General features: G+C 35.6%; 1 protein-coding gene and 3 non-coding genes across 6 annotated transcripts; 2 read left to right on the top strand and 2 right to left on the bottom strand.

Moving 5' to 3' along the window:
- Window positions 1-35,220: 35,220 nt before the first annotated feature.
- TRNAK-CUU (transfer RNA lysine (anticodon CUU)) lies at window positions 35,221-35,293 on the top strand. The gene has a single exon. It is a non-coding gene; the product is annotated as a tRNA-Lys (tRNA).
- A 1,547-nt stretch (window positions 35,294-36,840) lies between these two features.
- Window positions 36,841-36,913, bottom strand: TRNAK-CUU (transfer RNA lysine (anticodon CUU)). Its single transcript has one exon. It is a non-coding gene; the product is annotated as a tRNA-Lys (tRNA).
- A 1,915-nt stretch (window positions 36,914-38,828) lies between these two features.
- TRNAK-CUU (transfer RNA lysine (anticodon CUU)) lies at window positions 38,829-38,901 on the bottom strand. Its single transcript has one exon. It is a non-coding gene; the product is annotated as a tRNA-Lys (tRNA).
- Window positions 38,902-42,428: 3,527 nt separating this feature from the next.
- Window positions 42,429-70,494, top strand: LOC131800383 (tetraspanin-13-like). 3 transcript variants are annotated; one of them, XM_059118848.1, is made up of 4 exons: window positions 42,429-42,839; window positions 49,273-49,440; window positions 57,421-57,762; window positions 60,528-61,457. In XM_059118848.1, exons 1-4 carry the CDS (start codon window positions 42,780-42,782, stop codon window positions 60,600-60,602), a joined length of 645 nt encoding a protein of 214 aa, XP_058974831.1. In that variant the 5' UTR covers window positions 42,429-42,779; the 3' UTR covers window positions 60,603-61,457. The 3 variants fall into 3 exon arrangements, with proteins under 3 accessions (XP_058974831.1, XP_058974838.1, XP_058974823.1); XM_059118855.1 differs by lacking the exon at window positions 60,528-61,457 and adding an exon at window positions 65,015-70,494 and having other exon boundaries at window positions 42,433-42,526; XM_059118840.1 differs by lacking the exon at window positions 60,528-61,457 and adding an exon at window positions 65,015-70,494 and having other exon boundaries at window positions 42,436-42,839.
- The last annotated feature ends 1,595 nt before the right edge of the window (window positions 70,495-72,089 follow it).

Raw genomic sequence — 72,089 nt, 5'->3', positions numbered from 1 at the left:
TCTTTAATACATCTATCCTACACTTCATCAGCGATCCGTATTCCAAATTTCAGGTTTCTAGATTTATCCATTTCCCCAATATAATGGGTAACATTTTTAGTACTTTTAGTAAACATATAAAGGGTCTAGCCCCGGTCTTTAACCCAGACTTTCGGGGGTCCCATGTCCGAACACCCCCCCCCCCCCCCCAAAAAAAAAAAAAATATATTTTCCCGGAATCAGGGCGAGCTCTGGAAAAAAATTCGAAAAAATCGAAGAGTTGTTATTAATCTCGAATTATTCCGAAAAAAATCATGAAATCTTTATATGAATTAATATTAGGGTCCAATTAATTAAATATTTGAAGATTATTTCTTACAAATGTTGAATTGACCGCAACTTAAGTTTAGCATACTCTTTCCAACATTACGGCCGAATAAATGCATCAATGCGGTTTTCCAATGTGTGAAATGAAGGCAGCTCGAATGTATGGACCTGAGCTTTAACATAGTACCACAAAAAAATAGTCTAAAGGCGATCTAGGCGGCCTTTCGGATTGACCAGTCCCGAATGTAAAACAAGTTAAAAAGCAGTAAGTTCGGCCGGGCCGAACTTTGAATACCCTCCACCATTTGGAACGAATTTGGAAATTTCAAAAAAAAAATATAATCCTTAAAAAATTCTGTTAAATTTTAAAAATACCGAATATTGCCGTTATATTGGGGTCTATACGACGTGGGCCTACATAGGCATTGTTTGCCATTAGCCTTTACCATATTCAAATTCGAAACTTGAAATAAACGGTGAATAATGTGGCTAAAATCATCAAAATATCGTATATAGGGAGGTACCATTATATCGGAGCTGTGCGAAGACCTGGACCAGCATAGACAATTTTCTGTCATAGGCTATAGCATCCATTACTAACATCAAATACGATATCTCAAACTATTTCAGTGGGTATTGTACCTAAACTCGTCAAAATACCGAATATAGGGAGGTACTGATATATGGGGCCTATACGAAGACCTGGACCTGCATAGACATTTTTCTGACTGTAGTTCCTATTACGAACTCTAAATACGAAATTTGAAACAGTTCCGGTGAAAAATATAGCTAAAACCATCGAAATACCAAATATGGGGAGGTACAGATATATGGGGGTTATTCGAAGACCTGGACCTGCATACTCAATTTTCTGTCATAGGCTGTAGTATCTATTACGAACTTCAAATACCAAATTTGAAACAATTCCGGTGAATAATGTAGCTAAAATCATCGAAATACCAAATATGGGGAGGTACCGTTACATGGGGGCTATAACTAAACGTGGAACTGCATACTCAATTTTCTGTCACAGACTGTAGTACCCACTAGGAACCTCAAATACGAAATTTGAAACGATTCCGGTGAATAATGTAGCTAAAATCATCAAAATACCGAATATGGGGAGGTACTGTTACGTGCGGGCTATAACTAAACGTAGACCTATATAGCCCATTTCAATACGAAAAGTCCTGCAGACGAAACACACATTTGAGTAAAATGTGTTCAACCTACCTCAATAAGTTCGGAAGCTAGAGTGATTTCCACAGACGGACGCACGAACGGTCATCCGAATTTTTAAGAACTCATCCTTATCCCACCCTACATACAAACATTGTCCCACAAGCACAATTTCTAGATTCTACCTTCACCCGTTTCGCCTAAGCGTTGGTGCAGGGACCAGTATTCGTTCTATGTGATTTTTATCCCGAAATTCTTGAACTTTTGTGATGGAGGTAAAAAAAGGATTGGGCCAAATTTGACCATTTTGCACCTGACCTCAGTCTTATTCAAATATTACGATGTACCAAGTTTGAATGATACCAACAAAATTTTGAGCGTTTGTGGGCTGGTAGTAGAATTACTGGACCGATATTATCCACCGGCGAATTCGATCTAAGTTTGGTAAAAATATTACAAACCTACATATAAGATGGTCATATGACCAACCTACTTTTTAGAGGTCTTTTATCAATAAAAGGAATTTAGAAGACCTTCAAAAAGTCTGTTGCCAATAGAAGACCCGTAGAGGCCTGTAAAATATATTCTATCTACAAGACTATGGAACGTCTAGCAGAATTTAGTTTATATGGTAGAAGACTAGTAAAATGTCTGTCAGATCGACTCCAAATATTCTCAAGCAAAGTTCGTCCAAAGAGACCTGCGGCAAAATTATTTGCTTTCCAAATTTTTGTGAGTAAAGGTTCCACAAGGAATTAATCTGTTGTTTTGCCCACTGTTCGTCGTCACTCTGTCACTTTCTCACTGCCCATTGTATTGCATTTGACGTAAATGAAACCTTTGTCACCTCGCTTGAATGGAACAAGCCATCGTTGTCGTAGTTATTTTTTGTTTCAAACTCTTCCAGTCTTCTGTCAGTCTTTTTGCCACCTGCTATGGGCAAATAGCCATTATGCAAATTGATTGAGAAAATATGTTTATATAGCAGTGTTTATGCAGTGTTTTTTATTAAACAATTTAGTTGTGCAAAAAATCGAAATACTCGTATATGCAAAAACATAATAACAAATAGATCTGAATGACCAGGCAGTCATGCAGTCAGTCAGCCAGCCAATGAGTGATTGAGGACGTCATTAACATGTCGTTTTGGTGGTTGACTAACTGGATGGCGGCTGCTGGACGGCAATGCTGTGATTGTGGAGAGGGTAGAAGGAGCTGAAGGAGCTAGACATTCAAACAAAACGTCATTTGTACTTTTTAAACGAACTGGGCGCGTTAATTAGCGGTAAAGCGAGCGACCGAGCTATTAAACGCTTATTAATTTTCGCTTTCGTTAAATACTTTTCAATTTGCTTTTTTTTTGTTGCTGTTTAGGCAAAAAATAAACGGTTGTTGGAATTTGCGTATGAGTTTATGTGTATCGGTGTGTTTGTTGCTGTTACCCTACATATGAGATGGTCATATGACCAACCTAATTTTTAAAGGTATTTTATCTATAAAAGGAATTTAGAAGACCTTCAAAAATCCCGGTGCCAATAGAAGACCCGTAGAGGCCTGTAAAAGATATTCTATCTACAAGACTATGGAACGTCTAGCAGAATTTTAAGTTTATTTGGTAGAAGACTAGTAAAATGTCTGCTACAGACAGGGACTTACGAAAGGATTTATCCGGATAAAATGCCCTCAAATTTGTATCATTCTTCATTTCTAAGAAAATAACTATGTTTCACAGCGGTCTTAATACCGAAATGTACAATTCCAACTTATGTTCTACCCTACATACCAAATATCGTGTCGTTCTTTACTTTTCGTTCAAATATTGTTCACTTTTTAGATCAAACTCTTTCTAAATTTCAACATTCTCCTCCTCCTCCTCCTTTATCCATTCGCCCAAAAGCACATTGTACAAAATTTATTACCATATAGTAAAGTTCTTGTACTTAGCACATATTTCCAAAACTATCTCGTGAATATACCATACAACATTTCAAATTATTCCAAATTGTACTAAATTTAGTACATTTTAGTACTTTTGGTAAACATATTGTTCGAATTTCGAAGAAGAAAAAACTTTAGTTTATCTATCCAACACAACATGAAAGACTCTATTCCTTCCCCAAATACCAAAGTTAATACTCTTTAGTACTTTTCGAACTCTTCCAAATCCTTCTCCGAAACCACCTCCAAATCTCAAAATTTTAGCTTTAGCCGTTTCTCCTGGACGTTGATAAATCAGTTAGTTAGTCACTCACTTTGACTTTGGCACACCGTGAATTTCGTCGCAGATTTTCTGGCCGTCCAACGCCTACTGGTGAGACACTGCGACGTTGAGCCGCTGGCCTCAAAGAGACTGGCACAGCAAAAGATACTGCCAAGCGTGGCAGACCCCCGAGTATCCGTTCTGCAGATAATATTGCTGCTGTAGCTAAGGATGTCATGGAAGCGCCGTCGATATCGACCAGATGACGTTCCACGCAAATAGGTATCAGCCGACGGTCTTTACAGCGAAGAGACTGGCACAACAAAAGATGATGCCAGGCGTGGCAGACCCCGGAGTATTCGTTGTGCAAATAATATTGCTGCTGTAGCCGAAGTTGTCATGGAAGCGTCGTCGACATCGACACGACATGCCACGCAAATGGGTATCAGTCGACGGTCTTTACAGCGAATAGTGAAGAAGTTTCCCTACAAAGTCCAGATGGTGCATCAGCTGTTAGCTGCTGACCGCCAATCGCGTCTAACATACGCTCAAGCCATCCTGTATCACCACCAAGAAGAAAATGATTTTTCAAAAAAAAAAAAAACAATCATGAGAGGTCCATTTCCATTTTAGCGGGTATGTAAATGGGCATAAATTACGCTTGTGGGGCACTGAAAATCCGCGTGTAAACCACGAAGAGCCATTACACCTGCTCAAAGTCACTGCACTGTGTGCTGTTTTCGCTGGAGGAGTCATTGAACCTTTTTTCTTCGCAGACACGGTTACTGTGAATGGTGAGCGCTACAAAGAAATTTTTTTCGCCGCAACTTGATGATTTGGGATTGGAAAACATGTGGTTCCGACAATACGGTACAACGGCACACACTACACGTGCCACAATCGATATGCTGAAGGATACATTTCCCCGGCGCCTATTTACCCTTTCGGCGATTTCGGCTTATTGAAGGCGCGGGTTTATTTCAAGAGGCATCAGACTCTTTCAGCTCTTAAAAACGATACCCGTGAAGAATGTGAGGACCGGAAATTTTGGCCCAAGTGATAGAAAATGCCATCAAAAGACTCAATTTATATGACATCATATTCGTGAGTTTTTCATTTTTTTTTAATTGCAGCGAAAAAACGTCGGAATTTTACTTTTGCATCACCTTGTATATAGATCTAGTACATACCCAATCCTACACTTCAACAGTAGTCCTCATTCCACATTTCATTGTTTCACACAAATCCAAATTGTACCAAATTTAGTACGCATAAGTACAAATTACCAAAACTTCCTGCATCTCCCAATGCCACATTCCAAATTTCCAACACTACCTCCAAATCTCAATCATACAATGCCACATACAAATCTTATTTCCAAAATTTTAAATTTCTACCCTTATCGGTTCACCACAATTCCTATTTGTACCAAATTTAGTACCATTTAGTACACATAAGTTTCCGCAACAACCTGAATCATAGAATCCAATAAAAATATTATTTCCAAATTTCAAGATTCCGACCCCACCGATTCCCAAATTGTAACAAATTTAGTACATAAAAGTACAAATTTCTAAAACTACCCCATATCCAAATCCTACACTCCCACAGTAATAATATTTTCAAATTTTAGATATCCAGTTCTATCTGTTCTCTCAAATCCAAATTTTACCAAAATTAGCACCACGCATAAGTACGAAATTCCAAAACTTCCTAATCCTACACTCCAACAGTAATCTTAATTTAAATTTTTGGGATATCACCTCTTCTATCGGTTCATCCATATCCAAATTGTACCAAATTATGTACATTTAGGTGGATATATGTACACATTTCCAAAACTACCTCCATTCCGACAGTGATCTTATTTCCAAATTTCAGGATACCAGCTCTATCGAAATCCAAATTGTACCAAATTTAGGACCTTTCTGTGCATATAAGTACAAATTTCCAAAACTACCTCTATATCCCAACCCTACACATACATTAATCATATATTCAAATTTCAGGATACAAGCTTTATTGGTTTACTTTAATAACAATTTGTACCAAATTTAGTACCATTTAGTATACATAAGTACACATTTCCGCAACAACCTGCATCATACAATCCAGTATAAATCTTGTTTCGAAATTTTAGAATTCCAGCACTATCGATTCACACAAATCCAAATTTAGTACACATAAGTTAGAATTTCCAAACCTTCTTACACACTCCAATCCTACACTCCAAGAGTAATAATATTTGGGTTTCCAGCTCTAACGGTTGACTCAAATCGAGATTGTACCAAAATTAGTACCATTTAATGCACATAAGTACCAATTTCCAAAACTACCTACATCTACTATCCAGTTTAAATCTTGTTTCAAAATTTTAGGATTCCAGCACTATCGATTCACACAAATCCAAATTGTACCAAATTTAGTACCATTAAGTACATATCGTGCACATAAGTACATCCTACACTTCCCCAATAATTCTAATTTCAAGTTTCAGGATTCCAGTTCAATCTGTTCTTCCAAATTCAAATTGTACCGAACTTAGTACCGCTAAGTAATTTTCCTATCCATGAATATTCACTTCAAAAACTTCCTCCTCAAATCGACCCCACTTCTCAATCTAGATTGTCATTACAAATTTCAAGTTTTTAGCTCTAACCATACACATGGTACGAAATTTTACAAAATGTAGTACCTTTTGGTAATTTTGGTACACTTTAGTGCGAATTTCCAAAAACCATTTGATACATTCATCATACACTCCATCAGTGGCCCTCATTCCAAATTTAAGAGTTCTAGTTTTAATGTTTCGTCCAACACATAGGGCATCATATTTAGTACTTACAGTTCCGTTCCGTACCGTTCTAGTACAAATGTCCAAAAACCCAGCCTTTTCCCACACCTTTGGACCAAGAGCGACCCTCACCCATAATTGGAAGATTCTAGCTTCACCACTAAGTCAGTCAATTATTTTAATCTTTTATTAATTTAGATATCTTGTTACAGATTAAGGGTATATAACTGTCGACTATACCGCCTAATATTTTTTACTCATTTCTTATGACTTTTGTTAAAATTTGAATTATTAACACGCGACAATCAATTACCTGAACTCATATTTCATAGAGGGATTTGTAATTAAACAAAAAATAAACATACACGCAAACACAGCTTGAAAAAAATGTATATTTAAATTAATATTTGTTAATTGCAATACCGAATACTTTGCCTCTACTTTGATGGGTTCATAAAAAAATGAGGCATTAAAAAGGCTTAACTGTCTATTGAACCTTTGGTTAGCCTTGTGTTTGGAATGCGTTGTCAAAACTTGACCCTTTGCAGGTTCGTTTGTCAATCCATTTGTAAAGCATCGGAATTAATCATTTTATACAATTAAACAGGGTGAGATGAAAAAACTGTAACAAAGTCAAACACCATTATTTTTACATTTTTATACACGCCACCTTGTAAAGGAGGGTATATTAACTTTGTCATTCCGTTTTTAACATCCTTAAATATTCGTCGTAGACCCCATAAAGTATATATATTCATAATCAGCATAAAATTCTACGTCGATTTAATGATGTCCGTCTGTCTGTCTATCTGTCTGTTGAAATCACGATACAGCCCACATTATTTGACGTAGAGCGCCAAAATTTCGCAGAGCAATTTGTATTGTGTCTAGGATGGTTGGTATTGAAAATGAGATATATCGGTCCACGTTCTGGTATAGTCCCCACATAACGGTACCTCCCGATATTCGGTATTTTCATGATTTATGTCACATTTTTTCACGGATTTGTCTGAAAAATGGTATTTGTTGGTCATAATGGGTTCCAGCTCCGGTAGCGAAACAGTGCATGTATGGGTCTACGTTTTGGTATAGACCCATATAACGGTACCTCCCGATATTCGGTATTTTGATGGTTTTTGCCACATTTTTCACTGATTTGTCTAAAAATTAGTATTTGTAGGTCATAATGGGTCCTAGTTCGTGTGGCGAGTCATTGTAATTTTAGGTCCACGTTTTGGTATAGCCCCCATATAACGGTACCTCCCGATATTCGGCATTTTAATGTTTTTTGCCACATTTTTTCACAAATTTCTCTGAAAATTGGTAGTTGTAGGTCATAATGGGTCCCAGTTTGTGTGGCGAATCTTTGCATATATAGGTCGACGATTTGGTATAGCCCCCATATAACGATACCTCCCGATATTCGGCATTTTAATGGTTTTTCCCACATTTCTTCTCATGTTTCCTTTACCTTAAGGTGGAGGGTATTAAAAGTTTGGCCCGGCCGAACTTAATGTTTTTTTACTTGTTTTTTTATTTTTAATTTTATTGAATGAAAGCAAAAAATATCGGAAATGGCATCAAATTTTAGAATAAGTTTAGATTTGTGAGAAATGGTCACCTTTGGCACGAATTATGGCCTTCAAACGGCCCGAATGTTGATCTGCGGTATTTTGACCCATTCCCGGTGAAGCGCTTGCTTGAGGTGACCGACACTTTGGTATTTTTTAGTGTCAACCTTGCTTTTCAAAATACTCCAGACACAATAGTCCAACGGATTGGTATCCGGAGATTTTGGTGGCCATTGTGCGCTGGAACCTCATGAGGCGAGGAACCTCATTTTGTAGCCATTCTTGGGTGGCGCGTTCTGAGTGCAATGGTGCTGGAGTGGAGTCCTGTTGGAATGTCCAAGGTTTGCGGCCAAAATGTTAGCCTGTCCAAGGCTTTAATACACCCTCCAGAATATTTTCGCGATAATATTCGGCATTTATTCTGATGCCACGGTCGATTAATACGAGCGGAGAGCGACCATCGGTTGTTATGGCGGCCCACACCAATACCATGGTCGGCTCTTGAGTTCTGGTGGCCAACCGAAGGTGCACAGTTACAGCTGACCTCTTTGCCAAGCGCCGATTACACAATCTTTTTGTTTATGTACAAACTGCTGAAGGGCGAATGTTTTCTCATCGGAGAAAACCAAATTCGGCAGTTTACAACTTTCGGTCAAGCGAAGCAACTCTTCAGCTCTTTTGAGTCTATTTTCTTTCTGTTGCGGTGTAAGTTCTTGCACTTTTTTCGAATTTCAATGGCTTTACCCCGAGCTCATTTTTTAATATTTGCCGAATGGAATATTGCGAAATGTTCAGTTCACGAGCCATTTTTTCGTTCAAGTAGCTTCTTTATTTTTCGAATTATTTCTGCTGATGTTGTAGTTTTCTTCCGTCAACTTTCTTGACGTCGGGCTACGCTACCAGTATCACGGTAACGAGCGATGGTACGAGACACAAAAGATTTATTCACATTTAAATGCTGGAGTGCTCTAACGATGGTCACTTGTGGTTTTCCAGCCAAATATGAGGAAACCACACTATAACGCTTGAATTCCATCACGAATAATTTTTTTTCTGGAAAATTCTCACCAAAATGCTTTTGTACCCTTGTAAACAATATAATGGTCTGTCACTGGAATAATTTTAACAGCTGTCGGACGAGTGGCTTAGAAATGGCAGCAGTCTGAAATTGGTTGCAGTTTCTTCATTTCACCCTGTATATGTCGATTTAGTCATATTCGTCAGTGAGTCTTTCTATTTCATTTTTCCGTGTGTGGAAATTGTACCAACTTCCGAACAGAATGAAGTTGGTGGATAACATATTTCTAAAATGTTTTTTAGGTCCGTAGTTATAGAAAAGTTCATATACGTCCACGTTTTGATATAATAATCATATAACAACACTTCCTAGTATTCGAAATGTTGATGACTTGATACACATATTTCAATCTCTTCCTCAAATTTTCCCTCTCTTATGTAAATAGACAAAAAAAATCAAAGTGAATATATTATGACGTAAATACACCTCCGTTGGTGGTCTCTTATAAACAAAAAACAATCATTTATTATTAATAATATAAAAAGAATTCCCAACATCATTACGGATGACATTGAAAATTCGCACAACATATTTGCACTAGCCAGCCATCATAATAAAAAGTTCGCACAACAATGTCGACGTAAAAGGTATCTATGTTTATATTGTTTTTTTTTTTTTTTTTTTAATTTTAATTTACATAAAATACGTATTCGAAAAGTTTTCCATCGTCGCATTCGCATAGGAAAAAAACGTAATGTAAACAAGTTATCAAATATCGCCGCAATTAAAGCCGTTTAACATTACCTAGCGCTACCATAGGATATCAAAGAATGTGTGAATTGCAAATATTTGGAGTTGAATGTTTAACGCATTTGTATTTGGTTTTGGTTTTGGTTTCGATTTAGTTTTAGTTTTTTTTTTTCATTTTTTGGATATAAACTGAAAAAACAAATTAAAAAATAAAAACAAATGCGTTAAAAGTTTAATAGTTCCCACTCTGCTCAAAAAAGGCAAACAATTTAAACACAATAATGTCATCTCCGAATTTGTTCTGTGCGTGGTTGTCATGGAAAGTCACCCAAGTCGAGTTAAGAAAACTAACTGCTGCACAAAATTGAAGTGTTATTTCGATATCTAAAATATTTAGTAAATTACTATTTAAATATGTATATTTATACCCTACTCCACATTGTGGGCAGGGTAGGGTAAGCGTGTCTAAGTTCGGCATGTCCCAGCAGTCGGCAGTTTTGAAATTTAAACATAAACAAGTAAGCAAAGGTTACAGTCGAGCGGAGCCGACCGTTGAATACCCTACAACACTATAATAAACCATACAGTTTATATAGGCGAAATACTCGAAAGAATTCCACAAGATATTGTGACAAGTAATAAAAGAAAACCATCAGGTTTCGTTCTCTAATGTTCAAATAATAGCAACTTAAACTAATTTGCTCATTTCCAATTTATTGGTAGATTTTGCACGTAAATGGTCTTCCTAGATCTGGAACCAATATTTCCCAAAGACCTATAATCTCTCAGAAGTGGCAAAAGATTAACATTTATTATTGGTTTTTGACTGAAACGCATCTATATGAGATGCAGCGATCGGGCGATAATTACGACCTGCTGACAATTTTGCAGTTTTTTGGTCCATTTCAACCCCTAAATATATGGCGATCATCTCCAAAAAGAGTAGGCTTCTATTCTGACCCTCATCTTATCCCCATGCAAAATTTCGTAAGGATCGGGCCATAAATGAGATCTGTATATGATATCCTGATATCCTAGCTACTTAGTTTTGTTAACTGTAGAAATATTACCAAATGTTTAATTCAAAATGAAAATATGCCAAAAATATGACAAAATTGAAAAAATATGAGAAAATGTTACAAAATCAATATTTTCATCTATAGAGAGATATTTTTATGCGATTTTTTTAGACGTTGTTTCTTTCCTGCCAAGAGGCCATTCTTAATTAATGAGAACTGTCGAAATCAGTTCAACCGTTCTCGACATATAAGAGATTTTTTAAGCATATCTTCTTTGATAGACATATATATCGCACATATTTTGCTATATATCCGTTTTGTTGGATGTTAAAATCAATGTAAAGATCAGGAGTAACCTTGCCATGGCTTTGTGATTTCGCCGGGATTTAAAATATTCGCGGTTTAATGAAAAATTTTGAATTTTTTCAACAAAAAAGATATGGCCTATTTTACCCGCTAAATATTATCCGATGACCACCCAAATTGGTAGGGTTCTTCACCGCCCTAAACTCTAGCTACATGCGAAATTCCGCGTCGATTGGTCTATAATTGCGACATGTATAGCTACTGCAAAATCCGACATTTTTTCAGTATTTGGTCCATTTCAACCCCTAAACATTTGGCGATCATCTCCAAAAGAAATAGGGTTCTATTCTGACCCTATCCCCACCTCCATTCTAAATTTCGTGAAGATCGGGCCACAATTGCGACCTGTAGAGTGATTACAAATTAACATGGACAGACGGACAGACGGACAGACGGACGGACGGACATACATAGCTAGATCGACTCAGCTCGGCGAGATAGGAAGATCCATATATACTTTCCCATGTGGGAAATCAATATTTCGTGGTGTTACATAATTTTTGGCCCAATCAAACTTATAATACCCCCAACACATAGTGTTGTAGGGTATAAAAACTAAGAATAGAATTGACCAAATAATGAAATAATTGCAAAAAAAGTCAAGAGTGTTCTCTGCTCTCTTTCTTAAAAAAAAAAAACAATTAGCTCCGATCATTTATTACGGGAGAATAACGGTTTTCGTCAGTGAGTGTCTTCCAATGCATGCGATAGTGCTTGTTTGTAAAGAAAAAATTAGTGGTGGCGTCAACTTAATAATCGATTTAAGTAAACTAAATTTAATACTTTTGGAATCAGAAATATTTTACAATAGTAAATTACAGTCTAAAGATCATTTTATAACCAAAAAATATACAAATCAAGCATTTTTCTATATTATTATTTAAAGCCGACATTAGGAACACAAAAAAAGAGATTTGCCAGTAGTCGGCAGGGGGTGCCGATTACTAGAAAAATATCATTTTTGACCAATTTCACCAAAACTTGAGGAAAGTATTAAAAAATAATCCAAAAACTACTCAAATAAAATAAATGGTTTTGAGTCGGCAGTTGCTTTTATTTGTGCTTTTTGACCAACTTTTCTAAATTAAGTAGGTTTTTTAAATCAGCTATTTGACGTTTTAGATAGCGGTGGCATTTTTAAAAAAAAGTTGGCTATTTAAAGGAAGAAGATCAATTCACAAATTCCAAATATAAGAAAAATACTTTTTCCTTTTTTTATTTCATCACATTTTTATTTTAATTGAAAATCTATACGTTACTGAACGTAATGATATATATATATATATATATATATATATATATATATATATATATATATATATATATATATATATATATATATATATATATATATATATATATATATATATAAACACCATATGCCGACTACTGGCAAATAGACATGCCGAGCATTGGAAAATGGTGCCGATTTAATAAAAACTAATTCAATTTTTGTTTATTCGAAAACTAAACAAAATTTGGAATCTGAACAACTTTATTTTTTAGCAATTGAAAGATTTCACTCAGAATGTTGAAAGATTGAAAAATCGAAAATCCTAAAAGTGCCGACTCACCCTATGATGTCTTTGTTCATTTGTTTGTAACATAGACAAGGAAGTGAGGACTAGGTCCATAGTTCCTTTTGATGTTCTGCATAGAATCACATTTTGTATCGATTTATGCATGTTCGTCCGTCCGTCTGTCCATGTATTTTTGTAAAGTATAGGTCGGATTTATTGCCCGATTCGCCCAAAACATTTGTTTGGCCCAAGGACGAACTCTATTGAAATTGGAGATAATCGGTCAAAATTTAGATATAGCTCCCATATATATATATATTTGCCCGATTAGCATTTTATTGTGCACCAAATGTGTAATATTAGTCCAATATGAAGGAATTAGGCACATATAACCAAATTGAGCCTAGAAACAAGTATGTCAAATTTAGTGGAAATCAGTTCAGAAATATGTGTAGCTTCTATATATATTCTTCATCCGATTTGTTAAATTTCTCCTCCACATCCGTAATATGCACTCCATAACAAAGATAGTCAGAGAAATATTTCAAATATAGCTTAGAAATACATTTGCTAAATTATGTCGAGATCGGTTCAGATTTTTAATAGCTTCCATATATATACTTATTCGATTTCAAGATGATTGTGCACCAAATGGTTAATACAAGCCTGAATTAAATGGATTTTGGCACATACAGGGTGAGATGAAAAAACTGCAACCAACTTCAAACTGTTCCCATTTCTAAGCCACTCGTCCGACAGCTGTTCAAATTATTCCAGTAACAGCTGATTATATACTTTAATTTTGGTGAGAATTTTCAAGGAAAACAAGACATTCATGATGAAATTCAAGCGTGATAGTGTGATTTCTTTATATTTGGCTGGAAAACCACAAGTGGCCATCGTTAGAGCACTCCAGCATTTAAATGTGAATAAATCTTTTGTGTCTCGTACCATCGCTCGTTACCGTGATACTTCCGACGTCAAGAAAGTGGACGGAAGAAAATAGCAACATCAGCAGAAATGGTTCGAAAAGTAAAGAAGAGACTTGATCGAAACCCGCGTCGCAGTGGCCGAAAAAATGGCTCGTGAGCTGAACATATCGCAATATTCCATTCGGCAAATATTGAAAAATGAGCTCGGGGTAAAGCCATTGAAATTCCAAAAAGTGCAAGAACTTACACTGCAACAGAAAGAAAAATAGACTCAAAAGAGCTAAAGAGTTGCTTCGCTTGGCCGAAAGTGGTAAACTGCCGAATTTGGTTTTCTCCGATGAGGAAACATTCGTCGTTCAGCAGTTTGTAAACAAACAAAATGATCGTGTAATCGGCGCTTGGCAAAGAGGTCAGCTGAAAATGTGCACCTTCGGTTGGTCACCAGAACTCAAGCGCCGGCCATTGTGATGGTGTGGGTCGCCATAATAGCCGATGGTCGCTCTCCGCTCGTATTAATCGATCGTGGCATCAGAATAAGTGCCAAATATTATCGCGAAAAAATTCTGAAGAGTGTATTAAAGCCTTGGCCACCCAAACATTTGGCCGCAGACCTTGGACAATCCAACAGGATTCAGCACCATCGCACTCAGCACGCGCCACCCAAGGATGATTACACAATGAGGTTCCTCGCTTCATTTCCAGCGCACAATGGCCACCAAAATCTCCGGATACCAATCCGTTGGACTATTGTGTCTGGAGTATTTTGGAAAGCAAGGTTGCCACTAGAAAATACCAAAGTATCACCTCAAGCAGGCGCTTCGCCGGTAGTGGGCCAAGATACCGGAGAGCAATATTCGAGCAGTGTGTGGCGGTTTCATTGGCCGTTTGAAGGCCATAATTCGTGAAAAAGGTGGCCAATTCGAACTAATCTAAACTTATTCTAAAATTTGATGCTATTTCCGACACTCTTTGCTATTATTCAATAAAATTTAAATAAGTTAAAAAGCAGTAAGTTCGGACGGGCAAATTCGAAATTTAAAATAAATGTCGCTAAAATCATCAAAATATCGAATATAGGGAGGTACCGTTATATCGGAGCTATAACAAGACCTGGACCTGCATAGACAATTTTCTGTCACAGACTGTAGTTCCCGAACTCTAAATACGTAATTTTAAACTACTCCGGTGAATAATGACGCTAAAATTATCAAAATACCGAATATTGGGAGGTACCTTTATATGGGGGCTATACGAAGACGTGGACCTGCACAGACAATTTTCTGTCATAAGCTGTAGTATGCATTACGAACTTCAAATATCATATTTGAAACTACTCCGATGAATAATATCGCTAAAATCATCAAAATACCCAATATCGGGAGGTATCGTTATATGGAGGCTATATGAAAACCTGGACCTACATCAAAGACATAGAAGTATAAAGATGGGACAAGACAGAGTCAAGATATGGCAACCCTGTAAAAATACCTCTGTTGTTATGATATCGTAACAACATAGTTAGCAATGTTATGCGATTTAAACCGCTAAGGCAATATGCAATTAATTTGGAAAGTCTATGGAATAGAATTTTGAAACCCAATTTTTGGATTTTTCAAACTTTTGTTTGTCATTTTTTACTATAAATATATTTTTTTATATTAACATGGTCCTGCCATAAGCTGTTACCCAGACAGTATAGACACAAACCATTTGCTCAGAATGCATTTTGTCTAGTCTTTACCATTTTAGGTCTTTGCCTACATTTAGGTCTTTGCCTACCCAGACAGTATTGACACAAACCATTTGCTCAGAATGCATTTTGTCTAGTCTTTACCATTTTAGGTCTTTGCCTACATGACCCATTTACGAACTTAAGCTACTGGGAAAATGAACCTGTGTGCAAAATTTTAGCCTTCTATCTCAATTCGTTCGAAAGATGGCCTGATTACAACAGACAGACAAACGGACATCGCTAAATTGAATATATATAATTTGTTGGGTCTGACAAGAGTATTTCGCGGAGTTACAAACGGAATAACAAAGTTAATATACCCTCCATAGTATGGTGGAAGGTATAAAAAATGTAAAAATTATGGCTTTTGACTTTTAGCAGTTTTTTTATCTCACCCTGTATGTAGGTATTCTCGGAAATGTGTAATATAATTGTACGAAATGTACTAAATTATATTAGTACATAGATTGAGATTTAAGATTGTTGAAAATGTGTATTTTAACTATACGAAAAGAGTTAAATGGTGAAGAGATAGAGCTTAAATCCTCAAATTTGATATGGATGCAAAGACATAGAAGTGTAAAGATAGGACAAGACAGAGTAAAATATGGCAACCCTGTGAAAAATGCCTCTGTTATTATGATATCGTAACAACATAGTTACCAATGTTAACTGATTTAAACCGCTAAAGCAATATGCAAATTTTTGGAAAGGTCTATGGAATAAAATTTCGAAACCAAAATTTTGGATTTTTCAGAATTTTATTTGTTATTTGTTTCTGTAACTGTGATTTTTATATTAACATGTCTCTGCCATGAGCTGTTACTCTATGTATTGTAGACACAAACCATTTGCTCAAAATGCATTTTGTCTAGTCTTTACCATTTTAGGTCTTTGATGGATGTCACTGATGGTATCTGTAGTTCAAAAATTGATGATGTTTTTGGAAATGCGTACTATGAGCATACGAAAAGTAAGAATGGCAAAAAAATTTGCCGTTAGCTGTTGGATGATGGATTTGTGAAATTCGGTGGCCTCGACTGTTGATGCCTAGGTAGGATAGAATCAGGTGGTTTTGGGAATTTTTGCTGTGAAATGAAATTACAAAAAATACCCTAATTCTCTCTGTTCAATTCCATATCACCCAATGTTAACGTCCGCACTCATCACCTCTATTTGGAAGTACAATTATTCGAACACAGATTATTTGTTTCGCTTCATTACAGCTGTTCGAATTGCTGTTTTGCTACAACAACTGGATTTAATGTTAGCGTTTCATTAAAAAAAAATCACAACGGTCCGCAAAACGACAATTGGGTGCTGGCTGTTAACCCATGTTTCAGTTGGAATGATTGGTGGTTTCTGTTGCGTGTATTTGTAAAGTACAGAGGTGGGTATAAAAACTAGCAATGTTTCTAACCGCAGATTTTTCGTTCCCATCTATACCTATAAAAGAGGAAAATGTTTATACGTTTGTATGTTTGTTTGTAATTTATGGACTCGAAAACCGCTGAACAGATTTTCCTGAAAATTTCCAAGTATGCTACAACATCGCCTGAAATTAACATAGGCTATATATTTTTGGAATTCCACTCGGAACTGGAGATATAGCATCAGAATCGGAGGTACCTCCCAAAAAGTTGGATTTTATATGCACATATCTATTGATCGATTACAGATACAACCTTTAAATTTGGCATAGGTGATGGGATTTGATTAGAAAATATATTTGCCAAATTATATAGAAATCGGTTCAGAATTGGATATAGCTCTCATATATACTTTGGCCCGATTTCATGTATTTGTTGCATTAAACACGCTGTGTATGTTCGATTTCAATGAAATTTGAAATGTGTGAAAGGATTTGATCAGAAAATAAATTTGTCAAATTATATTGAAATCGGTTCAGATTTGGATATAGCTCCCATATATATATTTCATGTATTTTATTTTCATGTATTTCATGTATTTTATACACCAAACACGATACGTATATCCGATTCCAATTTAATTCGGCATGAGTGACTTAATTTGGTACAAAAATAAATTTGTCAAATTATATTTAAATCGGTTCAGATTTGAATATAGCTCCCATATATATTTTTGGCCGATTTCATGTATTTGATGCACCAAACACGATACGTATATCCGATTCCAATTAAATTCGGCATGAGTGACTTAATTTGGTACAAAAATAAATTTGCCAAATTCTACTGAAATCGGTTGAGGTTTGGGTACATCTCCTATATATGTTTTTCGGTCGATCGTATGTATGTTATGCACCAAACACCATACCAAATTTGACAAATTATTTAGAAATCGGGTAAAATTTGGATATAGTTCGCATATATATTCTCGGCCGATTTCACATATTTGATGTACCAAACACGGTATGTACCTCCAATTTCAATGAAATATGGAAGGTGTGACGGAATTTGGTTTAAATGTAAATGTTGTCAAATTATATTGAAATCATTTCAGATTGGGATATGATTTTATTAAGAAGTATTGACCCACAACGCTTTTGCAATGGTATAAGGCTAACAGTAAACAAGTTAAGAAAGCTGTAAGTGCTGCCGGACCTGCACAGACAATCTTCTGTCATAGGCTGTAGTATGCATTACGAACTTCAAATACCAAATTTGAACCAATTCTGGCGAATAATGTCTCTAAAATTATCAAAGAACCGAATATCGGGAGGTACCGATGTCCTGCAGACATTTCGTTCGGATGCTAGAGTGATTTCCACAGACTGACAGACGGATAGACCCACTGGCATCGCTAAATCGACATAGAATTTTATGCTGATCAAGAATACATATACTTTGTGGGGTCTAAAATGTATGTTTCAAGGTGTTACAAACGGAATGACAAACTTAATATACCCTCCATACTAAGGTGGAGAGCATAAAACTACACAAAAATTTAATTGAGGTTATTACTGGAAAGTATGTTGCTACCTCCAATTCTCTAATTGCAACAGAAATGCCTTTCAACTTCAAAAAAATTGCACTTTTCGGCACGCTTGGCATTTGCTATGAAATTAATAAATCCGAAGGACCATCCCTTCGTGTATGTGGACTTAATTTAACATTTTCCTGCTTTTCCCACGGTCAGCTGTTCCTGGCATGTTCACGCGTTGGAAGATAGAGCTATTTGTTTGTTTACGCATTAAAGTATTACAATAATAACGTTTTTAAAATTTTTGAATTTGTTTTATTTCTAATTTTTAACCAACAAGTATTCATACATAAAATTTTGAATCCATGTAAAAGCGAAAAGAGTAGCGAAGCAAGCGGGTTCAGCTAGTAAGTTTATAAAGTGAATGTTACAAAAATAGAGAAATGTAAAATTCCATCTGAGTGAACTTAGTTTAGAAAGAACGAGAACGGAAAACTAGAAAAATCTAAATTAGATGAAAAGTCTTCAAAATCAACAACACTCTTTTGGAAAATTGAATTCAAAGCCTACCAACTTTACTAATTTATCGGTGTGTAGGAAAGTTTTTCTGCTAAACGGTTCAAAAATGGAAAAATAAAACGTGAATAAATAAAAGATATAAAGTTATACATAAATAACTTCTAGGGCTTCTCTTTAGACTCCCATTTATAAAACACCTATATCTACTAAAAACTTTTAGAAAAAAATAGGTCTTTGAAGATAGCCCTTGGTCCAAACAATGTGTCTACAAAAACGTAAATCTTAATATGTAGTTAAGATATCTTCTATTTAGAAGTTAAGATATCTTCTATTTAGAAGTCCTTCTTACAAAACCTTACCAAATCGCCTAATACCTGCTATAATCTTCCACACGCATACAAATTGCAATCGCATGTTGCCACCACAACTTTTTGAATGTCATGGTTAGTTGTTGGTTTACAACGTAGCTGGAGAGTGACAACGTAATTGAAAAGGCGTTAACGGAACGCAAACGTAGACGACGCGACAACGAAACAGAAAAAAACCAAAACACATGTGACGCCAAATGTTTTGTGCACCCTCCACAGTCAGCCGGTAAGGTGGCTAACCGCCACCAAGACCTCCCATAGCCATCACCCCCAGGCTTGAGGTTTTTTGTTTCCGCTGGACATTTGGTCTCCAAAGTTTTGATTGGAAACGCAAACACAAACGCACACACAAATTGCATAAAAAGCGGCAGCACCTACTGCAACAATAGCAACAACAAGACCAGCAGCAGCAGATCACCTAAATACAACAGACGCCAGCCAGTCAATTGATTGTTTGTTAATGAAATGTTCGGTTGAGTTGTGCGAGATTAGAGGAGTGTGTTAACGTAAATACATATCAGCACATGTTAACGGATGAATAGATGATAGAAAAAAATAGTCTAAAAGTAGTTAACACAATGGGAGATCAATATTTCAAATTAAACACAAACATACATTAATAGCTGCTCTATAGAAGATCATAAGTGGTCTTCTAGGGATAAAATACCTTCTACAGCTCTTCCTCATACAGAAGAAAGGTCTTCTGTAGATAGAGGACTTCTTATTTGTCTTCTGTGGATAGAAGGCTTTCTCGAGGTCGACCTTCTACAGGTCTCCTATCACTTGAAGACCATCTACTTGTCTTCTGTGGCCAGTAGACCTTCTACAGGTCTCCTGTGGATAGAAGAACTTCTACATGTCTTATGTGGCTAGAAGACATTCTACAGGTCTTCTGTGCATAAAAGACTTTCTACAGGTATTTCGTAGACCTGTGGATAGAATATCTTCTACGGATCTACCTTGTAGAGAAAACCTTATTAATGTCTTCTGTGAATAGAACACCTTCTTCCTTGTATTGAAGACCGTTTACGTTTCTTTGTTGTAGAAAAGACTTTCAAAACGTCTTCTGGGGAGGGAACATTTTCTACGGGTCCTCTGGGAAAAAACCTTCTACAGGTCTTTTGTTGATAGATAGATCTTCTACAGTTCTTCTTCGATTAGAAGACATTCTACAGGACTTCTGAAGCTAGAAGCCTTCTACAGGTCTTCTGTGGATGGAAGACCCCCTATAGATCTTCTGTGGCTAGATGACCTTTTACGGGTCTTCTGTGGATAAAAGACCTTCTAAAGGTCTTCCATGGCTAAGAGACTTTCTACAGGTCTTCTGTGGATAGAAGACATTTTACAGGTATTTTGTATAGATAAGACCTGTGGATAAAAGACCTTCTAAAGGTCTTTCATGGCTAAGAGACTTTCTACAGGTCTTCTGTGGATAGAAGACATTTTACAGGTATTTTGTATAGATAAGACCTGCTACAGGTCCTGCTGTGTAGAGAAAAGTTTCTACAGAGCTTTTTTTATAGAAGACCTACTATAAGACTTCTGTGGATAGGAGACCTTCCAGAGGTCTTCTGTAGATCAAAGTCTTTCTAGGGGTCTCCTGTGGTTAGAAGACCTCCAAGAATTCCTACAGGTCTTCTGTGCATAGTAGACCTTGACCAGGCCTTTTTTGTAACGAAGACTTTCTGAAGATCTGCTTTTTATAGAAGATCTTCCACTGGTGGATAGGATACTTTTCACAGGTTTTCGATATATGAAGATCTCCAACAGGTTTTCTGTGGATAGAAGATCTCCTACATCCACATGTCTTCTGTGTATAGCAGACCTTCTCCAGGCATTTTTGTGGCTAGAGACTTTCTACAGGTCTTCTGTAGATAGAAGATCTTTTACAGGTCTTTTGTATGGAGAAGACTTGCTACAGGTCCTTCTGTGTAGAGAAGGGTTTCTGCAAACCTTTTTTATTGAAGACTTACTATAGGTCTTCTGTGGTTAGAAGACCCTCCAAAGACTTTCTGTAGATAGAAGTTCTGTGGTTAGAATGCCTCCAAGAATTCCTCTGTGGATAGAAGTCCTTCTTCAGGTCTTTTTCCGTGTTTACATGCCAAAGAGATCAGCTGAAAATGTGTACCTTCGGTTGGAAACGAGAACTCAAGCGCCGGCCATGGTGATGGTGTGGCCGCCATAACAGCCGGTGTCCGCTCGTATTAATCAATCGTGGCATCAGAATAAATGCCGATTATTATCGCGAAAATATTCTGGAGGGTGTATTAAAGCCTTGGGCACGCAAACATTTTGTCCGCAGACCTTGGACATTCCAGCAGGACAATGAGGTTCCTTGCTTCATTTCCAGCGCACAATGACCACCAAAATCACCGGACACCAATCCGTTGGACTATTATGCCTGGAGTACTATGGAAAGCAAGGTTGGCACTAAAAATACCAAAGTGTCGATCACCTCAAGCAAGCGCTTCGCCGGGAATGGGCCAAAATATCGCAGAACAACATTTGGGCAGCGCGGGACGGTTTTATTGGCCATTTGAAGGTCATAATTCGTGCTAAAGGTGACCAATTCGAACAAATCTAAACTTATTCTAAAATTTGATGCTATTTCCGACATTTTATGCTTTCATTCAATAAAATTAAAAAAAATTAAAAATTATGGCGTTTGACTTTGTTGCACTGGTAGATAGGATACCTTCCACAAGTCTTCTGTAAATTGAAGACCTTCTACAGTTCTTATGTGGATAGAAGACTTTCCATAGATCTTCTGTATAGGGAAGACCTTCTAGAGGTTAAGGCCTTTTGGATCTTTTATATAAATAGTTGTTTAATTTGTTTCAAATTCTCCCCACTGTACTCAGCTCGGCTTAACTACATAACACATTTATATATGTATCTACTATGTATAGATATATAGAATACTTACTTGCAAAAAAATACTTATCTGAAAACATTTGCACTACTGATCTTTATCGATCGATCTGTCGGTCGGTCAGTCGATCGATCGATCGAACGTCGTTTCTGTGTTCAATTAAAATTGTTTGCTGTTGTCATAGCTTTGTTTTAGTGGAAATTGTTTCATGTTTTTTGAAGAGGTTTTTTTATAACTTTAATAAAAGTTGTATTTTGCTAAAACCACTCGCGCACAATTTAAACATCCACATCTCTATGTGTAATTGTATGTGTGTACATGTGTTTGTTTGTACAGTGGCACCGAGAACGGGAGCATACATGGATATACAACAATAAAATAAACAAAACCGAAATAACCGGAAGTACTGTTAAAAATAAAAAAACGGTGACGATGATGTCGATGATGATGATGATGATGACAAATGCCGACGTTTTTAAGTTTAAACGGTGACAGGGGAGGCGGTGGCGAACGATGATGATGATGAGATATTTGCCGGATCAATGAAGCGCGAAGTGTCTCAAAATAAAATAAAGATGTATTCAATTGTTTCTTTTGATGTGCGTTAATACACATTTACATACATGTGCGATCATGTGTGTAATGCAGCAACAACAAATGGAATGAATATTTTACACATCATTCCCTTTAATAATAGTCTGCCACAACCACTTTGATTGCCACATTAATTACGGCACGTCTTTAGAGATAATAAACTATCATTTTTAGTATTACATATTAAATTTAGTTTTATATTTCTTTATTATTAAAACAGAGATTGATAATTTTTATATCCGAGCTGCGGTAATAAAAAACATTTATGCTAAAGGGGGAGGTGCTTAAATGAAAAGTCGCGTGGAGTGCTTTCCGAAAATATGAACCTTATAGCAAAATGTACTTCTGACTTAGGAATTTATTGAAAATGTCTCATTAAGGGAGTTTACAGATAAAAGGACTCACAGTAAACCCCTAGGAAATACTTTTCGAGTAAATAGACCTGATAGCAAAAAGAATCTTTAGACTTAGGTATTTTTCGAATTTTCTGAAACTTTGTCTCTTAACTTTAGGGAAATCAATTTCTGTAAAGTGAACATTTATATCTGAAGTCTTTCCAAAGCTAAGCTATAAAATAGACAATTAAAAAAAAGTTAAAGACCAAAATTTCTTTGCCAATAAATGAAAATTGGCAAATCGGAAGGTACTCTCCGAGCCCCAATATTGAATTTTTTTTTCCATTAGACTAAAGTTTAAAAATGACCAGATCGAAGCTTCAAATGTCCCAAAACGGGACAAAGTTATTGAAGCATTATTTCGATATGGCAGATTTTGACAGTATCAAATGATAAATGCTCTCACTGGCATTAACATTTGCGGACCGAATTATTCATAGCCTACAGAACGAGAAAATTAAAACATTGGAAACTTTGTCCTTGGAATGCATCCATTCTAAATAGTTTGATTCTAAAATTGGTCGATACGATTATATGGAGACTTTAGGAAAACGAAGATAAAAGATTTTGAACAGAATATGTAGTTATGGCTAATGACGGCTAAACCAAAATTCGTGCACAATTAAACAATTTCGAGGGGGCCAAGTACCAAAAATAACTTCCTTGCAAAACTCACAAAAAATTTCAGAAATTTTGAAATATGCGGAAACATCATAAAGTATGTATGTAAAACTGTGCTAATTTGACATTTCGGGTCCCCAGAGAGTAGTTTAACTCCTCGCAATAAACATTCACATTCTGGTATATCTCACCACACCTCAAGTTTTCGGTATTTCGAAAGTTTCTACTTATAATTTACAATTAATTCGAGTATAATTTGACATTTCTGGTGTTCAGTAGGTAGTCGAAAAGACAATCGCTGTAGGTCCACTTTTTGGTATAGGACTCATAACAGTACGTTCTGTAACGTACGTTCTGTAACTCCCGATATCAGTATTTTGATGATTTTAGAGACATTATCCACCAGAATTGTTACAAATTTCGTATTTGAAGATCTTAATAGATACTAGAGCCTATGACAAAAATATACTCATGCAGGTGCGCACCTTCGTATAGCCTCCGTATAAAGACTAGCATTTAAACGATAAGCTTACGGAATTTTTTGAAAATTTTCCTTTCCTTTTTTCCTTTCAAATGGTGGATGGTAATAAAAGTTCGGCCCGGTCGAATACAGCTGTTTTTTTTACTTATTTCTTTTTTCATTGTATTTTTGATGATGATAAACTTATGGATGTACTCAACGAAGAATAAACGGATCCGAGGTATATTTTTGCATTTGGTGAAATCAGAAGAAATTTTTTATTTTTTGAAATCGGATAAGACAATCAAAGAAGACCTGTTGCACAAAAATATATTTCTTTCAAAATAAAGAGAGTATCGGTCGGATTGTCGATAGATTTACATAAAATCGGTGAAATCCATCCGAAAATCAGTGAATCCATATAGTTTATATCAGCACCTGATCGAAATTCGGCAAAGATATGAATATGTACAAAATTTAGACAAAATCGCAGACCTGGTTCGATATATTAGTGTTTCAGAATTTCCTTCAATTTTGTGGGCCTACATATCACACCCTCCTTTTAATATTGACAAATTTATTGAGGTACGAGAAATTAAAATAAATAAGATTGGGTCTCATTTCACATTTTATGAGTGCAATTATTATTGAGAGACGAGAGATTTGGCCATCAGATAAAAATATTAACATGTGTGAAATTTGTAGAAAAATTGGGAATCTTGACTTTTTTGGGAACTTACCAAAAGGGGCTGGCTGACAAATTTTAACCGTTTGTGGGGAGGTGCAAAAGGGAGTTGGTCGACAGAATTTGAAGAGAATCAGATGCTTATTTTGATTTAATGAACGCTTTGTTATTCAAAACGATAACACTTTGTGGAAGTGGTACTTGATGCAGTGGGCTGATATTGACTCTCTGACAATCTCTCAGGGTGAGATGAAAAAACTGCAACCAACTTAAGACTGCTGTCATTTCTAAGCCTCTAGTCCGACAGCTATTAAACTTATTCCAGTCACAGCTCATTATATTGTTTACAAGTGTACAAAAGCATGAGAGTAAGAATTTTCCAGGAAAAAAGTTTTTCATGGTGGAATTCAAGCGTGATAGTGTGATTTCTTTATATTTGGCTGGAAAACCACAAGTGGCAATCATTAGAGCACTCCATATACATACATCTTTTGTGTCTTGTACCAACGCTCGTTACCTTGATACTGGTAGCGTAGCCCGACGAAGTGGACGGAAGACGGAAAAAGAGCAACATCAGCAGAAATGGTTCGAAAATTAAAAAATCAACTTGATCGAAACCCGCCTCGCAGTGGCCGAAAAATGGCTCGTGAGCTGACCATATCGCAATATTCCATTCGTCAAATATTGAAAAATGATCTCGGAGTAAAGACATTGAAATTCCAAAAAGTGCAAGAACTTACACCCCAACAAAAAAGAAAATAGATTTGAAAGAGCTAAAGAGTTACTTCGCCAGGCCGAAAGTGGTGAACTGCCGAATTTGGTTTTCTCCGATGAGAAAACATTCGTTGTCCAGCAGTTTGTAAAGAAACAAAATGTTCGTGTTTACTTGCCAAAGAGGTCAGCTGAAAATGTGTACCTTCGCCGGCCATGGTGATTTTGTGGGCCGCCATAACAGCCGATGGTCGCTCCCCGCTCGTATTAATCGTGGAATCAGAATAGATGCCGAATATTATGGCGAAAATATTCTGGAGGGTGTATTAAAGGTTGGGCCCGCAATCATTTTGGCCGCAGACCTTGGACATTCCAACAGCACTCAGCACCATCGCACTCAGCACGCGTTACCCAAGAATGGTTACAAAATGAGGTTCCTCGCTTCATTTCCAGCGCACAATGGCCACCAAAATCTCCGGATACCAATCCGTTGGACTATTGTGTCTGGAGTATTTTGGAAAGCAAGGTTGGCACTAAAAATACTAAAGTGTCGATCACCTCAAGCAAGCGCTTTGCCGCAGAGCAACATTCGGGCAGCATATGACGGTTTCATTGGCCGTTTGAAAGCCATAATTCGTGCCAAAGGTGACATTGGAACAAATCTAAACTTTTTCTAAAATTTGATGCTATTTCCGAAATTTTTTGCTTTCATTCAATAAAAAATGTAATAAATATGGCGTTTAACTTTGTTGCAGTTTTTTTATCTCACCCTCTATATATGGAAGCTATAGCTATATATGAACCGATTTTCACCAAATTTGTTGTACTTACTTCTATACTGAATTCGGTTGGAAGGGTGTATCTCACTTTCTTTCTCCATGTTATAAACAAATGCAGAAAGACATAACACGCTTTCCACTATGTAGTATATCATATTTCGTCTGTCAGCATCACTGCAATGGTCAGAAGTGACCTTTTAATGTATTTGTAGTTTGGCCGGGATTAAAAATATTCCCAGTTTAGTGGAAATTGTCGTTTTTTTTTAAAAAAAGAGTTATGATTTATTTTACTTGTTATATATTGTGCGATTGGTAGACTTCAGCCCAGCCCTAAACTCTAACTCCATTCAAAATTTCGCGTTGATTGAAATAGAGATCAGGAAATATTTATATTTTTGGTCCATCATTTCAACCCCTAAATATGTTTCGATCGTCTCCAAAAACAATAAGCTTCTATTGACCTTAACCCCACCTTTATTTTCGATTTTGTGAGGATCAGCCATAATTGCGACCTGCAGAATTATTACAAATTAACATGAACAGACGGACGGCCGGACATACATAGCTAGATCAACTCAGGTTGGGAAGATAGGAAAATCCTTATATAGTTTTCTTTGTCGGGGACCACGGTGTTACATGATTTTCAATCCAATATTCCCCTCCCTTTCTGAAAGAAACTTGAGTGGCTTTTGAACTTTGTATATTTTATGCGAAATTCTGAGGAAAGAGTGAACAGACAGATATTCCCCGTTTAAAAGTTAATTCTAGATTCATAAGAAATAGTACGATGCGCAAAGTTTGAAAAAAAAAATCGGTTAACTTTGAAAGTTATCATACGCACCAGCCAGGCTGACCTTCAGAGGTGAAACAATGTTATTTCTCTGCTTGAAGATTCCAGAAAATAGTTTTGGCATAATTTGCCAAATTTTGTATTGTATCGAACAATTAACAACATTTTATAAAAAAACTTATTTATTTTAAAAACATTCTTTATATGACACCATTATAACAAAGAGCTTTTATATTTGTTGTTTGCTTTTTTCGTTGTCATTTATTTGTTAATTGTTTTGTTTACTTTATTTTGTTGGCTTTCAAATATTGTAATTCCCGTTTTTATGATTTATTTATATTTTGTTTTGTTTTCACTAATATTTTTTATTTACTTTTTTTTGCAATACAAATTTTTTACACCGTCATCAATTTTTGGCATTTAAATATTTTTGGGGAGATATTCATTTTTTTGTTTTCTATTTTTTTCGTTGCTTTTATTTCATTTTTTAGTTATTTTAGTTTTTTCTGTAAATAAAAATTACGTCTTTATTCGTTTAAACACCGGAACCTAATAACAGTTTATTATTTTGTAGCTAAGTTTGTACAAGTTTTATGTTTTTTTTTTTTTTTTGGTTTTGTTTTTCTTTTCAAACAAACAACTGCACAACACTGCGTTTTTTGCAACTTTTTTTTTAAACCGAGAATAACTGCTGACCGTTTGGAAAAACTGTATTAATGCAGTAGAGCTGAGAACAGTAGGTCAATTCCGAAGTAGTTTCAATATATTATAAAAAATAATTAGATAAAATTATAAATAATTGAGTCAAAAAATAAGTCAAAAAGTATCAGTCGTATTGCCGCTTTTATGAGCGTTTTGTTTTTTACAAATTTGAGTGCTTTGTGAGAGAGGTACCAGAAGAAATGGTTCGATTCCTCCCATCTTTACAACATATCTTGTGTTGATGGAAATATTGAGATGTACCACGTCGCAATGGAATCGAAAGTTGATTTCGCGTTTTATTAGCTTCACGGGTATTCAAAACTTTGACCCTTTCTCGGGGAGGACCAGAGAGAATGGACCAATATATCCCATTTTCACAGAAGATCTTGTGTAAGTAGAAATAATGTAATGTGCGAAATATGAAGAGAACCAGATGCTTATTCCGGATTTAGGTAACATAAAGAGTGGACCGATATATTCCATACTCACACCAGACCTTGAGTTAATAATAATATTGTGATGTATGTTATGTGTAATCGGACTATTACCTCACATTTTGTAAGAGTTATAATTATGCAAAATGTTGACCTTTGTGGAGGAGGTACTTGATGGATTGGACCCATATTGTCCATTTTCATACCTGACCTAGCACTGATGCAAATATTGGGATTTGCAAAGTTTGAGCAAAATCGGATTATGCTTTCTCTTTCTGTGCATTTTTTTTTTTTTGTTTTGAAAAATTCGACCTTTAGTGGAGAAGGTACCAGAAGGAGTGGGTCGATATTGCACATCTCCGAACTCGATCTAAGTTTGGTAATAATATTACGATGTACCAAGTTTGGACCAAGTCGGATGCTCCCTTCGACAGTTATCGTGCGCACCAACCTGACAGACAGACGATCGGACGGGCATAGCTAGATCGAATTCAAATGTCCTGAAACGCATGTGGTCCTGAGAGACCAAGTGTCAAACGCCATAGTTTTTACATTTTTTTTTAAATTTTATTCGACGAATGCAAAAAATGTCGGAAATAGTATCAAATTTTAGAATAAGTTTAGATTTGTTAGAATTGGTCACCTTTGGCACGAATTATGGCTCTCAAACGGCCAATGAAACCGTCACACGCTGCCCGAGTGTTGCTCTGCGGTATTTTGACCAATTCCCTGCGAAGCGCTTGCTTGAGGTGATCGCCACTTTGGTATTTCGTAGTGCCAACCTTGCTTTCCAAAATACTCCAGACACAATAGTCCAACGGATTGATATGCGGAGATTTTGTTGGCCATTGTGCGCTGGAAATGAAGCAAGGACCTCATTTAGTAACTATTCTTGGTTGGCGCGTGCTGAGTGCGATGGTACTGAGTACTGTTAGAATGTCTAACCGAAGGTGCACAATTTCAGCTGACCTCTTTGTCAAGCGCCGATTACACGATCATTTTGTTTGTTTACAAACTTCTGGACAACGAATGTTTTCTCATCGGAGAAAACCAAGTTCGGCAGTTCGCCACTTTCGGCCAAGCGAAGCAACTCTTTAGTCTTTTGAGTCTATTGCGGTGTCTTTCTGTTGCGGTATAAGTTCTTGCACTTTTTGGAATTTCAATGGCTTTACCCCAAGCTCTTTTTTCAATATTTGCCGAATGGAATATTGCGATATGTTTAGCTTTATTTTTCGGTCACTGCGACACGGGTTTTGATCAAGTCGCTTCTTTACTTTTCGAACCATTCCTGCTGATGTTGCTGTTTTCTTAAGTCCACTTCCTTGACGTCGGACTACACAACCAGTATCACGGTAACGAGCGATGATACGAAACACAAAAGATTTATTCACATTTAAATGCTGAAGTGCTCTAACGATAGTTTAGGTTTTTCAGCCAAATATAAAGACATCACACTATCACGCTTGAATTCCATCACGAATAACTTTTTTCTGGAAAATTCTCACCAAAATGCATTTATACGCTTGTAAACCATACAATAATCTGTCACTCGAATAATTTTAACAGCTGTCGGACGAGTGGCTTGGAAATGACAGCAGTCTGAAGTTGGTTGCAGTTTTTTCATCTCACCCTGTATACTTTAAAAATGTAAACAAGTAAATAGTTTGTGGAAAAATCAGTTTTGTAAAAATGTTCCCTATTTGTAACATTTAAATAATTTTTTCTACCTCCTGAACACACCCATTAAATAATTCGTCGCCCAAAAAGCACGCACAGATCCACATGCGCCAAAGCCAAACGTTTTGTAGAAGTCTTGCTAGCCATTACTAAGTGTAGATATCAGCGAGTGGTAGTGAGGAGAGAGAGAAAGGGAGGGAAATATTTAACAATGTGCAATTTAAAAGACCACAAACACAAATCAATAAATTTTGAAAAAAAAAATATATTTTCTACAAATATGACAGACATTTATTCGTGCATTTTCAAAGAATTTTTTCTATTTGTTTAGTAATTCGTCAGACAAATTTAACTATTTTACAATTCGTACGTGAATTTTCGAATGATTTGTAAATTTGCAATGAAGGTATTCGAAACAAAATAAACATTATGGATTCTTAAAATGATGAATTACTTGTTGTGATATTTTAATAAATAAGTCGACGTTAAACTCAAAAATTGATTGTATACCCCTCATATAAAGGCACCATTTGTTGCGGCCAAAAGACGACTCATCGAAATTTCAGGCACCTTTTCTCTTTGGATGAAACCCGTTTCGGGACTGTTGGTTTTGGTCTGGCCATGTTCTTCTTTCCGGTCGACTGTCTCTCTGATGAACACAATAACTATGAACTATCCAATTTGACCCAAAATTGGTAGGTTCTTCAGAAATTTTTATCAAAATTATATTAAGATTGGTAATATACAGGGTGAGATGAAAAAACTGTTACCAACTGAAAAAATTAAGCAACTCGTCCCAAAACTTGTAAAATTATTCCAGTGACAGCTCATTATATTGTTTACAGGCGTACAAAAGCATTTTTGTGTGAATTTTCCGGAAAAAAAGTTCTTTGTGATGGAATTCAAGGGGGATTGCGTAATTTCACTGGAACAAAAAGAAAATGGACTCAAAAGAGCATCAGAATAAATGCCGAATATTAATGCGAAAATATTCTGGCAGACCTTGGACATCCCAACAAGACTCAACACCATCGCACTCAGCACGCGTCACCCAAGAATGGTTACAAAGGTTACGAAGGCCATAAATCGTTCAAAGGTAACCAATTCGAACAAATCTAAACTTATTTCAAAATTGGATGCTATTTCCGACCTTTTTTGCTTTCGTTCAATAAAATTAAAAAAAAACGTATAAAGTAGGGCGTATGACTTTGTTACATTTTTTTTTATCTCACCCAAAACGTGTCTCATCAAAATAACGTTTTCGGACCCTAGGTCTCTTTGGACCAAATCCGTTTCAGGACATTTGGAGTCGATCTAGCGATGTCCGTCCGTCCGTCTGCCTGTTTGGCTGGTGCGCACGATAACTCTGGAAGGGAGTATCCTATTTAGTTCAAACTTAGTATGTCGTAATATTATTATTAAACTTAGATCGAAGATGGGCAATATCTGCCCACTCCTTCTGGTACCTCCCCACAAAAGGCCGACATTTTCAAAGAAAATATTTTGTTTCGCAGAAAGAGAAAGTATGATTTTGTTCCAACTTTCGAATCCTAATATTTGCATCAGTAAATGAACGATATCGGTCCACTCCATCAAGTACCTCCAACATAAAGGGTAACAATTTTGAATAATTAAAACTCTTATAAAAATATGATGTACTATATATTTAGGTACTATTCAGGACGACTATCTTGGTAGTCAACCCCTGACTAGAGGTCGAAGCATGGACTACTCTCGTATCCATGTCCTCTTCCCCATCAGATAGGGGGTTTTCCAAAGGTCTAGATGAATGCTGTCCTGACTCATCCTTAACGGCCCATATCCGCAATAATTTTGCGGATTGCTGCGTATCTACAGTCTGCCTACACTATCATTTTTTAAGTCCAGTTTTAGAGCATTGTCTCCTGCCAGACTTCCAGTCCGTTTCGTCCTACTACGATCGCAGCCGATCCTGAGTCATTGTTCGAGGATTGACTGAGGTTTGTTTTTGTGTTTTTTTTTTTTAATAAATTTTCTTCCATATGTCTTCGGGACTGTGGTCAATGATGGCGTAGCCTCCCTACCATGGCAAGGACTCGGTAACTAAACCCGATATTCGTTGAAGCACACAGGTATCGTCTAAGCTCCGTTAGAATATAGTCCGTGTCCTGACTACAAACGTGCAACATAAGCGTTGGACAGGATGTTAGGGGTCCTCTTTTTGGTGACTAGCACAAAGGGTATTTATGTCGAGACTCTGACCCCAGGCCCGCTGATTGTCCGCAGCTACCCAGTTAATCTACTGGGATTTCCACTTTCCGTCACCTATGCTGAAAGCTGTGCATGTTAAAAAATCCAGGCATGCATGTTAAAAAATCCAATGCTTATGGTCAGGAAACTCTTAAAATCTTGGTAAGGGCGTCCTTGAAATAAAATGATTTAAAAATCCAAGATTTTTGATGAGGAAGACCTTCAAAACATTATTTGTTTACAAGTCCACTCTTTTTTGGGTATGAGCTTTTAAAATTTGTTGTAAGAAATGGAAATGGAAAGGTTGGACAATTTTTTTTAAAAAAGATCCAAGATATTCGGTCAAACAAATTAAAAAATCCAGAACTTTGTTCACAGCCTTTCAAAAAAAAATTGTTAAAAATTCACGCAAAAAGGAGGTCTTTTAAAAAATTGTATTGAAAAATTGACAGTTTGCAAAATCGGGAAGTCTTTACTTGTTTTTTAATCAGGGTCCTTCAAAAACTTTTTGTTAAAAAAATCCAAAATTTCTGGCAAGGGCTTCCTGGCCTGTGGTAAGGACGTTCTTGAAATAATATTAAAAATCCAGGAAATACTTTTTATTAAAAAATCCACTACTTTGGCCAACTCGTTCTTCACATTCATGGCCTATATAAGGTCGGCCAGGAAGCGAATTGGTAAAAAATACAGCCCTGTCTGTTAATTTTAATGTCAATTCGTTGTTTTTTTTAGGCGAAAAGACTTGTTTCGCCCTGACATCTAATAATCACGGCAAATTTGTTAATTGCCAACAAATGAAAACAACCAAAAGGAAAACATCATTTATCAGAATGTCGACTTTTGTGTGGGAGGTATGATTATTATGCATTTTATGATGGGGGAGGTACTTGAGAGAGAAGACTGATATCGTCCTAGCAGTAGTATGGAGAGTTTGAACAAAATTGGATGATCTGTTTTTATTGTATTAGGTAAATTATTTTCTTTGAAATTGTTGACCTTTTTAGAAATAGGTACCAGTAGGATTGGACCAATACTGGTCATCTACGAACTCGATTTAAGTTTTCTAAGCCAAATCGGGGGCTCCCTTCGGTAAGGCACCTCTAGATCGATTCCAAATGTCCTGAAACGGATTTGGTCCAAAGAGACCTTGGATCTCGAACCGTTGTTTCGATGCGACACGTTTTTGCCTTATCAAATTTTATACCCATCAATTATTGATAGAGGTTGAAATAAAAAAACTGCAACAAAGTCAAAAGCCTTACTTAACAACAACATTTACAACAATTTATTGAATGAAAGCAAAAGATGTCGGAAATAGCATCAAATTTTATAATATGTTTAGATTTGCTTGAATTGGTCATCTTTGGCAAGAGTTATGGCCTTCAAACGGCCAATGAAACTGCCTGAATGTTGCTCTGCGGTATCTTGGCCCATTTCCAGCGAAGCTCTTGCATGAGATGATCAACACTTTGGTATTTTTTTAGTGCCAACCTTGCTTTCCAATATACTCCAGACACAATAGTCCAACGGATTGATATCCGGAGATTTTGTTGACCTTTGTGCGCTGGAAATGAAGCAAGGAACCTCAATTTGTAACCATTCTTGGGTGGCTCGTGCTGAGTGCAATGGTGCTGAGTCCTGTTGGAATGTCCAAGGTCTGCGGCCAAAATATTTGCGCGCCCAAAGCTTTCATAAACCCTCCAGAATATTATCGCGATAATATTCTCGTCCATATTTCACCACATCAGCAACGTCGAAGTGTTCAGAGCATACAGAAGACGTTGCTTTAAATTCTAACTGCCAAACTTTACTCCATTCTGCCTTAGACATTTCATCCTTTTGAACCGAAAAAAGTGTACCCCTTCCTGGAACCTCCTTCTTTCTGCATATTCGGCAATTATCATTTTTATTTATTTTGTTTATTTATAATTTATATAGATTTGTCTTCAAAATCCTTTAATAATTTAAATTATTTGGAAATTTGTTGACACAATTTTGTTTTCATAGGGCGAATTCAGAATATATTTTGACAGAAAACTTGGTCGTCAGATGGTCTTACTGGCCGACCTTATATAGGCCATGTTCACATTTATTCATTTATTTTTGTTCTTTGACGTCTTTAAAAAAAATATTATTGTTAAAAAAAGAAAAGAGAAAGAAAAGAATTTGTGCTAAAAATGTACATTTTTACAAGCAATTATGCCAAAAAAAATTAAAAATTCACGAGTTTTGGTGAGGACGTAATGAAATTTTAGGACGTATTTTATGACGTGGTGTTAAATTGTACCCGTCTTAATGTTACAAAAAAAAAGTTGAGTTAAAAATATTTGTTTTGATATTTTTTTTTGTTGAATAAGTATAAGCTTGTATATTTTAAATTACAATAAGTAAAACAACAGGTTTTTTTTATTGTTGCACCCCCTGGTGAACATTACTATCGTTCTCCACTAATAAACAAACTTTTTTATAAAAACAACAATTATGGGATTAATCCTCACCATTTTACAACAACAAAATAATATGGTATCCCGAGCAAACATGCCAAAACTGTTCGATTTTTTATTAAAAAAAAACAGGTACTTCTATTCATCGCAGTAGAAGAGAGAATTTCAACAAAATGTGAGGGGACCACCTCCTTAATTAAAGGTTAAAACAATCTGTAAAAGTTCAGTATTTTTGGTAAAAAGGTCGTTAAGTCAGAACGTCATTTAAAAATTATTTAATATTTCTATATAGTCTAGAAGTTTTGGTCAGGAAGTCGCTTTTTATGTTAAAAATCGGTGATTTTTACAAACGGGGAGACCCAGAAAAATTATTTAAAAAACTCACGTCTCAAAGTCACTGTGGGTGTGTAGCATAGATATCGACTTTTTCAAATAAGCTTTTTTTGAATAGCCAACGGTTATATGTTTTAAATTTTCACCTGGCAACGCCGGAGCGTTAACAAGACACAATTTGATTATGGCAACATATTTGATGTTTTTATTCAACAAAACTATTAAAATGAGAATAACAATGTTTATAAACATTTCATTTGTTGCTGACATAAATTCCGATACACTAACTTGTTTGCATCATTCACCCGGACATGTAACTGCCCGGCTAGCTCAGTCGGTAGAGCATGAGACTCTTAATCTCAGGGTCGTGGGTTCGAGCCCCACGTTGGGCGCAAGCAATTTTTTGTTTTTTTTTTTTTTTATTAAAAAAGTTAAAGAATTCATAAAAATGTATTTATTTTACCTCACGATGTAATAAGAAATTAAAAATGTGCTTTATGAATAACGACTTTGAAGCTGTTGATCTTTGACAATGCATGGGTTTAATACCTGAGTTATTATGAGACTTTGCTGACTCAAACATATTGAATACAATTATTTATATATGGAAACTAGAACAAAATTTTGGCATAAAATATATGAGAAATAAAAGAGAGGCATTGAAGTATGGGAGTGGGTCCAATTAGGTTTTTTTTTTCAAAGCATTTATATTCATTAAAAACAAATTGGAAAAGGCAAGTCATATATACGTTATTTTCGGGCAGGATGAATTTTGATGTATGATCTAATCATCGGGGTATACATATCGCTTATTTTTATAACCTCAGTCCTATAGCTGGAAAAAAAATACAGTTTTAGGCCTTCGGGCTCTTTGGACAAAATTAGTTTTAGGACATTTTTTCTCTTTTCCTGTCAACACGATAACCCTCGAAAGCAAAATCCGATTTTGTCCAAACGCATAGTAATATTAGATTATAGATCCTGTGTCAATATGAGACACCTCCGTCTGGTACTTTTCCCACAAGCGATGAACATTTAAAATAATTGTTAGTCTCATAAAAGGCGTCCGGACATAATCCCCATTGCAATTATGGTGATTATGACCGGTTTTTTGTCCGCTTCCACAATGGACATAATCTCCATGGGGAGTATGGCCGTTTGCTGTGGGGACTACTTAAACAAAAATAAAATTTCAAGACCTGGTCGAAGTCCGTCTTCTTACAAAATGTGTTAAACTTATAAAACTTTAACATGACTGAACATACTCAGAGGAGAAAATCTCAAGCCCCGGTCGAAGAGCAGCTACTTACAAAAAGTTTAAAATTTTGAAAACTTTGGTTTGCGTTAGCTGCTGTTGGACATATCTCAAGCCCCGGCCGAAGGGCAGCTACTTACAAAAAATTTAACATTTAAAAAAGTTTGGTTCGCATTGACCCGACATATCCAGAGGAGAAGACTTTAAAATTTACAAAAAGGTTAAAATTTAGATAAATTAGGTTCGCGTTAGCCCCCATTCCATTGCGGGGGTTATGACCGAAAAAAGGTCATAATCCCCATAACTGTAATGGTGTGCGCGGTGATTATGACACGGAACTCTTATAAAATACTTCATAATTAAGTGATGTTTTATAAACTTTGTATACCCAAATTCAGAGTGATATCCTTCTGTTATACCTCCACAAAGGTTGAACTTTTGAATAATTATAACACTTAAAATTTCGTTTATATCAATATATAATATGCGAAATCACCTTCTGGTACCTCCAAAGGTCACAGAACCATTTTAGTGCGGCCCAAGTAGAAAATATATGACTATTCCATGAAAAATATACAAAAATGCAAATGTACTCAATTCGGAAGGGGCGGAAACCCACTCTGCGAAATTATTTTGTAAGTCCGTACATTGAATGATCAACAAATAATAATAAAAAGTTATTTGCGCCCAACGTGGGGCTCGAACCCACGACCCTGAGATTAAGAGTCTCATGCTCTACCGACTGAGCTAGCCGGGCATATATCTTACGGGAGATCAATACAACATTTCGGATAATTTCTAATTTAATTGAAAAACGATCTTAACGATCGCTCACAAAAATAAAAAAAAAAAAACTCAAAATTACATGGAATATTTTAAAAATTTAAGTAAAATTGTTAAAAATATTCCAATAAAATATAAATTATTTTAATTTAAAAAAAATATATTCTTTATCAATAAAAAGAATGTGGTCCAATCATATTGGCTAGGCTGGCGATGGCACCTCACTCCGGTACGCTATCCCACTACTGCTTACCGCGGGGACTCTTGGCTGCTGGTTTTCACCCCTGGCCCGGTACACCCCTCCTTAACCAACCTGAATGCCTCGGACTCCTCCATGGCACCCATATTGACGGCAAGCTTAGTGCGGACGTTCCGTCAACATGAGGAAATCCACCACACAGAACCCCCAGCCTCAGACCATTCCACAATCCGACCTCGCAGAAGCACGATTACAGAAGATGCCAACCTTCCAGTCGATAGGCGATGAACTAAAACGTAAACATAAGCTATGCTTTTCATATCACCAACAAAACAATGCACACACAAGCAGACGAATTTTTTTCATTCACTGTGAATGGGGTGACGGAATGAATGGATGTGATGATGCTATTCACAGTTATTAATACCCCAATTTAATGAAATTTATAGACACACGCAGAATACGCAAAAGTTGGGATGATTAACTAATGGAAGGTAAAATTGAACCTGAATACTTTTGAAATTAATTTTTTACGGAAATAAATTAAGAAGATAGCTTGGTTATAATCTTTCTCAAAATACGTGAATATGGCAAGATAAATTTATTCATTAAATAAGAGTAGTCTAATTTTTTCCCCAATTTGTAAATAGAATTGAAAAAAAAAAAAATAAGACAACTACTCCAAATGGTGTTCATATGTTCTAGTGTTAGAGATTTGATATAGATTTGAGGGAGAAGGGAAGAACCCTACCACCATTATGTTACAACATGAATTGAAACATGTTAAATTTTCGGTTGTTGGGATGGGTGGGAGAATGCAGTTCAAGTGTTCCAAATACCAAGAACTTCTATATGGAGGCTACACCAAACCGGGAACCTCTAAAGACAATTTTCTACTATAGAGATTGTTATCTATTAAACAATTGCGTGAAAACATGTGTTTGAATCATCAAACTACCGAATTTCGGCGGGTACTGTCATATGGAAATTTCAGACTACTATGGAAATTTTTTTATACCGGTTGTAGAACCCATGATGAACTAAAAATCGCAAATCGTAAAAATATCGAATATTTGGAGGTACCGTTATATGGGGGCTATAGGAAAATATATAGACAAATGTATGTCACAGGAGGTAAACTCCATTGAAAACTGTAAATAAAAAATTCCAGAAAAAAAATCCTAAAATATGTGTCTAAAGTGATCAAAATACCGAATATCGGAGATACAGTGGGCGCTCTACGAAAATTTAGACCTGTATATACTGTTCTGCCACCGGAGCTAGAGCCCATTAAGAACTACCAATACAAAATTTTAGGCAAATCCGTTAGAAAATCATCCGTTAAATCATGAAAATACCGAATTTCCGAAGGGACCATTATATGGGGGCTTTAGTAAAACGTGGGCCTTTATATACAATTTTGCAATTCTCCATTTTAATTTTTTTATCTAGGAAAATTCAATATTCTTGATGTAAAAAAAAACTGTATACACATTTTGAAAATATTATAAAGAATTTCAATTTTGCGCTCTACTTTAATTATCTTTAGTTTTGTCTTTAAAAATATTTAAAAAAATATTACGCTGCAGATTTCTTTACAATAAATATTTTGTTTATGACATTTAATGCCATTTTGGCTCCTTATAAGATTTCTAAATTATTTACAAAATTAAAAAAAAAAAATCAAGTGCGCCCAACGTGGGGCTCGAACCCACGACCCTGAGATTAAGAGTCTCATGCTCTACCGACTGAGCTAGCCGGGCTGTGTGGCTGTCGTGTGCTCATTGGTGTTGTTCGGCTATGGAATGTACATACACACATACACTGTTTTTTTAAACAAGGTATTTCGTTTGTGTTTGATCTAAGATTAGAACAGATGAAAAAATTCGCAGAGTGGATGAAAAAATGATTTGTGGCAATTTATCTTTAGATTAAGTATCTGGAGAAATATACGAGCAAATTATTAAATCGCTTCATAAAGTATCACATGGCGTCGACATAAATAAAGGTATTCAGATGTTTGGGCCTATAGTTCATTATAAATCCTGTTCTAATTAGAAGAGATGAAAAAATCCACAGAGTGGACGAAAAATGATATGTGGAGATTTTTTTGGATTATGTATCTGGAGAAATTTACGAGCAAATTATTAATTCGCTTCATAAAGTTTCACACGGCATCATCGTAAATGTAGGAATTCACATATAAGGTCCAATAATTCAGTATAAATAATTTATCCTTTAAGTATAATCCTTTATCATTGTCAATGGGTGCAAATTTAGGATTTTTGTTTTAGAGGAATTGTTTACAACATCTCGAAATATTTGTCTATATTCACCATCAGCATAAAATTCTAAGTAGATAAGTCTATTATTAAGAATACATCGGGCCATATTTAGGTTACGTTAGGCCTGTAGGAATGGACCCATTTAAGAAAAAATAGAGAAAGAGGTACAAAAAAGAAATAAAGAAAAAAAAAAATAAAATGAATTTTGACCCACGAAGAAATTAGTCTGACTGAAGAATGAAAACAAGGACACCTATAAGCCTCTGTCTGGACAGTGGCAGAGTAGGTGCTCTTCCGTTTGAGTTTCCTCCTCATTTGGACAGAGTCTGCAGTAATCGGCGCTATCTGATTGCGCCATGGAGATGAACGATTTTGGTTTGTAGCCGGTAGCAAAAAAGATGGTCATGATCACAAATGATATTCTCGCACAGTGGAGGGTATACAAATTTTGACATAGCCCAAATTAGCGCCATTTGAATCCATCAAAAGAAAATATTTTCCAAATTGTAGGCTGTATTTTAAGGTTTTAGCCAAGGTAACCTATTAGAGGACCTTCTAACTTAAAAAGACCTTGAAAAATGACTACTAAAACCTATCAATTTTTTTAATATACATTTTTTGCATTTTCGACGTAGCCTAGCTTGACACGGATATTGCGATGAACTATTGTTGTTGTTGTCGCAGCAGTACATGTATGTGTTTGCTTCTGCTAATCTGAATTAAGCTCCAGGGCTGTAGCCAGAGATCTTCTGGAGTGAGTTGGGTAGTTTTGGCTGTGCAATTAAAGTGGTGCAGCGTATTGTGCGGATCACACGCCGGGCAGACGTCACGCACATCTTCTTCAATTCGTGCCCAATACGAACTGAGACGACTACATCTGAACGTAATTGCGCCAAAACTACCCTGGTTTGTCTAGGCAGGTGGTGTTATTCAGCTGCTATGGGTGGGGGTGATGAACTGTTATTGGCTTTGTCGTGGGCTTCGTTAAGCTTATATGGAATTCGGAATTTTCAGAATCTTGTGGAAGACGAATATTGAAAGGATATATCTCACCTCAATGTAGGGTGCCCGATCTAACTTTTTCCAACTAGTACTTATTTCGCGAGGGGGCAGCTCATGCCCGATTGGAAATATTATTTGTTTTCTCCTTCCGCTAAACGAATATTGTAATGTATATGATCGAACAATGTGGGGAAGTATTGCGACATTACTTTGAAAATCATGGTAATGTTGCAGAAAGTATGCGAAAATGCTGTCCTGATTTTGGAAAAATAGAGCACCATCAATTCCGTTTGTAAACAAGATAAATTATTGCAATTGGGGGCAGAAAATGCGCACGCAAACATTGCAGAGCCGATGAACCCAAAACGAGTCACAGTTTGGTATTGATTTTGGTCCAGAGGCAAGAGCAATTAAAATTCAAAATCTAGACATTTTGGGGGATTGTACAAAAAAAATTTTTGGTTTGATATTAATTTTTTTCTTCCCGACTTAATTGCAAGAAAAACGTTGCTTAAAATTTGGAATCTTCGAGTTGCTGGTACCAGAATGAGTTAACCGATCTGGTCGATTTTCGTACCTAACCCAAGCCTAGCACAAATATTACGATAGCGCCTTGCAATCTCTTTTTCTATTAGCGATTTTTAGGTAGTTTTGGACTATTTGTAGGATGCACTACTGTGAAAATATTGTTATGATTGACCTAGAATGGCTAAATCTAGTTCTCCCTTCGAGATTTATCAATCACTCTCAATAGGCTAAGGAACATGAGATTTTTGGCAATACGATACTATAGAGTCTATACCCATAAGGGCTGGAAACTCAAAAATTTTCAGTAACAAGACTTGTGGCAAGTTTTTGTTAAATGAATGGCTTACCCATTGTATAAGATGTTGCCTTTCCTGCAAAAATAAGACCATTATCAATATATATTGTAATATAATTATGGATTTTATACGTACTTGTATTTTATGTTGCAGACTTAAAATTTTTCCGAAGCCGTCGTCCAAAAATTTTAGCATTGTATAAATACATGGAAGCACTGCAGTCCTGATTTTATTTACAAGACTTCCCATTTATTTTTGATTCTGCGTTCCACTAAGGTTCAGGTCCAAAAATTTAAGCTTTGCATAGATATATGGAAGCACTGCAGTCCTGATTTTGTTTAAAAGACCCACTACCCATTTATTGTTGATTGTATATTCCACTAGGGTTTGGAACTCTTTCACACTTTCCGGACATTTATACAGATCATATTATTGACTAGCTTCAGGTGAAATTTTCTGCTTGTTACATATTGATTTATTTTCGTAAGTGAATCCGTTTGGCGTTGTAACATCACAATCAGTTGTTAACCTTTACATAATTTTCCTTTAAACATTCCCTCTTATTTGTCCACAATGATTTCCAATTAGAGAGCTTCACAACAAAGTTAACTCCATTTTTCTTTTTTTCTGTTGTGCAACAAACACATGACCACACATATCGATAATTTGTCCACATTTTCTAACAGTTTTATTATTTATTTATAGCTTTAATCACTTTCATAAAATTTACTTCGAATTCTTGCAAAAATGCCTTTCAACATAACGGCTTATTTTGATTTTTTAGTTTGTTTGCCATCTGTTTTTTTTTCAATGTTGCCAGCACTGTTTGTAAAGCGATAGAGAAAACATGACAACAGCTTGTTAATGGCAAGTTCGCACGGGCGCGATATTTACAAAAAAACCTAATTCAATTAAACATAACTTAAATATCTTATGTTTTTAATTAATAAATAGAACGTAAAGGCAAGTGTCAATATTTTTCAATAGTCATAACCTTTATATTCCCCCCTCAAATAATTCTGCCATGGGCAGCAGCAAAACCCAAAGCATATTTGCCTGCGAACCATGTTCCGTCTGAACGCCACATAATCACTATCGATAATATCAAAAAACATGACAACTATCGAACGAACACAAAGTCGATTATTTCTCATCTCTATCACACAACCCCCATTGATGTGCTCCAATAAGAGAAAAATATAGCAGTAAAAAAACAAGAACGGTTGCTGTTGGAAACGTTTGGACGGAGAACGGAGAAGAACAACAACACAAAATTAGTAAAGCAAATATTAACATAAAGATTTTTGATAACAACAAAAGAAGTGTTGTTATAAATTTGCAAGTTGAGGAAACAACAATTGAAAGTGATTTGACTGGTGGTGCTAAAAACCACAATAACAACAAATTGTTATTAACAATAATAACAAAGAAACCCCAAAAATCAGTGACGAAACGCAAAAACAGAGAGATAATATAGATAATAAAAAATAATAACAACAACAAGAGTGAAATAACAAAAGAAACGCAAAAATGTGCGGTGGATTTACGTGTTCAAAGAATGCATTAATTGCCTTAAATATTTTATATGTGGTAAGTTGTTGCTGTTGTTTGGTTGGTTGGAGGCAGACAAATGTCAAGTAATTTCAATTTGTGGAGCCCTTGAAGGGCAGCATGAACACAGACCATGAACAAAACGGAACGCTAATAGACAGAACTCATTACAATCGAAAAGAAAAATAAACTGTTATACATAATAAATTAAATGCATTTTGCCGAACAAATTCATAGCTATTTCGCCCCATTAAAGTTGTTAAGCTTCTTCCCTTACATTTTCTTTGTACTGATTATAAAGTACATCTACCTACCTACCTACTTGGAAATGAGGATGAGCGGAGAAGAAGTAGTGCGAAAGGAACTCACATTTCATATCATGCTGATTTAAAAGCAATTTCTTTCCTGATTGTTTTCTTTTTCTCGTTATACATACATTAGGGACAACTGCCTTGTGCAGTCATATCCTCCTCTTACATCCTTCTCTTTGCTAAAATCCCACCAATTCATGCTCTAATTTCCCTGCTAAACAAAGGAACAAAAAGGGTCGTCGTCACTGTCTCGTTGGTGTTTCCTTAAGCTTCTTTTGCACTTTGTCCCTTGCCTGCCTGCCCGTCTCCCTTTATTGTTTTTCTTTCCAAAGAAATCCTTTAAAAAATATCGATTTCGTTTTAGTCGCTTTATTTGTTTTACATTCTCATCAGCAGCATTGCTGTCGCTGCTGACATACTATCATCATCCCTTCTCGGTATTCCTTCTATAAATAAGAGTTTTAAATGTATAATTTTTTCCAATCACTTGCCCGACTGCTTGCTTACTTTGTAATCATTCAGCCAGAAAGTCCGTTTCTCTGTCTGTCTGTCTGTCTATCAGAAAAGGCAACAACGTGTTGTTGCTTTTGTTTTATATATTGCCTGACATCTGGCTTGGGTTCTGCTGCTTGGGGCTGCGGTGACGGCGGCATTTTTGTTTTGTTTCCTGATACGAGGGTTGTTGTTACAGGAAAGTTCATGGCTGGTAAACAAAGGATTATAAACTTCGTTCATTTGATGTGTGAAAACTTTAAAAGTAACTAAATAACGTTTTCCACTCTGACTGGAGTAACAGATGTTTCTCTATTCTCTGTTTGACGCTCTCATTCTTATCCGTCGTCTCCCCACGGTAGTTAGCACATAGACAAATGAAAATATAGACAACGAAAAGTTAGTTTTGTCTTTTTATCCAGATGGCGCTCATCATGTTTTGCATAGTCAACATGCTTATTTGCGCGTTCAAGCCACTCGACTTCGAAAACACATTTTATCGGTTTTCAAGAATTTTACTTGATTATTCCTGAATTTTCCGATGTCATCACGTACTTTTCACATTTCTTTTATTATGAGACAATTATCAACTGACAAATATCCTACAGTTTTTGTTATTTTTAACATTTTACAATTGAGTGACTTCAAAATTCCCACTCAAACCCCTGAAACGACATATACGACATCTGCTGACCCGATTTTTTTCGAAGATGAACGGTGAGAGCATTTCGTTGTCTATATTTTCATTTGTCTATGTAGTTAGTCATCTCTGTTATTGTTTTCTAAACACACTGAGGCCTAATGAGGCGAATGAGTTTGCCATAACTTGTCATCAACAATTTGAAGTTTGACCTTAAATGGCGGGATTTATTGTTTACGTACGTTGATTGACTTCCAATACAGTAAAATACCAGACAAAATGTAGTGAGGTAAATGATCTGAACAAAATAGTGATAGTGCGAGTCTTTTGTTTACCCTTCAGCAGTTTTTGTTCTTTTGTGGGTAATAGGCATTTTAATTATAAAATATTAACACACTACCAGCGGAACTTGATTGATAAATCCCGTCGCAAATACCAAAGGAAAAAAGATGAATTTTACGAATTAATTCTTTCGAGCACGGAATTTTAATTCAAAATGTACCTATTACATATTCTATTGATCTTCTATATAGTATGAAATATACTGAAATATACGAAAGAGTTTGAAAAAAATTTTGAATTTATTAAACAAACAATGAATGAAACCAATGATTTGCTAAACAAGTTAAAAAGTATCTCTCGGTTTAGTCGACAGATGTATACCCTCAGCCAATGTTCGATTACTAAAATATAATTTGACTTGTGTTATGATTATTAAAATTGTTGACCTTCTAATGCAGTAGGTTCTGAAGTAATGGACCAATATTGTTCATTTTGTATCAGACCTAAACACATATGATATTAATATTTCGACGTGCCATGTTTGGACTACTTCCTTCACTTTATATGAGATATGTGATAATTTTTAGAAAATGTTAAAATGTGCGTGAGCTACCTGGTATAGTCTATCGAAACATTCCATTTTCATACTTCATGTAATACAGATAAATATATCGGAGTGAAAAAAAAAAAAAAAAAACGAATCTTTCGAATCTTATATGCAATTTTATGCGAATTCATAAATTCCATATTCATCTCAGGTTTCTGGTTGAAAGCAATCTTTAGACATAGCAAGTTGTAAAGATAAAAGTATTGAAAATTGAGCTCCTTGTGGGTGAGGCACCAGAAAGGGTTCTCAGATATATGCCATCTTCACAACATATATTTTGCTAACAAAAATGTTTTTATGCGTAAAATTTTCAAAATATTGAACCATTTTTATAATAGAGCTCGTATTGATGGAAACATTGCGATGTAGCAAGTCTGAATGGAATCGGATATTCATTTCGCGTTTTATGATATTCATGGATATTAAAAATTTTGACCCCTGGGGGGGGGGGGGGGAATGTTGGGTAGAAGGAGTAGACCGACATATACCATCTTCACACCAGATCTTGATCTAATAAAAATATTGTGGTATGTTTAATATGAGAAGAGAACTGGATGCTTTTTTTCGGATTTTAGGATCATTTTGTTTCTTAAAAACTTTTACCCTTCGTGAGGGAGGTACCAGATGGAGTATTCCGATCTCTACCATCATTTTAACACATCTTGTGTTGATGGATATATTCAGAGGTGCCAAGTCTAAATGGAATCGGATGATAATTTCGCGCTTTGTGAGCTTAATAGATATTCAAAAGTTCGACCTTTTGTGGGGGAGGTACCAGAAGGAGTGGACAGATATATTCCATCTTAACACCAGATCTTGGGTTTATAAAAATATTGGAATGTGTGACATTTTATGACAATCGGATTTTTATATCTCATTTTATGAGGGTTATAATTATTCAAAATTTTAACCCTTTGAGGGGGTGGCACTTGATAGAGTGGGCCGATATTATCCATATTTGCACCTGAACTAGAACTGACGCAAATATTAGGATTTGTAAAGTTGGAGAAAAATCGGATTATTGCTTCTCTTTCTGTGTGAAAAATATTTTTTTTTTTTTTTTTTTTTTTTTTTAATTTCGAACTTTTGTGGGGGAGTTACTATAAGTCTTGGTACCAAACCTTGGGATATTAAAATTATTGGGATGATCAAATTTTATAAGAGTTGTAATTATTCAAAATTTTGACCCTTTCTCCTGACGTAGCACTGATGCAAATATTAGGATTTGCAAAGTTGGAGCAAAATCGGATTATGAAGGAGGGACCAATATATTCCATTTTAATACCAGACATTGGGTTTATAAAAATATTGGGATGTATGAAATTTGAAGACAATCGGACTCTTACATCACATTTTATAAGAGTTGTAATTATTAAAAATTTTGACCGTTTGTGGGGGATGTACTTGATAGAGTGGACCGATATTGTCCATTTTCGCACCTGACCTAGCATTGATGCAAATATTAGGATATGCAAAGTTGGATCAAAATCGGATTAACCTTTCTCTTTTTGTGCAATAAATTATTTTCTTTGAAAAGATTGACATTTTGTGGGGGGAGTTTCCAGAAGGAGCGGACCGATATATTCCATTTAAATACCATTTTACTTTTTATAAGAGTTGTAATTATTAAAAGTTTTGACCGTTTGTGGGGGATGAACTTGATGGAGCGGACCGATATTGTCCATTTTCGCACCTGATCTAGCATTGATGCAAATATTAGGATATGCTAAGTTAGAGGGGAGGTACCAGAAGGAATGGACCGATATTGCCCATCTCCGAACTCGATCTAAGTTTGACAATAATATGACGATGCTTGGATCAAATCGGATACTCCCTACGAGAGTTATCGTGCGCACCAGCCAGACAGACGGACGGAAGGACATTGCTAGATCGACTCCAAATGTCCTGAAACGAATTTGGTCCAAAGAGACCTAGGGTCTAAAACCGTTATTTCGATGAGGCACGTTTTGGCCGTATCAAATGATATATACCCTCTGTAGCCATATGGCTGGGGGTATAAAAAAGCAATGGGAAAGGATTAACAATTATATGGATTTTTTGTCTGTCACGCTCTTAAAAAATAAGTGCAAGTGTTAAAAAATTATTTCCCTGATGATTTAATAACAATGATGGATATTGTGCAAAAAAAAAAAACAAATATTCAGAACCATATGAGCCGAAACCTCATTAAAAAGTAATATAAACAAAATACCTCTTTCATCAGCAGTAGGATATAAATTACGGAATAACGGGATATTCCTTTATAACTAAAATTCCTCAGCCGGGTTTTTTTGCTCAGTATAAAATTCTATGTCGATTTATTCATGCCCGTGGCAGTTTGTGTTTCCAGTGCAAAGAACTATCCTAATGGGTTCAAGTTTTGTTATTGTCCCATATAACGGTATATAGGCCCACGGTAACGCATAGCCCCCATATAGCGGTACCCCTCGATATTCGGTATTTTGATGATTTCAGTTAAATTTTTCAATGGAATCGTCTTAAAATCCACAAAAGAAGTTTCTTGTGAGTACTTTCATCTCCTAGGAGAGCATTGTCTATATGGGATTACGATATCATGTAGCCCCCATAAACCGGTTTCTCCCAATATTCGGTATTTTGGTAATTGTAGCAAATTGTCAATTATTAGAATCTACACAAGGAGTTTCTTCTGAGTACTTTAGCACTTGGAAGAGAATTGACTACATAGGTCCACATTTTATTATAGGACCCGAATGTCTGGGTAGTTCGGTATTTTCATGGTTTTGGTAACATTATTCAACGGATTTGTTTCAAATTTCTTATCTGATGTTCATAATGGGTACTTTAACCCATGACGAAAAATTGTATATGCAGGTTCACGTCTTCGTATAGCCCCCATATAGCAGTACCGCCCTGTATTCCGTATTTTGATAATAATAGCTACATTATTCACCGGAATTTTTTTAATTTTTGTATATTAATATTGTAATGGAATATGACAAAAGTTACTCATGCAAGTCCACGTCTTTGTATAGACCGCAATATAATGGCGATGGCATTTTTAAGATTTAACTAGAATTTTTAACGAATTTTATTTTTTTGAACATTTCCAAATTCGTTTCAAATAGTGGTGTATTCAAAGCTTGGCCTGGCCGAAGTGTCTGCTTTTTTACTTGTGGTTTTTTTTTTTAATATCCAGTACATACACGGCATTTTGTATATATAAAGGTATTTTAGACTAACCGATTTCATACACGAAGTATTATATCAACTCATTTCCTTTTAAATTTGTACTATTTTTTGTAGCTTATTTGGAGATTATGGATTAGTGTTAAAATTTGTTTTTTAAACCTATGAATAGCGAAATTTGGATTCTCAAGGATGTTGATGGGTTATACTCATTCGAGCTTGAATACCTCTTATAATTTATGGATTTTGTGGATGGTTGTGGAAATTGATTGTCAAACCTAGGAAAATCAAAATTGGCTGCAAATTTGTTTTTTGTTGCTGTTGTAATTTATTGCCATTCAAACTTGGGCCAAAATTAATCATGAAAATCTAATATGCCTCAACATGGCAAATCATGGCTAAATCAATTGAAAATGTGGCTAATGTCATAATGAGATAGAACCTCATATTAAGATTACATTCAAATAAATTCTATAAAAATGCAATGTAATTCTGTATATACTTTTCAATGATTTATTGCCGGAAACGTTTATTGAGATTGTGGTTTGGGGTTTTACTACCCACCCATAGAAATTTATTAGCCAAAATGAATCCAAAAATCTCCCATGGTGAAAAGACAATTTGTATTCGTTTGCTTTTAGGCAATTCAAGGTGAGTGTGTGTGTGCTGTAGAATTGTTTACAGTTCGTGCAATCAATGATGGAACTAATAAGCACAAAAAAAAAAAAAAAAAAAAATACAAAATACACCTGAGTCTTAGACTATCAGACATACAACCACCCACCCAACCTGATATCGGAACAAACGAACCAAATGAATGAACGAACGAACCATGGATGTGTGGTGCATGCAACACATCTTAGATAAACTTTTATTTCTTTTTGTTTTGCTCTCCTCGTTTAAACAGTGTTTGTTTTTTTTCTTCTCAACCTTATATTGATTATAATGCTTTTGTTTTGTTTTTCTTTCTAGATGGTGGGCTTCCTACTGATTGGTGTCGGTGTCTATGCTCGTGCTGCTTCAATTGTTACAAATCTTCCCATTGTTGGCGGTATACTGGCATGCGGCATTATCTTGATACTCATATCGATATTGGGTCTAGCTGGTGCTGTTAAACATCATCAAGTTATGCTGTTTTTCGTATCCTTTTTAAAGAAAAAACAATGACTACAAAAGCAAAACAGCATTGAAACCCAATTAAAGACTAAAATCAATATTATCATCGAGACAATGGATGGATAGATAGATGCACTTATGTCCCATGTGTACTGCTGAGTCGACAAATGTGATGCAGTAGACTGCAGTGTTTTGTTACATTTTCTAGATAAGAATCCTGTCCATTTGCTGGAAATTTATGTATGCTTAGAACTAATCATACTTGAAACCTAATTCAGAGTCAATGGTATAGAAGAGAGAGAGAGAGATTAAATGGATGGAACTCTTAAAGGAGTAGAGAGAATGCATCTACGTCAAAAGGTTATAAAGTAAATGGTCAGCATTAAGTCGGTAATGACTATAATGAATGAAAGGCATCATATGTCTGGAAGACTTTTACTATGATAATACTATTTCGTTGTAGTTATTCAACTGGCAAATGGAGAATTTTGCAAGTAGAAATATTTTTGATTAGATGTAATAGTTGAAGCAATTCCAAGGCGGCTGCCACTTCAATATAAACATTCCCCTCTGGTTATTTTATGGTTATTTTTAAATCGAAAAGGGTTAGTTTAAACAACGAGCAATTGTCTTTCATCACCACTAGACAGTTCACCAAACAACGCTTCAGAGAACTTTCCAGGCCTTCCGATTTTTTGAAAACAGAAAGGATTTTTTTACAGTTAAAGCTGCTGTTTTTATATCAGCTAGTCGGATGTCCAAAATAATTCAAAAAATATTAGGAGTAGCCAACAACCATCTCTATTTTCGCGTTATATAAATCAGAAAATGAAATACAAGAACAAGATCCTCAATCAATTTGCTGGATTCTCCTGGGGTAAAGATGCAGAAGCATTGGTAGCCTGAAATATGCTGCTCCAATTTGGCCTTTATTTCTTAATGACATTCAGTAGAAAAATTTTCAAACGTCTAAGAAGAGAATTTTAATGCACTGATGTGGATCACCTCCATGAAAAAGCCAGCAAGGAAATAAAATATGCTTTTAACCTTACAGTTTCTGCTGGCGAGCGATCTGTCAAGCTGTCCCAGATCCTCTCCTCGACTCATCCGTCATGACTTCAGATGGTGTCGTAAGTAGTGATAGTGAAAGCTTTGCGGATGTAATAATGTTCTAATGTAATGACATGATTGAATAACATGTTGATCAATTCCCGAACTTGCCGCCTTCAAAGTTAGGAATATGATCCAATAATATGATTGTCACTAAATTAACGGCCACATTTTAAAAAATAGACTTTGGAGATAAGTATATATCTGAATCTGCAGTTTGAGGACAGATAATTTTGATCTCTAATTTTCTTAAAATCTGATGGATAATCTTTAACATGTACAAGCCACACAACTACATGCGATAAATTGAAAAGTAGGAACAACCTGGTTAAATAGCTAGCCGGTAGCACTTGGGATACACTTATTGCCTATACAGGGTGAGATAAAAAAACTGCAACAAAGTCAAACGTCACAATTTTTAAATTTTTTCAGATTTTATTGAATGAAAGCAAAAAATGTCGGATATAGCATCAAATTTTAGAATAAGTTTAGATTTGTTCGAATTATTCACCTTTGGCACGGTATATGGCCAAACCGCCAATGAAACCGTCACACGCTGCCCTGTATTTTATAGTGCCAACCTTGCTTTCCAAAATACTCCAGACACAATAGTCCAACGGATGGGTATCCGGAGATTTTGGTGGAAATGAAGCGAGGAACCTCATTTCTCGCATTTTTTCGAATTTCAATGGCCTTTCCCCGAGCTCATATTTCAATATTTGCCCAATGGAATATTGCGATATGTTCAGCGCACGAGCCATTTTCGGCCACTTCACTGCGGGTTTCGATCAAGTCGCTTCTTTACTTTTCGAACCATTTCTGCTGATGTTTCCTTGACGCCGGGCTACGCTATCAGTGTCACGGTAACGAGCTATGGTACGAGACACAAAAGATTTATTCACATTCGCACTATCACGCTTGAATTCCATCACGAATAACTTTTTTCTGGAAAATTCTCACCAAAATGCATTTGTACGGAATATAATGAGCTGTCACTGGAATAATTTGAATAGCTGTCGGACGAGCGGCTTAGAAATGACAGCAGTCTGAAGTTCGTTTCAGTTTTTTTTTATCTCATCCTGTAGAAGACCTGCATGGAAGATTTTCAGGTCTACTATAGAGCATAGAAGACCTCCAGAAGACTTAACAGCTTAAAATGGTCTTTGGTTAGCCTTGCGGCGTCAGTGAAAACTAGTTCCACTCTGTCTAAAATTCGCCTACAATAGAGTATCTCTTTACGAAGATACCATCCGGACGTAACGCATACGAGACAGACCTTTGCATTGCGCTGAAACTTTTCAATAGTCCTGACAAAACCTAGGCCAACAGCCTTTCATTTTTTCGACATGGATTTAGAATTATAGCCAGTTTTGATTAAAAATACCTCGACAAAAACTGCTTAAATAATCACAACATATTTGCTGGCTCCCTTACCATAGTATTATAACGGGGAATGAAATGGTCCATGAATTAGCTCAGGATGGTTTCTAGTCGAGTGATCCAGCTATTGATGAGACTGTCTGTTACCCATAAGTAATTATATTAGAAGTTCCAAACAGGTCCTCACGGAGTTACCTCCTGTTGCTGGCAGTTGGTTGCTAAAAATAACTTCCTCAAACCTAGCTTGCAGGTGGTGCCTAAAATTAACCTCCTGAAACTTTTCTTAAATTCTATATCTTCTTTTAAATCCATTTACCTTAGGTGGACACAATGGACCAAAGGTCTTCGTGTAAATTAAACCTCTAACTCTGCTCTTCAATGCCAACTAGAATTTTAGCAAACTAGTCATCAAAAGATATCAAGGGCTTGATTTCGACTACACCTTAACATTATCGAAGGCTCCTCCTATATCGAGAAAATCCACACAGATGAAGTTGTAATCTCCATTATTTATTGAAAAGACTGAACCTCCCCATCATATTTTATTCCAAGCCTATTTTATACGGACTACCTAATTTTAAGTCACTTTTAAGAATTTTTTTGATGGATTATAAAATTATGAAATATTTCATTAGAATATTTTTATTTTTTTTAGAAAATGTAAAGGACCTTAGGGTCCTTTATTCCTTTTCTTTATAACCGCCGAAATGCAGTTCAAGCGACCCCCAACAAAAATGGCCTTGTTGAAATATGTTGTTTGGCAAGAGGTCGGCCTACATGCGGTATGAGTGGAAAGAACTGTTCATCTTATGTTAAGTGGTGTTCAAAGTTTTTTTTGTTGTTTTTTTTTTTCATTCCAAAACCAAATGTTAACAACAATTTAAACCCAACTGTTGTTTTTTTTTGCAGTGAAATAATTCTCTCTACATTGGCTTATTCCATAGCCAACATATCCGTTTATACAAGTACATGTACCCCTACTTCTCATCCAATCTAGTACAAGTACCTAATGTAACAAATTCTTATGCCTCGATGCTTTTTCGTTTTTTTTTTTATAAACTATTAAACATTACAAAGAAACTTTTCGCATATGGCATGTTGAAGTGGTGGAAATGGTGGATGGAGAGAAGCTAGTTTGTTATATTTTCTAATGCTGCCGCCGCTGCTGTTGCCTTTGAAGACCGAAGGCATTTGTAGGGAAATTTTAATTCTAAAACTATGAAATATTCAGGATTAATGAGGCGAAAGCTAAAGTGAAATGATACTTATGCTGTGCTCAAACAGAAATTCTAAGAAAGGACAATAAACGTTTAGAGTGCTTTGTCTTTGCCTTTTTCGTTTTCAAACGGTGGCTGCCTGGTTATTTTTAAGAATTTTCCATTCCTTTTATCTTTTTGACATAAATTTTAATTGCAAAGCGTTTCTTGTTAAATTTTAATGCTGTATTTAGTTTTCTATTTCCATAATCTAAATAGAATACGGAAGCTTTCTAAAAATACCCGGATAACAACAAAAACAACCTTTTCCCAGATTACTTTTAATTATCTCTGCCAGCAACACATCCAGTGCTTTCAAAATAAAAAGTAACATTTGGGGAATTGGGTTCAGCTGCCGATAATTATTATGTCAACACAATTATCTAGACGCCGCTACCAGCCAGCCAACCAGTCCTCCAAGCGGCAACAGCAGTAGCACATATTGTCAATTTTGTGATGTTTTACAAATTATGAAATATATTCTCCAACCCCCATGGCTTTAGCAGTCAGCACCTCAGCCTTTGCCTCCAAGCATTCAAAAAATAGAATATTACTTGGATTTATAAGAAGTATGTATGGGGATTTGTGTTATAAAAAAGCCGTGTGCGCCAAGTGTATTCATCATGAATGGAAAGATGGTGTACAACAACAATAACAACTGCTGCTGCTGCTTTCTGCACTAGGACGCGCGTAATCAAGTGAAGAACAGAAGGTTATCACAATTACTTTGTGTTTGACCCCCTTTTGTGACGACGATGTGTTGTCTGCTTCCATGGATGATGATGATGATGTTTTTTTTTTCTCTATTTTGCTGGAACATAATGAAAATAACAAATACGACAACAAGAAAAACTACCTCATCACCATCAACGTCAACTACTTACCTCGCAAAACACACGTATCACCCCCACTCACTGCTGTCACATAGTCGACCTCATAAAATTCCAACTATTAAAGGAGACACCAACAAAAAAAGACATGAGCCATAGAATGGTAACAACAACAAGAAGAAGATGTGGAAACATAATGACAAAAAATTAAAATGCAAAATGGTTCCAACTTATAATAAAGCCATCACATACATATGTCCATAGAGAAATTCCCATTGATAATTGACAACGAGTGCGAGCGTGAATGAGGATGGGAAACAGGAGTCAATGGTTAATCCGAATATGTGTTACCCTAAGTCATGGCTCAAATACTGTGAAAGTAATTTGTTTTGGAATGGGCCGGTAAATTTATTCAATGTATTTTTTCAAATATTCAAATTGGTCGAAAATATGGAGCAATATGGATATGAATTGGGGAATATAGATGGCAAAATATGTTTTCTCATGTGTAGATTGTAATTTCCCCCAAAAAATAACCCAGTATACGCAACGGGACTGGCAATACTTTAACCGAGTAAGCTCTGGGTAACGGTTAAATTGAGCTCTAGGAGCGAAAGATCCGAACAGGTACACTGGTTATTTTAAAAGTCAATTTGTCGTGAATTCTGAGAGTGATGGGTAAAGCGAATAGTACTTTATCGTATTAGATCTCTTCCAGCCGAGAAAATGTCACACCAGCTTACGATGGGTGATGTCGTAATTGTCATCCGAAAGGCAAAGTCCTTCAAATCGTTTGGCCCGGACGGAATCTTAAAGATAACGTTAAAACAGCCAGGAGTGAAGTACCTGACAAAAGTTTTTAACTTGTCGCTAGCCGCCCACATCGTTCCCAGAAATGGATGCCAGTAAATGCGAGTCATTCATGCCGCAGCGAAAACTTGTGAAACTCTTCTTATTCCTAGCATTAGAGTAAGCTCAGTCGTCGAAGCTCCCAATATCGAGAATTTAAGAAGATAACCCGTGTCATAGAACAGTGTTGGTAGCCCTTGACTTATCATAGATTATATTAAGAGAATTACTCTACGGTCGATATTGAAACGTTGGTTGTATAATCAATAATATGTGTACACGCCAGTCGTATGTGGAATTTCAGAACAAGAAATCCCAACCCTGTTGAGTCAAACAGAGTCAATCAACCAAAACAAGTCGTGGCGTAGGATACAGGCGTTTGACCTATCAAAGGCGTTTGACACTGTTTAATGATATTGAGAACTACTTCCGGCCAAGTTTGAAACGTTAATTGCATAATAAATTTTAGTGTGGATGCCAGTTGTACGTGGAATTTCAGAACAAAAAAATCCAAACCCTGTAGTGTGATACAGGATGTTCCCCAAGGTGGGGTGATATCTCCCAAACTATTTAACCACTTTCTTTCTGGAATTCCTCTCTCTTCAGTCAACATTGAGAACATAACTTATGCGGATGATAATGACGACGAGTCTCATCGTTGATGACATAGCTTGCAGCCTACTTCCAATCAAGGATTATTAAAATATCCACATGGTCTGCGGAAATGACAATGCACATTTGAATGTGCAGGTCGAGAGACAATTAATTCGAACCACAAACTAGATAGAGGATCTTAGAGCATCTTCACGTCGCCTATGCAAGCCACAGCTTTCTGCGATAAATTGGAAAGTAGGAGGAAGGTAATCACAAAGACCAAAATAGCTGCAACAAACTGCCTCCTCATGACACCACTGCAGGAACTGAAGATGTAGCTACACTTTTTGTTTCGAAATTAGAGTAGATTTCCGAAGGCAATTAAATCGAAGTGGATTAGTATGTCGGCCTATACATGTTCAACAGATATCCATTACCGTCCAAACACATTGATACGACTGTAACTTCCTGCATATATCGTTGTATCCATATAAATGGTATCCAAACCATTCTGAGGTGCTTGTGAATATATAAACTCTCACTTCTATATCTCTTAAACACACTCGCCAAGTTCTTCTGACACCCCGGTGGGATCTCTACTACTATTCCAGTTCTCAGGCCTAAGGTCTAAATTCAATTTTACAGACATATCCTCAAAGATTGGCACCGATAACCTCATCTACATAAGCAAAAACTCTATGACGTCTTGAGTGTGTGGGAGAAGTCAAGCACCATTGTTATAATGTGCCGGTCTGCTCTTGTTCAGTCCGCCTGAATTCATTTTTGGCAATACTGTTGTTAGTTTGTTAACAGACCGCATTATAAGTGATCGGCAAATGGATAACTTTTTCTAGTGTTGACTAGGAGCAAAACCTCAAGAGTATTTGCTACAGGGGACAAAATTGAAATCGCATGTCATATATCATGCCTTTTGTGGCATCCTTTTCTGGATTCAGTTCCAGCACCCGAATTATTTTTAAGCCTTCGGGAACGACGTGAATAGATAACAAAACATTTGAGACCCTGGATAAAATAAATGTCTCCCGTGTTTCAATAATACCGTTGAGATTCCGTTCATGTTCAAAAAAGACCAAGTTCTTCGTGTGAACTGTAGAGTTACCTTCTCTGTGTGGAGAGATCTGATACGATGCATCATTATTCGCCTCACCCTGTCCTCCACAAGGTGTTCAAACAAGTAATGTTTAAAAATTGCCTAAACTTTCAATTTATCCGGCGTTAAGTGTTTAAAAGTGATTAGAGTTTCATCATCGCCGACAAGGACACTTTACTCAAATCAATTGCAATGGACCGCAAAAGGTCATCGCACTACCGCTGGATCTCTTGGGGAGTAAGGTAGAACCTTAAGTATTCGACAGCTGATACATAACGAGGAGTTGCAGCTGTAATAATGTTTTGAAAAATCCTTTTTGCTACCCGAACCTCAGATGGGCTAGACAGTCCTCCAAAGCACCAATTGCTAAATTCTGAATACAGCTTAATGGGCTTCCCCGAGCGAACTGCTGGTGGAATAAAATTCATTATACCTTTTATGCCTAGGTAAAATACATAAGAAATTAAAACTAATACAAAAACGTATCTCCAATTATATTTTTTCCTTGCCCTATAAAAAAAGGATGACCTCAGGCCAATTTAGAATAAAACAACCTGACGCCAAAATCCACTCCTATCTATCTATTGTCTTGATTTGTTTATATATTCCTTCATTCTTCTCTTCCACATAAAGTTAATAGTGAAAGCTATAAAGCTTAAAATAAATTATGCATGCAAAGAAAATGAAGAGAAAAAAATACGAAAACGAACCAAAGAACGAATGAAAACATTTTTATTATTTAACACATTTTTTGAACTAAATGACTTTGAAATTTGTTATGCAAATTTGGTTTTCCTTAATTCATTTATATTCAATTCTATTTCAACGCCATCGTTTACGTTCCTGCTCTGCCAACCATCCAACCAACCAACAGTATATGATCATTTTGTTTTTGCTCTTCCTCATACAATTCTCCATTGCCAGCTCGTGTTTGGCTGTCAACTCGGAGCAGCAACAAGAATTTGCTGAGGAGGGATGGAATCGAGTGCCAGCATCGATGCACAAACAAGTGCAGGATACATTCCTTTGCTGTGGTTTCAATTCCACAAACACCACGGCCGATGAGTCCTGCGAATTGGTGAACAAACAGTGCTGTCTCGGCAATTCGTACGACACCAATTGCCAGTGTCCACCGTGTTTGCCCAAATTGGAAGATAAAATCAATTATGCCTTTAAACTGTGCGGTGGTTTGGGTATATTCTTCAGTTTTACAGAGGTAAGTAAAACTATGGAAATTTTAGTATTTAGTTTTTAATTTATTTTATTTAAATAAGTCTCATGTATACATTTATACCCTCAGCAGAGCAATTGGTTCATTTGTTAAGGAGAAAGCGTGACACATCAAAATAACGAGTTCAAAACGCCAAAAATTCTTTCCACTTCTTAGGATTTCTCTTCCACAAATTATTAACATTTTAGAAAACTTTTTAGTTCTATATGAAACTTAGGAGGTGTCCGACTCCCCTTAGTATAAATTCATGTAACGATGGAACAGTCGGATTTGGTTGAAACTTTCTATATCATAACATATTTACCAAACAGAGGGACTAAAACTCTTTACAAATAATAATTACAGGAATAACCCAGTGGATTATGACAGGAGATCAAACGGTTGGTACAGGAGCATAAGAGGAAAGAATGGTCTAGACCTCTGTACCGAGAAGAATAAGGTTTTGGTAACGGTTAAATCGCCTTGGGAAAAAGTTTGATGGGACATCAGTCACAATTAATGATCCGAAGATTTGAACTAGTTATTTTAACCCCCAATTTGTCGAGCACTCCGAGAGTGGAAAATTGAAGTATACTTCGTCGTATTAGATCTCTTCCCGCCGAGGAGGTACAATGGTTGAGTATGAATGATGCTGCCAATTTCATGGCAGTGAGCTCTACTCTACCGGATTGATCCAAATTAACAACATCTCAGTGTATACATGTTCACCTCAGCGTATAATACCTACCCGGGACCGAAGAAAACCCGGATCTCAATTCTTTGCCAGAACGTCATCCACCACAATCTGTTTGCAGATGCAGCGAATGGGAGCACTTTAGAAGAAAAAAGAAAAAATTATGATGTTTCAAATACCATCCACAAAACTAAGTCAGCGTTTGGCTCGGATGCAATCTTGATGGCAATATTAAAACCGACAAAAGTCATCGACCTCTCGCTATCCGCCCATATCATTTCCGAAGCCTGGAAAATCGAACGGGTGGCCGCGCTACCCTAACAAGGCAAGGATGCCAGTAAAGTTAAGTCATACAGGATGATTGACTTTAGGTTTGAGCTAATTGGCAGATCAATGGCCTTAGAAAGCAGTCGATTTTTATACCATACTCAGCATAGTGGTGAGGATATTATGTTTTTCGGAAGCGAGATAGACCCATAGTTACTTTTGGGGATCTTCATAAAATCACTTTCTGAATAGATTTATGCATGCCAGTCCGTCTGTCCATGTATGTTTGTGAACAAAATGCAGGTCGCATTTACTATGCGATTGAGATGATATTTTGCAAACAATATTTGTTTGGCCCAAGGGCGAACCCCATTGAAATTGGTGAGAATCGGTTTAAATTTACATATAGATCCCATATATATGTTTCATCCGATTTGCGTAATATGCACTCTACGGCAATGATCTTTGACACCAGACATCAGATACAGATCAGAAATACGTACCTAAAATGTTGTCAAGATCGGTTCAGATTTGGACATAGCTCCCACATATATCTTTATCCGATTTCAGGTTTATGTGCACCAAATAGCTAATATAAGCCCAAATGGACTGATTTTTTGCAATTTCGACTGAATTCATTCTAGAAACAAGTGCTTCAAATTTGGTCCAAATCGGTTCAGATATAGCTATAGCTCACATATATATGCTCCATCCGATTTGGGGTTTAAAGACCCTCACATGCGTAATATGCACTCCACAACAATGATATTTGACAACGAACATCAGATACAACTCGAAAATACCTCTACCAAATTGATCGAGATTGGTTCAGATTTTTATATACCTTCGAAATACATCTTCATCCGATTTTACGGTTATTGTCCCCACATATATGTAATATCAGCCCAAAATTGGATAGATTTTTTTCATATTCAACTGAATTTTTCCATTTGGTGAGACTTGGTCCAATAAATGTTTTTTAATATAATTCTTATCGAAGTCATAAGCCTTCGTCAAATTTTTTGAAAATCGATTCAGAGTTGGATATAGTTCCCAAATTGTGACTACTCTAAAGCCATGATACTCATTCAAATAAGGTTCATAGTAAGTATGATATACTTCACATAAATTTCCAATATAAACTTTTTTGTTACGGGAGCCCTACAAAATACGTATAATGTTGTAGGGTCTCATATACCTTTTGACCTTTCCTTAACTGGTTTTAAACTTATTATAGTGAGCATCAAATTGGCAGAGTAAAAACACATGCAAAATTTATTGCTCTAATTTCGATGATAGACTCCACTTTGCCTGATACTTCTCCCAGAAAAAATCAGCTTTTGAAAAATATAATTCTCAAACAAAATTCCTCGATTTGGTTAAAATTTGCAAAGATTGCAGAGTTAAAATGTTGGTTATCATATAAACCCGTAACAACTTTAATGTTGTAATATTTTTAACAGAATCGGAATATATTGGCACACTCCTTCGGGTATTATCTGCACATGGAATACAAATTTGAAAAATAATAGATATTAATATAAAAAAATGGAATCTGGCTGATTTGATGCAAACTTTGCAATAATGTTTGCCCTCTCCTTCAGTTCAAAAAAGAATGTTCCTGTGTATGTGATACCTACCTCCCCCACAAATGTAAAACAACGCTCATATGCTGAGGGTATATTTAACTGTCGGTTAAGCCGATTGATTCTTGTGTATTTATTAACATTCTAATATTAATAAACTAATAATTGTTCTCTACATTTTCTCCCACTATTGCTACTAACCAATGCATGACATATGCCGGCAGTTTATTGGTGTCTGGTTAACCGTTCGCTATCGCAATCAAAAAGATCCACGTGGTTTGCCCAGTGCATTTCTTTAAATACACCAACTAAGAGCAAACATAATTCAATAATGAAATGCAAAATTTATACGAATATTATTTACACAAACATACATATATGCATACATAATAATATTAATTCGCCATTTAAGTTAGCCCCGACCGCACACTTTCCCGATTCCCACATTATAACATCCCAAAGTACCCCTTTCCTCAATAATTCCACGATCTAGTCATTACAAAATTACAAAAAACTGAGAATAAACAACTCACAAAATTGAATGGTGTTAACATGAATTATAATACAATCTCACACTCATATATAGACATACATACATTTATTGTATTTGTAAACAAAAACAATAACAACAAAGAAATTGCAAAATATTTAAGGTATTTTACACAGTACACATTAATTTAATTTAATGTTGATGAAATGCAATTAAACAGCAGGAGTATTTGTAATACCCCTCCTCCCCCTCAATATAACAATATCATCATTCAAATACCCACTCTTGCATACATACCAGCTGCATATATACAATAACAATAAACATTAAAGTCACATTCAAATAAAACAATACAATTATTTACTCTTCATTTCAAATAATTAAAATACATACACAAACAAACATTTATGCATTAATCATTTCACATAATTACATGGCTAACATACCTACATACCCACATACCTATATATATATGAAGCATTATATACATATAATTATAATTATTATTATATACAAAGCAAATATATACATTTATATAAGTACATACATACATACATGCATATATAGTATATATTTAGAGACTTTTTAGTTATGTAAGTTAGTCACCACAACAAAAAAAACCTATAGCTACTGCAGCAGCTATTTACATACAAACAGGAATCAATTAATCATCATCAATTTTTACCAGCTTTCGTTGTACGGACGTCATCCGAAACCATACCAAAATCTAATGTTATTTTCCAAAAATCTATTTTAATTTGTTTTTTCTTTTTTTACAACATATCCACACAAAAAATGGTTTCATTAACTAATTACCTTATCAAAATTACATTAACCGTTCCAAAACCTAAAATGCTATCTTCATTTATTGACTATTAATAGAAACTAACCAAATTAAAATACATTCGCATAACTGGAGTGTCATAAAACAATAGGTGAGATGAATTACCACGTTTTCCTATTGTCTTCTGTTTTTGCTTGATTTTTTTATTTAATTTTTGTAGTTTCTTTTCAATTTTATGTTTTTTTGCAATATAATTTTTGAAATATTCACAAAAAATGTCTATATACCAACTCGAAAAAGATCGAAATCGAAATTTATTTTCTTTGGTCTAGTTAGGAACATTGTTGACCCATCTCATCAGTATGTTTAGCACGATTCTTAGATGGGACCTGTTAAGTGATAGAAGGGAGCTTGCTCTTCTCCTCGAGAGTACTGGCCAGATTGCCTTAAATACCATGCAACCGGCTTCCAAGTGCTACCTTCTTACAACATCTCCCTTGAGAGATGTTTTGAAGCAGTTGACATAATAGCTCAGTGGTGATTTAACCATTTCATCGGCCTCAAGCCAAAATATCAACCACTTTATTCATATAGAGCATAGTTTTATGGATCGATTCCAGCTTCGCATTGTTAGAAACCCTCTATATATTTACAAAAGCCGCCCCAGTAAACTTGGAGTTTTCTATTTATACCCTATACACCACATATTGATAAGGGTATTATGTCTTTATGCATTTGTTTGAAACAGGAAAAAGAAAACGAGATAGACCAATAGTTACTTTTAAGGATCTTTATAGAATCATATTCTGAGTCGAATTATTCATATCAGTCCGCCCGTCCGTCCATGTATTTTTGTGAACAAAATGCAGGTCTCATTGATTATCCGATAGAGATGAAATTTTTACAAACCATATTTGTTTGGCCCAATGACGAGCCCTATTGAAATTGATGAGAATCGGTTCAAATTTAGATAGAGCTCCCATATAAATATTTAACCGATTTCGGGTTTACTGTGCACCAATTGACCAATATCAATCCAAATGACCTGAATTTTGGCACATCCGACCGAATTCATTTTAGAAGCAAATACATCAAATTTGGGAAAAATTGCTTCAGATATAGCTATAGCTCCCATATATATGTTTCATCTTACTTGGGGGTTTAAGTTCCTCACATACGTAATATGCACTCCACAGCAATGATCTTTGGCACCAGATATCAGATACAGCTCAAAATGAGTGTTTAAGTTTTTTTTCAAGGTCGCCCAAATGACCTGAATTTTGCTACTTCCGACGGAATTCAGCCTAAAAGCATGCATGCATCAAATTTTGGTAAAAATCCGTAAAGAAATGGCTATAGCTGTCATATATATGTTTCATCCGATTTGATGTTCAAGTCCCTCACATGCGTAATATGCACTCCACAACAATGATATTTGTTACCGGGCATCAGGTACTGCTCTAAAATACTTTTGCCAAATTTTATCGAGGTCGCACCGATCTGTATGTAGCTTAGATGTACATCTTCAGCCGATTTTACGGTTAATGTCCACCATATAGGTAATATCAGCCCAAACCATTTGGTGAAATTCGGTCTGGTATATCTATTGCTCCAATAAATATTTTTTTAATATAATCCTTATCTATTTCATATAAATGTCCAATATAATCTTTTTTGAGACGCCAAGAGTCTACATCTTACATAACCGCCAGGAATTCATATATAATAAAATTATTCTTCATCATATATAACGATAAGTCACCAACAAAAAAGAAATCTAATTTTCTGTTGTATATAAACAAAAAAATATTTGGGTCAATATTTCCAAAAAAAAAAAAGAAAAAAATATTCCCAAGTTTTTAAATTCTTAGTCATATGGCTACATAGGGTATACATCATTCTATACAGCAAAAATGTCTGACTGGCAGATGCACACGATAATTTTTGAAAAAAAAGTGGGCAGGCCCAAACTTTTTTGTCAAATCAACTAGATCAACTTCGAAGATGGGTAGTATCGCTCCAATCCTTCCACTTTTGGTACCTCTATAAAGAGTAAAAATAGAATGCCTCCCAGAAACGGAAGGGAATGTTCAACTTCGTTCGAACTTGGAATATCGCAATATTTTTATCAGATCTAAGTAAAGGTGAGAAATTGGTCAATATTGGCCCACTCCCCCAATTTCGAATTACCAGAACATTTATAAAATGTGAAATAAGAGTCCGATTGTGTTCCAATTTCGCAAATACTTGTGTTCCTACCAACGTTAAATCTGATATGAAGATAGATAATAACAATAACTCTAATAAAATGATAAATAAGCATCCAATGCTTTTCGAACTTAACATACCTCAATATTCTTAGGTCAGGGTTGAAAATCGACAAAAGTTAAAAAACCGGAAAATCATACATGTAACTCATATAAAACCAAATGAAGTGGTAATATTTCTATCAGACTTAGGAAGGATATATTATATATATTTGACCCTAATTTCTCGTACCTCTCCCCAAAAAGTCATAATTTTTCTAGTACACCATACCCACAAAGGATACAAGTTTTTAATTATAAAATTATTCCCCAGAAATGTATTTCAAATCCATTTCAGAGATGGACCCAAGTATTTTTTTTTCATGTAAGATGTTAAAAAAATGGCATTTCGGAGGGCGTCTGGCCTCACACCCTGTGTATGTCCATGATGAATTATTTCTTAAAACATTAGATCTAGCAAGAAGATGTAATATATAGGCCTCATATATCCACCAAACATTTTTCCAATCCCTATATTAAATGTTGCGAAATATATTCAAAAATATTGCGGTCCCTTTGAGTATACTCAAGGCTGTATAAAAGCTTTAAAAAAAGAATTCGAAATTTTCTGAGGTTTTGGATTTACAAAACTCCACTTTTTCCACAACCCCGACTAGCTATTGGACAGAAAATTGTCAGCGAATTCGGAAAATTGCTAAATTTGACGAAAATAAATAACATTTTAAAAAACAAAATTGATAATATAAGAATAAACATATCCGTTGTTCTTAGACCCACAATGAAATTTGTGGTCTTTTGAGGAAGTATTAATAAAGTATTAAAAAATAGGAAATGTTTTAGGCTTAGGGTCAAAGAAGAACATTTTTGTTTTCTGACTTCGCCCCTCGAAAATTATGCTTTGTAGGAGATCTTAACATAAGTGCGGCTTTAACTCTAAAATTTTCTTTAACCTAACCTAACCGAGAGACGGTCAATGTTGGGCTGAAGTGAATTATTATTTGTGTTCTAATTATTGTTTTTTTAATAATTTATTTTAATATTTTATGTTAATTTGATTTATTTAAATTTTGTATATTTTGTTAATTTTAATAATTTTACTTTGTTATTTTTTTTTTAAATATAGCTACTTCTATTAAATTTCAAAACTAATTCTCCCTCTCTCTCTTGTAGGTACTTGCTGTATTTTTAGCCCGTCGTTATCGCAATCAAAATGATCCTGACTATTTGCCAGCACGTGCAGTTTTCCCCCATAACTATATTTACTAAGAAGATGCTTAGAACAAGCCATCCTTCACTAGTGGAATCTCCGTTTTTTTGCTTTCAACGAACAAATTTTTAGTTAAGAATTAAAATATTTCCCCCCAAGAAATATAGAAACAAAAATTGAACAAATTATGAAAAAAGTGAAAATTAGGCAACTATATAAATAATATGAATCATGTTAATAGTCATAGTTACATTCTTTTAGTTTAATTGTATATTATTTTGCCTTTTATTATTTGTTAAGTATATATATTTAATTATTTTAAATTTTTTGATGTATTTCATTAGTCGAAATGGGACGAAGGCTGATTATGATTTTTTTGTTCAATATCTCTCCGACATGATTATTTTAAGAACTACAATTTTGTACACATTTTTTGTTCATACATATAGTTAATATTTTTTTGTTTTCAATGAAGTCATAGTCATCGTATACATTAGATTATACAATCAGTCAACTGTCAGTGTACAATGTTGTTTTTGTCGACCAAGAAATGAAAAACCAAAAATTTATTTTAAAATCCATTTATTTTGAGATTATTTTAAAGTAGTGCTATTTTATTTTTCTGTAATTTATTTTTGGATTACTTAATAGATGTTAAAATCAAATGCTGATACGTGTTTTTTATTAATTTCCATTTTTCTAGATTTGTAATTATTTTCTTGTGTACACATAACTTGCAAATTGTATAAAAACAAGTATATTTTTAATTATTTTAGGGCTGTGTGTATGAAAATATAATTTAAAAACCAACATTTAATGTATTTTTTGGTATTTTAAAAATTAAAATATAGTGACAGGTCAATAGGTCCCATCTTTATTTATACCCTCCATCGTACATAGTATGGCGGGTGGTTATATTAATTTCGTCATTCCGTTTGTAACTCATCGAAATAATAGTTTTAGACCCAACAAAGTACATATATTCTTAATCAGAGTAAAATTCTAAGAAGAATTAGCCCTGTCCGTCTGTTGTAAACACGCTATAGTCAAAACGAATTAAGATATAAAGCTACAATTTTGTACAGATCAGTCTTTTATATCGTCCACGATATCGTATGGTCCCCATACAACGGTACCTCCGCTATTCGGTGTTTTGATGATTATAGCCACATTTTTCAATGGAATTGTCTAAAAATCCTCACAAGTAGTTCCTTCTGAGTACTTTACCCTCTGGAAGAGAATTGCCTATAAAGGTCCACGATATGGTATAGCCCCCATACCACGGTACACCCGATATTCGGTATTTTGATGATTTTAAAGACATTATTCACCGGAATTTTTTTCAAATTTCGTATTTGAATCTCGTAATGGGTACTAGAGCCTACCACAAAAAATTACGTATAGGCCCCGTATAACAATACCTCCCAGCATTCGGTATTTTGATGATTATATGGATATTATTTTCCGGAATTGTATCAAATTTCCCTCCCTGTATTCAGTATTTTTATGATTATAAGGACATTATTCACCGGAATTTTTTCAAATTTTGTATTTGAAGCTAGTAATGGGTGAGAAAAAATTCGTACGCAGGTCCACGTCGTATGGCCCCCATATAACGATACCTTCCGATATTCGATAGTTTGATGGTTATAGGGACGTTATTGACCGGAATTCTTTCAAATTTCGTATTTGAAGCTCGTATCGGGTACTACAATCTATTGTGTATGCAGGTCCACGTCTCCGTATGGCCCCCACATAATGATACCTCCCAATATTCGGAAATTTCATGATTATAGGAAAATCATTCAGCGGAATTGTTTCAAATTATGACGGAAAATTGCCTATGTCGGTACACGTTTTCATTTAGCCCACCGTATTCGTAAAGTCCCTATGTAACGGTTTTCCTTTGAGCAGTATTTTCGACAGATTTTTACTTTTGCCCGACCACATCTTCGTAAAGCCCCCATATGACAGTTTTTCTTTAAGCATATTTTCGACAGGTTTTTTTGATATTTTTCCAGTTCCTTCAAAGTGATGGAGGGTATTAAAAGTTCTTCTTCAATTTCCCTCGTTGTTATAAAAAAACAAAGCAAAGGCTACAGTCGAGCGGGGCCGACCGTTGAATACCCTACAACACTATAATAAACAATACAGTTTATATAGGCGAGATACTCGAAAGAATTCCACAAGATATTGTGACAAATAATAAAAGAAAACCATCAGGTTCCGTTCTCTAATTTTCGAATAATAGCAACTTAAACTAATTTGCTCATTTCCAATTTATTGGTAGATGTTTCATGTAAATGGTCTTCCTAGATGAGGAACCAATATTTCCCAAAGACCTATAATTTCTCAGAAGTGGCAAAAGATTAACATTTATTATTGGTTTTTGACTGAAACGCATCTATATGAGATACAGACATTTGACTATGTTCTTCAACGAAATCAGCGTTAACGAAATAGTCTGAAGTGCGTCTTTCCTGTATTTGTGAATTCTCCAAAAAGTCACTGGAATGGACATTTTCGTATTTTGTCTACAAAAGTTGGCAAACTATTTCACACATTGAATATTTTTGGATGGCCATCCAAAACTGCTTGGCTTTTGTAATGTCCGGTAACCCCCATTCAAATGTGCGTGAGAATCGGGCGATAATTACGACCTGCAGACAATTTTGCAGTTTTTTGGTCCATTTTAACCCCTAAATATATGGCGATCATCTCCAAAAAGAGTAAGCTTCTATTCTGACCCTCATCTTATCTCCATGCAAAATTTCGTAAGGATCGGGCCATAAATGCGATCTGTATATGATATCCTGATATCCTAACTACTTAGTTTTGTTAGCTGTAGAAATATTATCAAATGTTTTATTCAAAATGAAAATATGCCAAAAATATGACAAAATTGAAAAAAATATGAGAAAATATTACAAAATCAATATTTTCATCTTTAGAGAGATATTTTTATGCAATTTTTTTAGACGTTTTTTCTTCCTGTCAAGAGGCCATTCTGAATTAATGAGAACTGTGGAAATCAGTTCAGCCGTTCTCGACATATAAGAGATTTTTCAAGCATATCTTCTTTGATAGACATATATATCGCACTTATTTTTCTATATATCCGATTTGTTGGATGTTAACATCAATGTAAAGATCAGAAGTAAACTTGTCATGGCTTTGTGATTTCGCCGGGATTTAAAATATTCGCGATTTAATGAAAAATTTTGAATTTTTTTAACAAAAAAGATATGACCTATTTTACCCGCTAAATATTATCCGATGACCACCCAAATTGGTAGGCTTCTTCCCCGCCCTAAACTCTAGCTACATGCGAAATTCCGTTGTTGTGTTGTAGGGTATAATTAAAAACAGCTCCAATCAATTACCTGTTAAAGTTATATGTTTCAGACTTGTCAGAATTCCCCACTGAAAACCTTCTCATGATTTCTGTGGGTCATTAAATGGTTTCTTCCCCTATGTCAGCATAGTTATATGCTATATTTCCTTGGGCATTACCGTGTGAGTCATCCAAGTCAATATATGGTGGACAGAACTCCGACCCAGGCGTGTCAGGAAGGACCTAAGGACCATTGCAGCTGAAGAACACCAGTTGCCTAGACAAACCAGGGTAGTTTGTGGCGCAATTACGTTCAGGATGGTGTAGTCGTCTCAATTCATATTGGGCACGAGTTGATGATGTGTGTGACGTCTACCCGGCGTGTAATTGCACAGCCAAACCTACCCAACTCACTCCAGAAGATCTCTGACTACAGCCCATTAAAGTAGCTGAATTTTTAAACCTGGAGCTTGAACCAAATTAGCAGAACGCAAACACTTACATCTACTACTGCTACAACAACAACTACAGCCTGAATTTCATCCTCTGAGTCCACCCCATTCAAAGCGAAGGTCATAAGCTGCGAAGCTTCAACCAAACCATCCACCTTCTTTTTACGGTTTTTGGGAGAGAAGACGTTAGGCTAAGTTAAGTCACTCGGAGACCTACTGGTCCATTGTGTTTATCCTAGAAAGAATAGTAAAAGAAGGAAAGGGGAATGGAAGAGAGTGAAGATTGAATTATAAAGTTGTTCTGGCTAATTGAAGAATTACTGTAGGGTCAGTGTGATTATACCCACCACAAGTTTTAAATCAGGTTTCGACAATGACATTATCGACTTTGTTCTCTTCTCCGAGAGTATGGGACAGATTCTTTTGTAGATGTACAATCCCTTTCGTCCAGCCATTTTTATTGGATTCTCTCAGAGTAGTGTCTGTGATTAACCTGTAGGAAGTGGGACTGGGGTGGTTTAACCGAGTTCTCTACTTCAATAGTAGTTGATTCGGATCCTAGCCTGGGCAATTCGTCTGCTGTCTCGCTGCCTGGAATATTATAATGACCAGGAACCCAACAGAGCTTGATGGACAACCCAGTGTTTTTCAAGGCTCTTCTGCAGTTCAAAACAACCCTAGACTTAATGGTGTAGGAATTTAAGGCCTTCAGTGCCGCCTGACTATCGACGTATATAGTCACCGGACCGCTAACCCCACTATTCCTAGTGACCAGCAGGTCTGTGGCCTTTTTGACGGTTTTCCGCCTGGAATACGCTACAGTCGTTTCCATGCTTGTAGGATTCACGAACATTAAGGGTATTACAGAAGACACCAGCTCCCGTTTCACTTTCCATTTTTGAACCGTCGGCAGAGAAGACGTTTATATATCATTAAAAAAGAGTGGCATGGCTTTAACTAGTATCAGGGGCCTCAATAATCTGGTTTTCTTCTTCACTGCAAATTTCAGATCATTAAGCTCGTCTTGCAAGAAAAATAAAGGAAAAAAATTTTGACCTTAACAAGGCAAAACTTCAGAAATTTCGAAGTATTTTTACGATTATTAAAGATGGCTGCGGTTGAGATTTCACTAGGTGGATACTCAAGAAAAAAAAAGGAGTATTGTTTTAGTATTTTAATGCCGGTTTCTCCATTGTCAATTTTTTAATGTTCAGGCTGACCTTTTTTCCTTAAAAGTATTTAGAGATCGTAATCTGGGTACAGTAGAAACCCTGTATAACTTCTGTTCAATTCAGCAGATATCTCGGTGTTTAGGACACTGAGTTTTCAGTTGGGTCCACTTATACATTAAGGTCCACTTATTCACTTATATTCACAACAAACCACACAGCTCTAAATCGTTTAAAAAATCAATAAAATAATAAATCTCTACCTTCAACATTTTCGATACCAAAAAAAGCCAAAATACAATCATTAACAACTCACCTATCCAACAAACTACAGAAACTAATATAAAATTACAACAATATTTGGAAACACAAGAAATAAAAAAAAATTAAAAATAAATTAAACGTTCCATGAAATTTTGAGATTATGTGTACAATAAAATACAAAAAAAAACTAAAGCAACAATTTCAATACTAAATGTCCATAAAAAGAAAGAATCACAGAAATCTATCTATGTCTACAAAAATGTCTATACATACACGTTCATACATACCCCTACCTATATACAAAACAATAATAACAACAACAACTATTTATATCAGACTTTACTGTCGTCTAAATGTCTAATTCAACAAAATGAAATTTAGCAAGCTGCGAAATGAAAACTATAACCAAATTAAAAGAAAACCAAAAAAAAAAAAAAGATAATTGTCCTATAGAAATCCTAGCAAATCCTAAATGAAAGACAAAAAAAAAAAACAAACAACTGTAGTTCAAGTTATTGATAATGTTGAAAAGTAAACCAAAAACCAATGATTTTTGTATTTGAAAAAACAAAGTGTAGCTTGTTAGTATAGTTTCTCAAATGAATAATCGAATCATTTCCGTTTCCACTCTTTATAATGAACCCGTTCTGTCTCACATCTCAAAACTGCTATCATTATTACTTTCAATATATGTCTCGGTACACATAAACCTTTTTTTGTACTTTCTTACCTTTAATTTCCTCCATCGATCGTTTCGTTTCAATTTCATCAAAAAAATCTCTGTATTCTGTGCTGTGATTGAAATAAAAAATAAACATCTTAAAAAACAACAGAAAAACAAATTGTAGTTTTATTCAGGATTTCATCCGACCACAGTGAAAAGTCCTCGCCTTTGTTCGCTTTTCCTGGTTGTGCTCCTCCACAGTGGAAAGGATAATACATATTCGTGATTGTTAGATGGGTCGATTTAACGATATCCTTCTGCCTGCCTCTCTGTTAAATTTAAAATCCAGCCCATATTATTTAAGAAAGAGCTTTGAAAATTGGTTGGTACTGAAAATCTCTTATATCGTTCCATCAGTGGCATAGTTGCTACATAACAGTATATTCGGATATTCGATATTTCTATGCAATTAAAAGTAAATTTGTGTTTAGATTTCTTTCCCTTAAAAAATAGAGACTTATAACAGAGGGAAGGAAATATATAATATATGCGGAAGGTCCACACATATAACGGCGGGAAATCTTTCTTTTTATACCCTACACCACAAAGTGATAAGGACATTTGTCTTTGTGCATTTGTTTGTAAAATGGAAAAGGAAGCGAGATAGATCCATAGTGACTTTTGAGGATCTTCATAGAATAACTTTCTGAGTCGATTTATGCATGTCAGTCTGTCCGACCGTCCGCCTGCCCGTCTGTCCATGTATTTTTGTAAATAAAATGCAATTAGCCTTTATTATCCGATTGAGATGAAATTTTCCAAACAATATTTGTTTGGTCCAATCCTTTTGAAATTGGGTAGAATCGGTTCGAATTTAGATATAACTCCCTTATATATCCTCAACCGATTTCGAGTTAATAGTGGACCAAATGGCCAATATCAGTCCAAATGACCTGAATTTTGGCACATCCGACCGGATCAAGCACATCAAATTTATCGGTTCAAATGTAGCTATAGCTCCATATATATGTTTTATCTGATATCAGGTTTATACTGCACCAAATGGGTAATATCAGTCCAAATGAACTGAATCTTGGCAATTCCGACTGAATTCATCCTAAAAACGAGCGCTTCAATTTAGCTATAGCTCCCATA

Source organism: Musca domestica, unplaced genomic scaffold (genome assembly GCF_030504385.1).
Source record: "Musca domestica strain aabys unplaced genomic scaffold, Musca_domestica.polishedcontigs.V.1.1 1, whole genome shotgun sequence".
Lineage (NCBI taxonomy): Eukaryota > Metazoa > Arthropoda > Insecta > Diptera > Muscidae > Musca > Musca domestica.
This window is presented reverse-complemented; position numbering and strand designations above follow the sequence as displayed.

Bases quoted from the DNA above. Each gene is read 5' to 3' on its own strand.
- LOC131800383 (XM_059118840.1), top strand. From the start codon at position 42,780: ATGTGCGGTGGATTTACGTGTTCAAAGAATGCATTAATTGCCTTAAAT. The intron at 49,441-57,420 runs GTATCCTTTTTA...ACCAACCAACAG, and splicing joins ATCAAGTTATGCTGTTTTTC to TATATGATCATTTTGTTTTT. The intron at 57,763-65,014 runs GTAAGTAAAACT...TCTCTCTTGTAG, and splicing joins TATTCTTCAGTTTTACAGAG to GTACTTGCTGTATTTTTAGC.